Raw genomic sequence first — 67,889 nt, 5'->3', positions numbered from 1 at the left:
TGCACAGCCCCACGAGCTTCCCTGCAGCCCTGCTGGCTGTGTCATCAGGGCTGTTTTAGTGAGCACAGCGTGGATTTGTTCAGTACTGTGTTTGTGAGGCCTGTGGAGCACAAGCCATCATTTCTGTGCAGGGAGGTGCTCTGCTCCCAAAGCAGGCCTGCACATCCATCATTTATGCCCATCCTCATGGCAGCTGCTGCCTGTCTTGCCCTGGGCCTCGTGGCATTGATTGTTGACAGACCAGGCTGGTCAGGGAGCCTGGCTGAAGAAAAACTTCCTTCTGCAGCAAGGGAGATGCCTCTGTTCACCACCCCAGCATCTGCAGCCTGTCCTGAGCCGTGGTGGTAAGAAAGGGGAGTTGGGCAGCTGTGCATTTGTGCTCTGCTTTGCACATGTGGAGGGAGCACGGTCCCATGGGGCAGATCAATCCCCAAGAGCTGGATGAGGCCAAGGAAGGTGTGAGGAGAGTTTGGAGACGTACAGAATCATAGAATATCCTGAGTTTGAAGGATCACTAAAGTCCTGGCCCTGCACAGGACAGCTCTGAGAATCCCGTGGTGTGCTTGGGTTTGGGGATGTTTGTGTAGCTGTAGGCTCAGCTCCATGTGGGAAAGGGCAGGATGGGCTGTGGTGCTCCTTGCAGCAGGGTAAGATGCACGTCTGGAGGGGCAGGAGGAGGAGAGCAGAGGGCATTTCTTGTTTGCCTCTTTTCCCTTTCCCTTCCCGCCTGCTGTGTTCCCAAATGCCAGCCAGGACAGGGGCCCGTGAGACACAGCCTGCAGCAGAAGGGGGCTCCTGTCCTGAGCCAGCTGGGAGAGGTGACATCTGGTACTGGCTGCATCCGTGAGGCTGAAAGCCCCAGTCCCCAGCTGGCGTCGCGGAGGCCAGGAGGTCTCCCTGGGCCCCAGGACAGCAGAGAGAGCAAGGTAAATATTTCTGTAGAAGCTCAGCCTGGTGTTTGCCCACACCACATCTGTGCACCATCCATTACATGTGGGGGCAGGAGCCGTGGGCAGTAGAGCAGAACACGCTGTGGTGGCTCCAGCTTTAAATGGAGATGAAGGAGCACGTGAGGAGGCGGTGTTTGTTCACACCCAGCCCGTGTTCACTCCTCAGTGCCAGTGATGAGCTCCTGCTCTGGGCCAGAGGAGAGCCATGGACAGGTGCTGCAGCCTGGCTGGGGATATCTGGGACAGCAGGTGTGGACTTAACCAGTGTGTTCCTGAAGAATATGTTTCACCTTGGTTTAAATCATTTTGAAAAACCAATTTGGACAAATCATCAAGCCTCTTCATAGGGGGGCACTTCAAAACATCACTATTGGAACTCCCACGGCAGAGTTGAGTGGCCAGCCATTTACTACACAACCTTCAGTGCCCATGGTTTTCAAGTAAAATGGACTTTAGATAAGCAGTCATCTGCCTCAAAAAATATATGTTTGTGTATCTTTTTGTTAAGTCCAAAGACTTTCCAGGCCTGGCTGGAAAGATCTAAAGAATGATGAAGCACATCAACCATCATCCTGAGGTGAAGGACCAGCACATGGCTAGCAGGTACTTTGGAATAGTGGCATAGCTGTTGGTGGTGTATCATCATCATCATCAGCAGCAGCAGATCTTGTTATCATTGCTATTTTCTGGACCTAGGAGCGTTTGATATGAATGGGCCAAAACTGTCTGTGTTGTTTGATAAATGCGTGTGCCTCAAAAAAGAATCTCACATCTAATGTGAAATCTCAGACTCGCAGAATGGTTTAGGCTGGAGTCTTTAGGCTCATCCTGCTCCCCCCCACCACCATGGGCAGGGACACCTCCCACTGTCCCAGGGTGCTCCAAGCTCCAGTGTCCAACCTGGCCTTGGACACTGCCAGGGATCCAGGGGCAGCCACAACTGCTCTGGGCACCTGTGTCAGGGCCTGCCCATCCTCACAGGGAGGATTTCCTCCCAGTATCCCATCTAACCCTGCCCTCTGGCAGTGGGAGCCATTCCCCTTTGTCCTGTAACTCCAGGCCCTTGTGCAAAGTCCCTCTCCAGCTCTCTTGGAGCTTTTTTAGGCACCAGAAGGCTTCAAAAGAAATGTTTTTAGCTCCCATTTAATTATTTTACACTGAAACTTACTTCAGTTTCCTTGATGGGTTTAGAAAGGTTTATATTTTATATTCCTTACCTTCTGCTGACATATCCCTGCCCCTTCTCGTGACGGGGGCTGTTGCTCTGCAGCTGTGAGGACTCCTGCCCTTGCTAACAGATGGACCATTGTTACTACATTGCTGATGTCTCACAGATGTCTTTCCACTGAGCAGAGGAGTGTTCCAGGGCTGTTTGGTGTCATGGTGTCCCATCTCTGCTTTAAATTTCACCATCCTTCCCAGTCCTTAATTCCCCTTTTCCTGGCCAGTTGCGGCTGCTAAACCCTCAAGCGGTTGCTAAACTCTCAAATGCATCTAGGAAGATTTCCAAGCTCTACAGGTGGACCAAGTGTCGCATCTACCTTGCACAGTGCTCCGCACTGGTACTGACTGGGTTCCAGCTTCAGCTGTTGCAGCCATTTCTGGTGGGTTTGGCTCTCCAGAGGAGGAAATGCCTTTTTTGAGCTTGCCCAAGAACAATTTGCACCTCTGAGCTTTTTGCTGCCTCCTCAAAGGATGTTTCATGCCAGAAACCCCCTTGGCCTGAGTTTGAAATGCCTTCAGTATCAAAAATCCCAGCCTGGGCTGATGGTGGCCTGGCCACACAAGGGGAAGGGAGCTCTTGAGGGAGAAGAAAATCCATTTGCACCTTGGCCCTCTGCCCTGTCAATAGCTGGGATTACTCTGCAGAGAGCAGAGCCTGGCAGGGAAGGATCAGACAGACAAGCAATGGGAGTTCTGCTCACAACATGCAGGCTCAAAGGTGGATTGAGCTGGGCAGCCCAGTGTGGAGAGGGGCACCTGGGGGCTGCCTGCAGAGACCCCCTGTGAGGCAGGGGAAGCTCAGCCTTCTCTTTCCCCTCAGCAGGACTGAAGGTCCTGCAGCGAAGGAGGCTTTGAAGAAACATGGAAGGGAGGCCAGGCAAGGCTGTGGCAAGCTGGGAGAGGAACAGGCCTAGCATTCTCCGTGCTGGCTGTGCTCCCGTGGAGGTAATCTCATAGTTATTTTAGTCTCCAGCTGGGATGCAGCTCTGATCGCAGCTTTTGCAATATCCTGCCAAGCCCAGGCTCCAAATCTGCCTTGCTGGCTCTGAGCAAGGCGAGATGGCGTGGTGAGAACCTGCCAGCATCAATCGAAAGGAAAGACCTTTACACTGCTCCCTTTTTGTGCCTTGCTGCCCATTTTGGGGCTCCTGGGAAGGGGCTCTAAAGCTTGGGCTTGGTTGTTTGGTTTGGGGTTTTTTCCCCCTCCATAATAGGCAGATTTAAAGACAAAGCTGGAGCATTTGGATCCATGCTTCCCTCTGCAGAGAAGTTCCTTGCTCCCTAAAACCGTCCCATAAGAACATGGGAGCTCTCTCTCCTGAGAGATGCTTTGTTTGGGTCTGTGTCCTGGAAATACATGAGGAGGCTGCAAAGAAACTTTAATCTGAGCTCCTCCCTCAGCCAGCAGGGCTGGCTGCTCCTCCTGCAGTATTTCTGTAGCATCATTGGGTCTGTAGTAAGTTACAAGGATCATATCTCCTGGACACACTGCTCCTTGAGCAGCGAGGCTGGGTTGAATCACTGCTGCTCCTCATACCCACAAGGATTTGAGGCCTTGCCCAGTTTCAACTGGACAGAGCTTTGCTTTGGTGAGTTATCAGAGCTGAATCAACAGACACTCTTTGGAGTTTGGTTTGCTTCTTTCTTTTCAGGATGGAAAAGGAAAACCCAACTGGTTTGGGGGAAAAGGGAGGATGGAAAGGCCCTGGTTTGAAGCAAGATTTGCTTTCCTAGCCGCATTGTTTTGGGAAGTCACCACATACCTTGAAATAGATTAAGTGTGGCTCCAGGGCCATTGTGGAGAGTGAACACTGTAAAAATGAAGATTTCAGGGAAAGCCTTATGCACTGTGACAATTTAAAGTACCCCCGAAGGGCATTCGCTCAGGCAGAAACACACTTGATTTGGAGCACATTATGAATGAGACAGGGGAACAATTTGTTTGCTGAAGAGGGCAGAGGATCAATTAAAGCAGAGCAGAGGGCACAGAGCAAGTCAATTTGCAAAAGGACAAAACACAGAGGAGGTAGCTACATCCTGTCTGGCTTCTGGCTGTTCTCTCTGCAGGGATGGAGCTGGGGAGCCCGAGTGCCTGTGGCATCCCTGGAGGAGGAGATTTGCCTTCCCTGAGGAAGAGTCTCAGTGTGGCGCGTTCTGGGCACTCTTACAGAGTCATCGGGTATCCCCCTTGGCTATGCTCTTCCTCCCGGTTATCCTGATCATCAGGGCTGGGGACATTTCCCCGTGTGTTGGGAGAGTTGCTGGGACTCAGCTGTGCCACTCCAGGATCAGCTCTCCAGGTGCTAACAGCCCACTTGGCTGCACAGAAATACTGGGAAACCAAACCCTGAGCATTTTTGGTGACAGAAGAAGGAATGATGCCAAGTCCATTTGTGGTTTTGGGGTCGAAGGGGAAGGCTGATGCTTTGGAATTGAATTTACTTTCTTTTTGAAGGGAAGGGACTTTGCTTAGGTAGAAGGTAAAGTGCTCACAACTACAGAGCCTATCTGAAAGTGGCTGGGGAAAAAGAGCAAGATGGAAGTCTTAAAATTCCTCAGGAGTACATGTTTTTGTGCTCCATGAAATGTGCATGAGTTGACATCACAACTGTGAGGACCACATATGTCCTTCTGAACTTCAAATTTCCTAACCTCAAAGCATATCCTTAATGACCAAAAGCATCCTTTTGAATTTTGCAAAACCATGAATCCTGCTGAGTGCTCATTAGCTAATTGGAATATGAGAAGAGAAAAAAATTTCCCTGTCCAGTGGGTGGTGGGCAACCTAGAATGGCCATGGGGCTCTTTGTGGACATGGTTTAGTGGCGGGCTTGGCAGTGCTGGGGGAATGGTTGTGCTCAAGGATCTTAGAAGGCTTTTCCAACCTTAGTGATTCCCTGATTCTGTGATTCTACTGCCATCCTGTGTCATTTGGTGCAGGCCCTGTAACAAGCATAGCCGTTCTGCTGCTCCTTATCTTTAAGGACCTGTCCAGAGGGAACTGAGCATTTCATTCAACACAAAGAGCTCTCAGTTTCCCCCTGTGGCACCAGCCCATAGCAAGAAGCTGCTCCCAGTTCTGGGCAAGAGAGTGGGATTTTTGTAAAAGGACAGCTCTTCCCACTCCCTGGGAGTGCAGGTCCTGATGTAGATCCTTCCACTGATGAAAACATAACCATCATATTATGTTTTGTTCTGTTTGCTTTGGCCACGCTGAGATTTCAGTCCCTAAAATTCCTGCTGTCTCCCGCAGTGGCTGAGTATGCCCAGCCCCAGTAACTGTCCCACAAGCTTCCCCTCCACCCTGGCCCCTGTGTGGTTGGAAGCAGAGACCCACAGGCTTCAGCTGGAATCACAGAGAGCAGCACAGCAGCTTGGAGCAGCCTTCCCAGCGAGAGCCACCCAGCTAATGAGCTGTGACACGGGCAAGTCTCCGTGTCTGCAGTAAACCCTGGGCAAGCCGCTGCCAGAGCCAATTCCAGACTCTGGGGTTTGTAGATAACCTTGTCAGCAGGCTGGTTGTTCTGCTTGTTTGGGTTTTGTCACTGTCTGTCCTGACACACGGTGACATTGACAGCAGTGACGCCGTGCCTCACCACCCTCGCAGCAAAGAATCTCTTCCTAATACCTGATCCAAACCTGCCCTCTGTCACTTGGGAGAGCTGCTTGGATTGCATGGGAATGAGGAGTTTTGGTGTGTTTGAGAAAAAGAAAAGGCATTTCTGGGTGTGGTAGGTGCATTCTGTCTCTGCTTTCTCTCAGATGATCTCTAAGGTCTGTTCCAACCATAACCATTCCATCTTTCTGAGGTCCCTTTAGCAGGGAAAATTCTGATTTACAGCCAACACTTAGCTCTCTGTGTTTGGAAGATGTGTATATTATACACAGGTCTGGCAGGATTAGCCAACATTTTCCTTTTTTAAAAAAAAAAGCAAAGAGGAAACTGGGTTTCAAGTGCAATGAACATTGAGTGTTTGTTTTTTCCAGAAAAAAAAGCTGGCATTTTCATCAAAATAGCCGTTTAAAATGTGCTTTGTATTGCAAAGGAAGCTGGTTTGGGTTTCTTGGAAGAACTAGGTATTTATTTATGATATCTTCTAGGTCCTGTGTTCTAAACATGGTATTTTCACAAGCTGCAGTTGAAGTCTTTTATGGGCTTTTAATCCTTTGTTTCTGCAGAAGTGGTTTTCTTCTCCCAACTCACGCAAGGTCCCAAAGCTCTTCCTGAGATTCCCTTGTGCTATTTCCTAGAGTTCATTTTGTACTAGATGTGTTTGAAAGCCCCAGGAATGTATTGTTCCACCTTAGCAGTTAGAACTACGTGGATTGTCCGTGGTGCACCCAGATAATCTCTCATACTCCAATAAATATGTGCAGGGGTCTAAGAGAGTAGCACAAGCGTTTGATACTGATTGGTTTTTCCCCATAAGCTTTTGCCCTGAGGCAAAGTTCCCTTAGCCCCAAGACCTGCCATTTTCCTGGGAGTGCAGTCAGATCTCCAGGGTAAAATGCCACACACGTGGCTTGGCCTGAAAATCTCACTAAAGGCATCCCCTTCACTGGGGAGGGTTGTTGATTGATTTGATAGCGCTACCCCGCTGTTCAGGAATAGCCAAATTCTCCCTGACGTTGCTCTGGAAGAGCCTCTACAAAGGCTCTTCTGATGCTTCCCAGAGGAACACCAGAGGTGAAGAGCAGAGGGTGAAGGAAAGCTTAGTAGGTATCTAGATGAGCCACCCCCAGCCACACTCCCTTGGCTGAGCTAGAGCTCGGCATTCCCACCACATGGCTCAGTCACTGGAGATCCAGGGCTGAGCTTCAGTAGCTGGGGCTGAGTAGAGGCCCCAGTGGAGGGGCTGGTCAGGGCCACCAAGGTTTATTAGTGCCCTCAGGGCCCTGACAGGGATGAGAAGAGACTCCTTGACAGCAGTTTTGGGACTAGCAGCTCCCCGACTGGAAGCTTTGGGTGAGGAGGGACGATTGAGAGGTGAGATATGAACTGATCTGTTCCACAGGGAACGAGGAGGAACTGGCAGGTTTGAACGTTCAACCTGTCACTTCACCGGAGAAGTTGCTTTTGCTTTTCCAAAAATACACCCTTGAAAATCTTTCCAAATGGGGCAGCCAAGAGTAAAGCCACCCAGAGTCACCAGTTGCTTTGGAAAGCTGGCACTGTAGTGGAAAGTGCTGCATTCACCTGTCAAGTCACACTGGGCAGTAAAAGATGCTCCCTGGAGCTGTTTGTGCGTGGTCCTGTGTGCTCGTGCAGGTTTCCTCAGTTACTCTTGCATTACCCTTATGACTGTTGCTATTAATTACTGAAAAAAGGAAGAGCCTGATTATGTCAGGACAGAGAGGTGAAGGAGAATTCCAAGTTGGACAAAACCCTTCTCCCTTCTCTTGAAGGCAGACTGTAAAGACTAGGTGGCCTTTCCCAAGCTTCCATGTCTTCCTTACAGCTGTAGCTGAGGAGAACCTTTAAAAAGTGAACACAAGAGAAGACAGAACATGGCTCTCTTGGAAAGAAGGGAATGACGTGAACCATTCATGGCATCTACCTCTAATTTGATGTGACAACAGAGCACTCTAAGCACTGTCTCAAAAAACCAGCTATAGGTAAAATGTCTGCTTCCATCTCCCCTAACCCGTCCGCTCGAGCTACAGCTGAGATATGCCTACCAACTCACCAACTGTGTCATGTCTGGCAGAAGGGTCTGTTCTTAAAAGTGTCTAAGACCGCTGAAAATGAACTTCAGTAATGGCTCAAAAAGTGAAAACTCAGCTCTTCTACCTGCTCATTTCAGGCTGGCAAGTCAAGAAAAAGCCATTGTGGCCAACTCTGCTGAGCCTTTGGCCAAAGCAGGGGCAATTGTGCCCCTAGGCTCCTCCCGTCTGACATCCCGGCTGGCGCCGAGCAGGTGCCGCCATTCAGGGTGCTGCTGGTGCTGAGCCCGCTCTGGTGCTGTTTCTGTGGGGTCCAGAGCTGCCGGGATAGCAGCAGTGACTCCGCAGCCCTGCTGGAGGAGACATGGCCACCCTCCCCATGGTGGCAGCAGCTCTGCGGGCCCAGAGCTCTGGGTCAGGGGGGCTTGGTCACAGCACCGTGGCCTGGGCAGCCGCCAGGGCCCGGGCTGGCCGCCAGCCCTGCCTCTGCCCCTGCTCCTTATTGGCAGCACCCAGTGCAGTGCCTGGGCAGCGGCCCCCTGTTCTCCCTGTCCCCAGCCAGCCCAGCCTGGGCACCTCCGGGGTGTCCCCACTCTCCTCCTAGGCTGGTGTCCCAGCCTCGAGGGCTTCTGCCAAAGGCCTGGGAGACGCTTTGGGGAAGTGCCAGAGCAGCCGGGTGCCAGGAACAAGGAGGCTGCCTGGGGGCTGCTTGTGGCACCCGACATCAAATTCCTCAGGGCTTCCCACTGCCCCAGCTCCTCAGGGGCCTCCTGTCCCCTTATAGCCTCCTGCCACCCACTCCCACATACATCCCCCTTGTTGCTTCCCACTGCCTTGTCCTGTCAGGGCTTACACAGCCCCTCATCCCTTCATGGCCCCGTCTCCTCAGGGTCTCCCCCAGCCCAGCCGAGCTGCACGGCAGCAGCTCCGCAGCCCCACAGCAGCTCCAGAGGAGCCCCAGCCAGAGGCACCTCGGAGCCCTCAGCTGCGCAGGCAGCAGCACACGGGCAGGAGGACACGGATGGCGCTTCCTGCCCGGCACAGGGCTTGTGGCCATCTCCAGGCACCGCTCTCGCAGGGATCCCCGCGAGAGTGGCCCCTGCCCAGCCGCTCTGTCGGCAGCACAAAGGCTTCAGCGGAACCGCCAAAGGCCGAGGGGCTTCTGGCCGTTTTCCCTGCGGCACTGCACGCCTGGGCAGCTGGTTGAGCACAAGCACCCTTTTCCCCCTTCAGGGCCTCAGGACCCCTCAGCCTGCTGTGCTGCTGAGCACAAGCACCCTTTTCACCCTTTCCTGATGCCCTGCAGACACTGAGCAGAAAAAGAAAGATCCTGGACCTCTATGCATGACAACAGCGATTTCTTATTTCCATGCTGAGATGAGGTCTTCTCTGCAGCTCAGGTGCCCTGAGCAGATGGAGCTCCTGAGATTAGTTGCTCATAGACTTCCACATGCTGTCCCACAGAGGAGGCTTCCGACCCCCTACCCTTCTGGAAGTGGTCTTGCACCTTCTGAAACCTAGAGAATGTGGAGCTCTCTGTGCAGCTCTTAAGAGTTGCAGGGTTTGAGTTGCCAAGCTCGAAATGGCAGGGCTGACGTCATCAGTCATGTCCTGAAGGGCTGAAACAGAGAGGAACAGAGCCATCTGCCACCAGGTGTCAGAGCCCAGGTCTGCAGGGACCTGAGGAGACCTCTCCTGCAAGGGCCATCCCATCCGGCTCTTGCCATGGCCAGGTGGGAGCAGGGACCCAGGGGATCAGCCCGAAGCTGCTGGCCACGAATGGCACACGTGGCCCTGAAATCTGTGTGCTCTGCCCACGCCGCCCCTCACAGGGAGCAGAGCCGTCTGCAGCCGGGGCAGGGCTTGCAGCTCCGCCCGCCAGTCCCCGCTGACAGCCCTCACCCTTGTAGATAAGCAGGGTCTCTTCCTGCTGCCTCCTCAAGTACCGCCCTGCGACCCCTGTGAACACAGAGCCTGTTGTGGACCCTGCCCCAGATCCTGCTACGGCAGGACAGGGAGGGAGCCCGAGCTCGTGGCTCACCCGTGAACCTGATGGCCGCCTCTCGCAGGGGCTCCTGTGGGCTCTCCAGGTAGGGCAGGGCCCGGCGCAGGTGCTCGGCCGCTCTGCTCCTGTCCTCTGCCAGCTGGAGAGAGCGGCAGGAGGGAAGGAAGGGTCGGCACGAGCTCAGCCCCTCGGCCGGACGCTGCCTGCACCCTGCTCCGGCCCCCCCTGCCCGCTCAGGCAGCCCTGAGGCGTGGCCAGCAGCCGCTGGGGCCGGGCTCCCCAGGGGAGGGGCAGAGGGCCGGCTGCTGCCCGGGGAGCCCGCGGTGCCGCCCCCGCCCCGCAGCCGGGCCGGGCCGGGGCTGCGTGGGCACCTGCTCGGGCCCACGGGAGCCTGGAGTAGAGCCCGCGCGGCCTCTGTGTGCCCCAGCGGGCAGGGGAACAGCTGCCAGCCCCGCACACTGAGCACCGCCCTCGGGGGCTTCTCCAGGCTGAGGCTGGGGATTCTCGGTCGTCCTTACCAAGCGCTCGCCAAACCTCCATGGCTGCTCCTTCTTCACCAGCTGCTTCAGACGCCTCCTCTTCAGGAACTTGACCGCACAAAGCAGCGTTTCCCGAGAAGCCTGGAGAGCAGCAGAGACGCGGAGATGGCCCCAGAGCCCAGGGCACAGGACCCACGTCCCTGTGCTACGGCCTGGAGGAGGCTGCTGTCCAGCAGGCACAGGGTAGGAGGCGGCCGAGCCCCCTCCCAGGGGGACAGCAGCAGCCCGCGAGTCCTTACCTCTGCCACACGCTGATTCTCATCATGGCAGTGGAAGAGCAGTGGGAGAAGGCTCTTGCTCACATATTTCTTCAGGGACTTTTTTCCCTCGTCCACTACTAGCTCAATCACCTCTCGGAAGAGGCGAGTGGAGAGCAGCTGCACATAGCTGTTGTTCTGTTGGAAAGGAAGAGAAAAAAAACCAGCAATGGTTTCTCTGGGCTCACCTGGGCACAGGCCTGAAAATCCTATGGGCACAAAGTGTCGGGGCAGCACCCAATGCCCATGGCTGGGGGCACAGAGCCTTACATTGTCAATGAGTGGCTGTAGCACCTCAGCCAGCTGCAGGGCGGTGGGACTGGATATTAGGGTGGCTCTGTCCTGGAGCTCATTCAGAAACACAGAGAGGATCAATGTAACCACCTCTCCATCTGCATCCTGCAGTAGGCCCATAAGGCTCTGTGTCAGACTCCGGATGCCTTCGGCCTGTGTGGGACACAATGCTGCACTGTGAAACCATGAACTGTAGAGTCATAGCATATCCTGAGTTGGAAGGGACCCACAAGGATCATCCAGTTCAACCCCTGGCCCTGCACAGACAATCCCAAACTGTGCCTGAGAGCACTGTCCAAACACTTCTGGAACTCCGGCAGCCTTGGGGCTGTGCCCATTCCCTGCGGAGCCTGTTCACTGTTCCGCCACCCTCTAGGAGAAGAACCTTTGTCTAATATCCAGCTTCAACCTCTCTTGACACAGCTCCAGCTGTTCCCTTGAGTGCTGTCACTGGTCACCAGAGAGCAGAGATTGGTGCTGCCCTTTCACTTCCCTTGCTGGGAAGCTGCAGACTGCAGTGAGGTCTCCCCTCAGTCTCCTCCAGGCCGAACAGGTCAGGTACGCTCAGCCACACCACCTATGGCTTCCCCTGTAGACACTTCACTATTTTCATATCCTCCTTTGGACAATCTCTAATAGTTTCATGGGTTGCCCAGCTGGTGATGCTGTACCTGTTGCATCCCAGATATCCTTCCTGCTGCTGACTCCTACTCACCATCCCAGGATCCCCACAGGTCTCTTTCCACAGCACAGCTCTCCAGTCTATCATTCCCTGCTCTAGCCACACAGCCAGGTGGCCCATGCCAGATGCAGCATCTGGCACCTGCCCTTGTTCAATTTAATGTGGTTGGTGATTGTCCACCCTGCAAATCTTCTCTACAGGGCCTCTATCCTCAAGGAAGTCAACAACTCCTCCCAATGTAGTATCATCAGCAAAGTTTTTCAGTGTTTCTTCAAGTGCTGTGTCCAAGTCATTTATGAACGGCTCCACCACCAATGCCACTCTGGCGCTGCAACCCTACCCTGCTGCCACAGGGCCCAGAGGCCAAAGGCCTGTCCTGAAGCTCTTGGGCAGCTGAAGTGGGAGGCAGGAGAGCTGGGAGCAGCTGCCCCAGAGCCTGAATCCCAGGCAAGGCCAAGCGACTGTGTTGCCCAGCCCCACACTGCCTGCATGGCTTCAGCCCTGCTGTCCCCTTCTCACCACCGAGGGATCTTTGCTGAGAACCACAAGGCCTCTGAGTGCCAAGCGACGCTTTTCCCTGGATTTGCTCTGCAGGCGCCTTGAAATGATCTCCAGGGCACTGTCACTCCATTCCCTCATGTCAGGGCACTCGAGGACCTGAAAGGCACTGGGCAGTGATGGGGGAGCCGGCCAGCAGGAGCCTGGAGCCGCACAGGGCTGGGCCCAGGCAGCAGCACAGGGCGCGGGCACTGTCCCAGGTGGCTGCAGTGACAAGAGGGCAGAGAGCTGGGAGGCAGCTCAGCAAGGCAGTGCTGGCCTTCAGGCTCACCTCCACAAGGAATGCTAGGGCGGGCAGATCCCATTGTGGCTCCTGCCTGCTGAGCAGCCCCAGCAAGCGGAGTGCAATGCAGGAACACAAGGGGTTCGAGGTACGGTGCATCTCCCTGGAAGGCGGAAAAAGACACCAAGACCCTGAGCCAGCAGGAGGAAACGTCTCCCAGCACTTACTCACACAGTTCTTGTCTTTTCCCACCACCCTGCAAGGAGACCTGGGCCCTTTGGGAGTCAGCTGCTCCTGGGCACCCTCCTCTCCCAGCCTTTTCCAGTCTGCTTGGCTGTCCCTCAGTGACAACGCCCTCTGGCCCATGGCCACGGGGACTGTGTGGGGCACCCCAGGCACAGGGCGCAAATGTCAGAAGCAGCAGGGAGAAGGGGGTCTCACCTGGCCAGCAGAGCAACGGCATAGTGATGGGTGTCAGCACAGAGCAGTGTGTCCCACCCATGCTTGCGTTCCATTGACACCAGTAAATCCAGATACCGCAGATGGCGGAACAGTGCCCTCACAGTCTGCACTGCAAACCTGTGTACAGAGCAAAGCCCAGGTCACACTGGGAGTGCTGGGGCCTGCCCTGGGGACATGGGAGAAATGGGATGGAGCACCTGTTGGGGCTGGTGGGAAGGCTGAGTTCCTCCTGGCATTCCTTCCAGAAGGTGTTGACCTCCTCTGGCATATCTAATGTGCTGACAAAAACTTGGAAGAGCAGAGCCACAAGGAGGCGGGGAGAATATTCCATAAATGGTGCTGGGCACCAGGGCAGGCGGAGAATCTCCCAAACCACCCTGGTTGCCTGCAAAGGACAAACCCCCCCTGAGACAGTGCTCAGTGCCGAGGTGTCCGTGTGGCAGAGCTCGAGCTTGGCAGGGAGAGGCCTGGAGAGATGTAGGGGGAGCACGGGGCCTGGTGGGCCTGAAGCTGCCCCTGGGCCAGGTTTCAGGCCAGCGCCTGAGGCAGGGAGATGCAGTGGGGGAAGAAGGATGGAGAGCTGCTGGAAAAGCGGCCTTGGGGCCAGCAAAGGCCAATTGCAGAAACTCACAGCCAGAGCAAAGACAGCTGTTTTGTCCCCATCAGAGGTGGACACTCTGTGCAGTGGCCAGTCCTCCAGCACACAGAGCAGTGTTGGCAGCACTTTGTCCACCGCCATTCCTGATGAGGCTATGGTCCTCCACATGATTTTAGCAGCCCTGTGAGACCAAAGCTGTGTGTCAGGAGGATCTCAGCCACAGCATCATGGACTGGGCAGCTGTGGGGGCCCAGGTGACAGAGCCCTGGTGCCCTGAGAGGCAAGGAAGGAGCACGGCAGCAGACTGGGTGTCTGACATGCCACGACTGGGAAACAGAGAGCCACGTGGGTCCTGGAACTCTCTGCCTGTCTGTCAGACCCCACTGGACTGGCTGTACAGGGTGATAGGCCCTAAGGGCCAGTGAGCCCTGAGACCACAAAGGTGGTTCCCATACCTGTCACATGATGGGGCACAGTGCAGGAGGGTGACTGCAACATCAGTGGGGTGTGCCTCGGTCAGCCTCAGGATGTCCATGAACAGCTTGTCATCTGGAGGTGCTCTGGACACAAGTCTCTGATGCGTGTTCCTCACAAAATTTGGCACCTGGAGGAGGCACAGGGAGAGCTGGAGAGCTGCCAGAACAGCAACTTCCCCAGCTTCCTCTGAGAAGTGCTTCCCTTTTCACCACACTCTGATGGCTTCAAAGGCTGAGGGGGGCCCAGCAGACCCAGCTTGAGGAGCCCCCAGTTCCTGGGGGGATCCAGCCCTGGCCACAGGCTGCTTACTTCATTTGGGTGGGAAACAACTCTCTCCCCAAAAATATCAAGGTTGGGAGCAGAAGCCTTCATGTTTGCCATGCTCTGAGTGGGTGTGATATCAGTGTTGGCCATGTGGTCAGTGTAATGTCAGGGTTTGCAACCTCCTTCTTCTCCTGGCCATGCTGGAAGGTCTCTCCCTTGTCTCACCGAGATCTGTCCCTAAGGACACATGGGAAAAAAATTGTTAGAGCTTGGGGACAACAAGGAACAAGGTGGCCACACAGAGCCTCCCTGCAGCACCACCCTGTCCCATTGCCTCCTCTGGACACTGTGGCCACCAGCACCTGTATTGTGATGTGTTACAAAGGGCCCTGTGACACGCAGCCACATTCCTTCCCACAGTGCCCACCGTCATAAAGGGCCCTTGCACAGTGCTCAGCCAGCTGCACAGTGCCATGTGCCCTGGGGCCTCTCCCTGCCCAGCCAACTTGCCCTGCTGTGGGGCAGCTCCAAAGGAGCCCTACAGGAATAAAAGACGCGCTTATGTCTCCTGAGCCCACTGGGACACATGACTGGCACAGACAGTTTTCTTACCCTCCATAACATTGGGAGACATTTGGAAGCCCCAAAATCAGAGTGTTCTGCCTTAACAGATTCCAAAGGGTGATGATCCTGTACCAAGCAATGAAAAGGATCCACTGCCACTGAGGTTGCCCACAGGCCAATGCATCCTAGTGTTGTGCCTATGACCTAGGCAGATCTAGTGTTGGTTATTACTGCCTGCTTGTTTGCCCTTGTTGTTGATTGGTATGTCTCTTTCTCCTGGAAGATGAGAGACCTGTGTGGAGGTTGCAGTCTGACCCTTTGGGACAAAAATAAAACCCTGAAGAAGAGTAGACTGAGGGTAGACTTCATTGGGGTCTGCATTCTCTCCTTATGAGGAGCAGTGAAGGGACAGCTCCAATCTCTGCTCTCTGTGGCCAGTGACAGCACCCAAGTTAATGCCTGAAGGTGGTCCAGGGGAGGTTGAGGTTGGATATCAGGAAAAGGTTGTTCCCCCAGAGGGTGGTGGGGCACTGAACAGGCTCCCAAGGGAATGGGCACAGCCCCATGGGTGCCAGAGTTCTGGGAGTGTTTGGACAGTGCTCTCAAACACAGGGTTGGATGGTTGGGGTGTCTGTGCAGGGCCATCCTCAAAACAATGCATCCCCACAATCCACATTCCTTTGGATGGACATGATCTCTCCATCAATAAGCTCATGTTCATGGCCACTGCCTCTCCAGGAGCAGACTCTGGCTTTTCAGTCTTATTAAAATTCACATAAAGTTTTGCTATGAATATTTTTCCCCTCCTTTTAAATCATGAACGGACACTCCCCACAGTGTGCCTCAGTGCTGGCTCCGGGTGAGCACTGATAACACTACAGATGCAGCTCATTAGAGCATGGGCAGCAGGGTGATGATCCCACTGCGTATTCCGCTGGGAAAAACTCCTGTTTTACAGCTTAAGCTGGCTGTCAAACAAGCGGGGCGTGCTCTGGATCCAGTCCTGACTCCAGACTGTACTAACGTGGTTGTCTGTGTGAGGATCCCTGGGAAACTCGTCCTTGGAGATGGCCACAAGCATTCTCCCAGCCAGGGACCGCCGTCTCTGTCCTGCCTATGTGTTGAAAGATCGGCAGAGGGCAGGGCAATCCCACCGAAGGATGGATGAGCACAGTTCCCAGGAGGCGATATCCTACTGCAATGCCGTGGGTGGCACATACGATGAAGAGGAGTCCAGGGTGCCCAGTCGACCTCCTCCCCAGGGAGGGTGCAGCCAGCTGGGCAGGGTCCCTGGCAGAAGATAGACAGGGTGCCAGTGAAAGTGCTCTTGGAGGTGCCAGTGTTCCTTCTCTCTGCATCCTTTGGGAGACACAGCAGAGTGAGGTCCACCCAGAAAGCAGCAGCTGAGATAAGCTACCTGCTGCCCAGGTACAAGGTCCACCTGGAGACAGAGCCATCAATAAAAACACTCTCCCAGAGCTCAACCGGGACTGAGCTCATGTGCCTGGGGCTGTGACTGAAGGATATGTGGGTGCGGACCCCAGGTGAGGCCCGCGAGACCATTTAGTGCCCTCAGGGGTCCAGCACTTGGGGCAGCCCAAGGTCTGAGAGGGGAGCAATGAGTGCCTTGAGGGCACAACTCTGCTTGGGACTGTTCCTCAGGATGGGGGCTGAGGGGAGTTGCAGGGTGGTGCCCATCCCCGTGGTTGGTCATGACCAGCTCCCTGCGACCTTTTCCTGTGTGGACAGGATTTAATGGATTCTTTTGGGGGTGACCTGCTTGTTCAGAAAAGCGTAAAGAACTGGGCACTGTGTTTGTAAAGAGGTTCTGCCAGACCCCAGAGTACCCCCAACACTTGGTACCTTTGCTTCTGTGAAATCCCAGGAGCACCTGGGTCATTGAGCTTTGGAAAGGGTCATTGGCTGCCCAAGGCTGACTCGCTCGTGTTCTCCTGGGCACTTGGCTTTCAGGAGTCCTTGGCACCTGGAATGTGAATGTGCGCAGAGCGGTCTCATCCCCTGGAGATGCTCTTTGCCCTTCCCAGCAGATGGGCAGCAGAGAAAAGCCCCAACTTTCCTGTCCAAGAATTGTAGGCAGAGAAATGAAGCACATGAGCATCCAGCTGTGCTGCTTCAATGTGCCTGAAAGCTAATTTCTGCCAGGGGCTGGGGGCCAGACAGGGGTGGAGGAGCTGCACCTTCTGCAGAGGCCTTGGGGAAGGGGAGTAGAAGGCAGAAGCTTTGTGGACCCACAGCCCTGATCAGCAGCCTCCTTCCTGCAGCAACAGCCATGCTCGTAAATAGCAGGAAGTACGGAGAAGCAATGAAAAAATAAATAAATCACAAGAGGCAACTGCCCAAGAGTCCCCAGCCCTGTGGAGCACATGGAGAACAGAACAGTGCCCACTGCCCAGCAGGCAGTGTGAGGGGAGCACAGGGAGCTGCAAACCCACACCCTTGTCTCCTACCTGCTGCATTTGGGAAGAGCTCTGACACCTAGAGTTCTCTCTGGGACAGAAACAGCTCTCTCCCTTCTACACTCAACCCCAGCATGGGAGGGGAGTGGAGAGGGCCCCTTCCTCCCCACCTCCAGCAGACAGCAAGGGCAGAATTGGAAGAGAACATAAAGCCTCCAGGGGCCAAATTTGCACCTTGTTTCGCTGCTGGGGGCTGGGGGGGGGGGGGGGGTGGGGTGGGGAGTGGGAATTTGGCAGCTCTCTTTCTTTGGAAAGGGTCCAGCTGCCTTAGGAGAGAAATTCCTTGCATAGCTTTGCTGTGAAGAAAGTGCTGACCTGTTCGGGGGCGGGGGCGTTTGCTGAGCAAGTGAAGACGAGCCAAAGGTAGCTTGTAAGTGCTGGAAGAAAATGGCCCAGGTTTGCTCATCCCCGGGTGAGGCAGCAGGTCAGCCTCTCTGGGAGAAGCGGTGCCTGGGGACCATAAGGTTCTTTGTGTGCCATAAGGGAGCCCACGAGGGTGTCCCAATGCTCCCTGGCTTCACACACCTCCAGAGAGATGATCCGACTGCAGCACAGCGGCTGCTGGTGCCACGCCATGTGAGCATCAGAGGTGACCTGGCAGCTACATCCAGACACTGGGGCCCAGGAAAACCCCACCATTCTCAGGGGTGAGACCCAGGGGACACCTGGAGAGCTGGAATCTTGGGGTGGGGATGAGACAATGGGTCAGGGAGGGAGCATTTTGCTATGGTTTGACTCCGAGTACATCTTGGGATGCAAGGGATTCATACAGGACACTGATCACTGCAGTGTCAAAGGGGATTTAAACCAGCAACAGGTGGCTGGGGGAGAGGGCGTGGAGGGACTGGGGTGGGAAATGCACCTCACGTACACTTCTGAAAATTCCAGCAGGAAAACAGTGTAGCTGCAATAAATATGGGAGGCAAATCCAACCTCTTGCAGTGCCAGGAGAGCACTAAAGTGCATAACTAAAAGAGCGTTGATTTAGTTTAAATGTAAGGCAGCATTTTTTTAGGATGAGGGTGGTGGAACACTGGCACAACTTGCCCAGGGAGGTGGTGGATGTTCCATCCCTGGGAACATTTAAGGTTGGGGTGGACAGGACTCTGAGCAACCTGGCCCCTGCCCATGAGGTGCTGTTTAAATGTCCCTTCCAACACAAACCATTCTGGAATTCTATGATTCCATGACTCCATGTTCCTTTGCCTGGACAACATAGCAAGGACAAACCTAAATGTGCTTCTACATCAACACCAGACACCTAAACCAGCTGCTCACAGATTTTAGGGGAGGATGTAATTACAGGACAATTCAACTTGCAGACTGCATTGAAATTTTGGGGAATAAGACATAAGGATAAAACTTTTGAATGCAGTACATGGTGCCATTCCCCCAGAAACAGTCTGACAACCACCAGGAAAAGGTGCTACTCTGGATCTGCTCTGACAATGAGGAAAAGTGTCAAAAAAAAAAAAAAAACTCAAAAAAAAAAAAACAACAAAGCAGGCCAATCCCAGCCAAAAAAAAAAAAAAAAAATTAAGAGTACAAGGAAAAGTGATGCTGAGGAGTAGAAGGTCTCCCAGAAAAACAGGAAATCTGAAAAAACACATCAAGTCAGATATAAATAGGGAAGCAAGACAAGTAGGAGCAAGCCAGAGGCTTGTCCTCCTAAATGTGCTCAAACCAGTGGTCACCAGCTCAGCCAGTCTTCTGCAGGGACTGGGAGGTGGGAAGGGTGCACAGGGACAGGATGGACACAGTGACAGGGCTTTCCCCGGTGGCATTCATACTCCCACACATTTTTTTCCCTCAGGGTGGGAAAGGCTCTTAAATTGGTATTAAAATCCTGGTGGGGTTATCCTGGAGAGACAAGCTAAATGTCCTGGACAGTTTGGAAGCAGCCAACACCAGGATGGGGACACTGATGGTCAGCAGGATCATGGTCAGCTCCTCCTGTCCTAGGGGAGCACAAGGATTTTCAAGCCTGGGAATCCTAACAGAAGCAGTCCTTCCTTGGGGCCACTCCCCTCTCTGGAAGGGACCCTGTGCATCCTGGCAGAGGCAACTGGGGCAGAACCTCGGGGTATCCAGCTGCTGAGGAGCCTGGAGCAGTCCAGTCCTCAGTGGGGAGCTGCTAATTTCCATTTCCCACAAAAGAAACAGCTCCTATTTTGAGTCTTGCTGGAGCAAAGGGCATTGATTTCTTTTTTTTTTCTCTTTTTAAATTTTTTTTTTCTCTTTTTTTTTTTCTCCTATTTTCCCAGATGAGTCAAAATTGACCATTCCTCTGCAGAGGAGATGCCAAGTGCAGCCTGGGAGAGGTGACAGCCTTGAGGCTGCTGGGAAGGAAGCAGCAGGAACATGCCAGGATCTTTCATTTTGGGGCTGTTTCCTCCGTGTTACCTGCACACTGGGAAAGCCCAGGTATGTTCCACTACCCACAGCATCCCTAGGGCACTGCTGCTCCCTCATGGAGCCACCACCCTGCACTGCAACCTGTATCCTGTCCACATCCAGCTCCCTGTGAAGCCAGAGACAGCCACGTCAGCGCTGTGCCTGCCAAGGTGACAGGGATGCTTTCAGGGCTGTCCCCCAAGTGACAGCCTGGGCTCAGGCCGATTACTCTCTCCTGGAGGTCCTTGTCTTGCCTGGCTGGGTTTCAAAGCTCTCCCTTGAGCAAACACCTGTCTGGCAATGTAGGAAGGAGGCGGAACATGTTCTTTTCCTCCAGTTAAAAATGAACTGCTTTTCAAGTGGTCCCTCTGGAAGGGCTGTTGAGGGGAAGCAGGAATCTAGATGAGTTTCCTTGCTTTGTGTCTGCTCGACTCAGCTCACACTCAGCAGAGAAGGCAGTCAGTGATTATTTGAATTGAATTGAATTGAATTGAATTGAATTGAATTGAATTGAACTGCACTTTGTGGGTAAAACAGCCACAAAGAGCTGTTTGTGGCACAGTCCGTGGAAAGGAGGGAGGGGCACAGTCGGTGGAAAGGAGGGAGATCCTGGGAAACCCATCCCAGCCAGGACTTGGAGGCTGTGGATAGCTCCCACTGGCCATAGGAGGGATGTAGAGGGGCTGGAGATGGCAGCCGGGGTGTTCTAGTGTGGGAGGAGAAGGACTCCTCTCTTGAATGAGCAATTCAGGCATCACAGAATGTTTTGGGAGCTCTCCCAACCTTCCTGAATTTGGCAGAGGTGAGGAACAGCTCTTGTTACCAGCGAGCCCCAGCCCTGCAGTGGGGAGTTTTGGGCAGGATGTGCAGTGGGGTGGGGGAAAGGGGTGGTCTCTCCGTCCTCTTCAGTGGTTCTCTCAGAAGCTTTGGGGGGACTAAACCTAGACACCCGCACCTGGGGCGTGGTTGCCCGGAGGTCTGAGGTGGCTGCAGAGCTTTGGCCCCCTCCTCTTGCAGTGCTGTCCCGCGACTGCAGAGCGGGAAGGGAAACAAGTGCCATTTCCCATAGCCAGCCGAGAGGCAGGGACCCGAGGGCGAACCGCTGAGATGAGGCATTCAAGAAGCATCTGCCGCGTCCCCTTTCCCATGGAATGCTTCTCCCGGTCCTTTCCGTGATGTGTGCTGAAGTACTGGTTTTCCTCTGGAGTGGATGAGTCACAGAGAAAGTCGGGAGGGAGCGGGGGCTGCCCGGACATCCCAGGTGCCCTGTCTGCTGGGAAGGCTGTGGAGTGTGGGCAGAGGGCATGAAGCATGCATGTGAACCGAGAAGCTGGGGCTGGCTCTGTCCCTGCAGACACCACACAGCGCTCCCCAGTTCTGGGAAAGGAAGGAGGGTTCCTCCTTTGGCCCCCCTCACTCTTCCCCGGGGAGGAGGTCACTGTGCATGTGGGTGAGCTCCCAGCTGTCCCTCTGCTGAGTGAATGGCTGTGTCTCTGCTGGCTCCTCACCCATTTCATTGACAATGTCCAGCTTGGGAGCATGCCAGGCCAGCTCTGTCACATCAGGATTCCGCCAGATGGGAGCTCTCCACAGCGGCTGCAGGATGTGGCCAGGCCTGGGGTCCCCTGCCCAGCAGCTCCGTGTGCAGGGCTCAGGGCTGTGGACTGTGCTGCCTGGAACCTGTCCTGCTCCTGCTGCGCCAGGAGGTGATGGTGTGGTGGTTCCCCCGGCCCCACTTACCTCCCTGCGGAGCCTCAACAATCTGTGCTGTCCCATCCCATCCTCTTCCCATCCATGGGTGAGGTGCAGGTGGGCTCCAGATCCCGCAGCATTTCTGCTGCCAGCCAGGTCTGCAGCCACCCCTAGAACAGCTCATGCTCTCTGCAGCCCCTCGCTAACATACCCACCAGCTCTGGCTGCCGGGGCCAGGCGTGGTGCTGCCGCACTCCCAGCCCCGGCAACCCGGCCTGGCTGAGCTAATCCCCTACCTACATGGGCAGGTAACTGTGCTCCCGACTCAGCCAAGCCCTTGTGCCTGCCAACTTTCCTCACTGAGGGATTATCTGGATTTCCAGTTGTTTCCACTCCCTGCCTGCGCTGCCTGGGTCCTTCCCGAACACCCACCTTTGTGGCTGTGCATGCTTCACCTCTGGAAAGGAGGGATGGTTTTCACGTCATCCCTTGCCACATCCTCTCCAGAGGTTTCAGCTGAAGGTAGGGCATGATGCTGCCCTTTCCTGAGGACATCCTGGCAGGTCCTGGGCCATCAGCAGACACAGAGTTCTGAGCCAGAGCAACAGATGTGGCAGCAAGACTCAAAACCAGCTGCTCCCAGTGGTCCTGAGCACTCACACCAGGAGGCTGCCCCAGGAGGAAGTGGCTTTAACACGGACAAATAGCACATCAAAGTGGCAGCATCAGCCGCAGGCTCCCCAGGGGGGTTGACCTAGATGGGACTGCCCTGTCTGGCGGTGGTTTTCTGCTCCCTCTGTCTGCTTCAGCTTTTGTTTTTCTGCAGGGACACTCGCCAAATATTGTCCTCTTCCTTCTCGTCCCTTATTGCCCCCCTGACCCAATTCCTACAACCCCCACTGCTCCCCAGCCTCCTCGCTCGGTGTGGTGGCAGCGGGACTAAGCAGGTCAAAGGAGCCTCCGAAGGCAGCCGTGCACAAGCCACGTTTCTGGGCCCTGGTGACAGCTCGCGGTGCCCGCTGGCAGCCCCGCCGCTCCCACGGCTCCCGGGTCACTGCTCCTCAGGCCGCCGGCGCCTGGCGACACTCCGCCCCTCCCAGCGCCGGGCCAGCCGTCCCGGCGAGCCGGGAGGGGGATATGGGCCCTGGGAATGCATGCCCGCCCCGGAGCCACTGCCGGGGACGCGCCTGGGCCACAGCAGAAGAGTTTCCAACCCCTCCTCTTTGCCCGAAGGAGGGAAAAGAAGCCAGTGTCCCGCAAGGTTGCCAGGGTGACATTTTTTGGCGACCGTGCTGAGCTGGCAGGGGCTGTGTGCTGGGAGCTGGGGCAGCCCCTCTGTCCCCGCACCGGGGTGTCTCTGCCCGGGGCCACCCAGCAGCGTGGGACCACCGGCCACGGGATGCAGGTGGGAGCCAAGCACAGGGGTGGGGGGACAGCAGGACACTGTAGGATCCACACAGAGATGAAAAAATGACAAAGCTTTGCTGAAGCTGGGAGCCTGCGGGGTAGGAGAGCCTTTTTGGCTGAGGCTTGGGAAGTCTGCGCTGGAAGCTGCAAGAGCCACCATCGGAGCACCGCTGGTTTCCATTTGGTCGGCTTTCGAAAGAGCTGCCTCCACTGGCAGCGTGGGTGTCCCTCCTCCCGCGGCGTGCAGTATTTGTTTGCTTGGGAAAAGATGAGCCTCATTATCTGTCCTCCATGTCTCTTGGACTTTAAAGCTCAGCAGGAGGAGATTTTGCCATGGGAAACTGCCCTGGTGTCAGGCGGGCTTTGCATGGAGGTCTGCTGCGGGGAACTATGGCCCCGCTGTGGCAGTGGGGACAGCACCAGGGCTGAGACAGGCGAGAGAGGAGGGTGGCAAAACGTGATGCACTCGAACAAACTCAGCCGGGTCAGGTGGAGTTCGGAGGTGCAGTGAGGAGGAAGTGTGGGATGTAATCCAGCTCCACATTCACTTGCAGCAGCGGTAACATCGCTGTGCTCCGTGTGTGGGAAGGTCCGGGCAGGAGGTCAGTGTAGCCCCGAGTGTTAGCACCTCCCGACCCCGGCAGCGAAGATAACATTGGAAGGGCCAGAATTCCCCCGTGGAGCTAAAGCAGCCTTCCTAGACCTCCCAACAGACGCTCCCACCAGACTCTCCCACCCTACCGGAGCACTTATCCACCCACTCTGATCCAGCCCACGTAAAGCCAGGTCACTTCAAACAGGTCTCTGCCATCAGGCAGGATTCTTCTCCATTTTCAAGGAGATTTTTTTTTTCCAAGCACCATCCTTGTCCCAGGACTCTCCTTCCCCTCCAGGCCCTGCAGCCCATCCACCCCTCCAAAATCCCTTCACGGAAGTGCAACCCAGTGACTCAGGGCTGCCAACATGTTGCCTTTTGTGCAGCCCAGGTACTCCAACCTCTACCTGGAGGGAAGGAATCCAGCTGCGGGAGAAGAAAGGACCGGTAAATCCCTCAGCATTCAGCTGGGAAAGCATAAATTCAAGCATCCTGACCACATGAAAACATTCTGCAGCCAAACAAGAGGTAGCTTTGGCGTATATTCATGGCCCCCAGACCGGAGTTGTTCTGAGGAGCTGCCTGCCTTTGATGCCGTTGAAAGATTTACAGCCAAAATTCGGAAAGTGCTAGCGTGCCCCGGTGCGAGCGCAGAGCCGAGCAGCTTGATGTCATGGTTTATCATGCTGGATCCAAACCCTGCCTTAGACTAAACGCGCCTCTGCCATCATTAGTGAATCACTTCTACATCCCCTTAAACCTTCCAGGGCTTGGATTTCAGAAGCTTTTTGCTGCCGCGGCGCACTAAAATGCTAGGGAAGACAAAGAAAGGTGTGGCCGCAGGTTTTGTGGGGATTATCCCGCTGGGATAATCCTGGGGCTGAAGGAAGATGAAAGCTGGGGTATGGGGAGGAGTGAAAGTGGCAGCAGCCCCAGCTTTAACTCCTTTCCCGCCACGGGCAGGGTGAGGTATGGGGCGTTGCTGCCCTGGCTCTGGCATTGCAGCCCGCAGCCAGAGCTGCCCCGGGTGGGTGTCCAGGAACCCACCGGCTCCACATCCTGCCGGTCTAGACTGGGCTCACGGCACCATGAAGGAGGCAGGATCGTGGAGTTCCCGAGCCCCATGCACTCAATGAGGGCGAACGAAGGGCCAGGAAAGGAGAACTACGGTGCCATGCTGAAAGCGCCCAGCCCTGCTCCGTGTCCCGGGGCTCGGATAAGTGCTGGGAGAGGGAATGAGCTCAGCTCGCTGATTCACTCCCTCCTTCAAGACCAGACCTGGCCTGCGAGCCGAAGCCCAGGGCTTGGTGGAGTAGGAGGTGTCCAGGCAGGTCCTGCGGGCAGTGGGTGCCCTTTGGGGCCGAGGGTGCTTTCCGGCGCCCCAGGCAGAGGTGGGGTGCTCCTCGGGGAGGGATGTTCCTCGGGAGGGATGCTCCTCGGCGAGAAGAACTGTGCCTCTCCCACTCACCCATCCCCGGGGAGTATCCCCGACCCCTGCAGGAGACCGCCGGCTGTGAGAGTCCCGGCCCTGGGGGCTGGGGGCGGGCTGAGCCCCGTCCCCGTCTCACCCGCCCGGAGCGGGCCGGCCCTTCCGCCCCTCCCCTCCCCGCCTCCCGGGCTGTGCTGTTCCCGCCGCTCCGAGCTGAGCCGAGCCGCGCTGCGTTGCCGGCGCCGAGCGGGCACCATGCGCACGGGGTGAGCGCCAGGGCTGCGGGGGGCACCGGGCCCATGGAACCGTCGGGGATTGGGGGGCACAGGTAGTGCGGGAAGCACGGAGCCGCCGTGGAGAGGCGGCGCCGGGAATCTGGAGCCGCCGGGGAGGGAGACACCGGGACCTTGGGGGGCGGGGGGACCTCGGTGTAACCGTGGCAGGACCCCAGGGGCACCGGTACCGCGGGGACACCGGGGTAGGCCGGCATCAGGACCGGGAAGCCGCCGGGCTGGGGGCACGGGTAGCGCGGGAAGCCGGTGCCCCGACACACTAGGGGCTGGGGGGTACAGGAACCCTGAAGCCGCCGGTGCTGGGGGTCCCGGCTGTGACCGCGGGAGGACCTCGGGGTGGGGCTGGGGGCTGGGGGCCACCTCGCATTCGGCACGAAGGTGAGTGACCTCTCTTTCCCCTTCCCTTCCCGCAGGTGCCCCCCGCCGTCGCTGCTGCTCGGGCTCTTTGTCCTGCTGGTCCCCCCTGCTTCCCCGGAGCCGGGTAAAGTGCACGGGATGCTGCGGGGTGCTGGGGAGGGGAGTGCCTGCCGCCGTACTCAGGGTCCCATACCTCTTCCCTTTCCTGAAGCCCCCCATCGACTGGGAGGCTCTCCCCAGCAGGAATGGGGGCTGGAGTCTCTCCTTGAGCCAAATGCTGCGCCCAGTCATGATTCCCGAAGCTGGGGCTGATTCCTTCAATGGCTACATCCCTTGTGGCTCCCGAGCCTGGGGTGTCCCGTGTGCTCCATCCCATCAGCGGCCAGGGATGCTGGGGAAATCCTTGACTACAGTTCCCTGGGAGGAGAGTGTTTCTCAGGTCCGTGCTGGCTGTGGGACAGGCAGGATGGCATTGCCCCAGAGTGGCCGTGCTCTATGTGTTAGCTTTTCTCATCAAGTCCTCCCTGTGGCTGCATGTCCTTGGAAGTGTTGTGAGTGGTTGGGAGCCTCGAGCCTATGCCCTGGGGATGCAACACCTCCCACACCCTTCTGGGCTTTTCCCTGCCTTCGGGGCTCCCTGTAACATCCCACTTCTCAAGCTGTTGGTGCACCGGGAGAGGGGAATTCAGTGCTGACTCAGCTCTCCAGCCCTTTTTTCCCCACGAGGCACACGAGCCGGTTCTCCCACTGCCTCTGTTTCTGGTGAACTTTACCTCCCCGACAGGGAAGCTTCCTGCCGGCTGCCAGGCAGGATGAAAGCCCTCCTCCCCTTGCAGCCCGTCTCTGGATGCATGCCCAGTGCCTGGAGGCAGGAACAGCCACGGCTGACACAGGGAGCCCCCACCTGGATCCCAGGAACCCCAACTGCCAAAGGAGCTGAGCTGCAAGTGACAATCCAAAAAAAAGGATACAGTGGATTTTCTCTGGGGTAGTGGTCTGATCTTCGGCTTGTGCCAGCATGGTGTGAAGCATCACTCGTGTCCCTCTCTGCTGTCCCAAGCTGGGCGTGACGTTTCTGTTAGTGGCACCCTCAGATACAGGTGAACTGGAAGTCAGCCATGAAATTGGTGGATTATTTACTGGGTTAAGGCTTTGTGTCATCCAGGAACAGCTCTGGCATTGCTCTGTGGGCAGCAGGGTCAGGTGTGGAGGGAAGGAGGCTAGCTGGGGCACTGGGGATGCCCAGTACGCCCAGAGCACGTCTGGGAACACTGGGAGAAGCTCTCCAAGTGCCCCGGGCTGCATTTATGATGCTGCTTTCAGTGGTGTGGGTGCCTCACCAGGGTCTGCAGGAACAAAGTTCTCCTTGGAGATCTGCAGAGATGGGAACATCTATCCCATGTGAAATCCTGAATTGGCTATTTTAGGTTCCTGGAGACTGTCCAGTGCAGCTAAGCTGAGCTGGAGGGCTGGGCACTGCTTTAATAGTGGGTACTCAGAGTTATCCATGCCCTTCCCGTCCTCTCCATCAGCATCTTTGGGCACTCAGGGACAGCCAGGATGCTCTGCTGAGCTGCAGGTGCATCCTCCAGCTTTGGGCAGCCATGCTGGGGGCCCCCAGGAGGTTCCCCAGGGCGTGCAGAGGGATGACTGCTGGGGGAACGCAGCCAGCGCCGGTCACCACTGGCAGGGGAGGTGCCCGTCTCACCCAGCTGACTTGGCCATCTCCCAAAGGCAGGCTGCAGATCGGGTTTTAAAGGAATTCAGTGGGTTGGTGTGGCTCTTTTTCCTTCTTTTCTTTTTTTCTTCCCCCCCTTCCCTTGGTTCAATGTCCAAGGACTGCAGGGCCTGTTCTGCCAGCCTGCCTTTGTGATGGCTTATGGTGAATGTTTGCTCCAAAGGCTGTCGTGGCATGGAGATAACCTTTCTGTTTATCTGCCTGCCTTGCAAATTTGGGGGCTTAGCTGCCCCTAGCAGGGATGGCCTCTTATCACTGGATCTCTGGGATTCCTCAGAAAGGCCACATAGCCATGAGGAATAGTATGGGGATGCTGCCACACATCTGGTCTAGCGAGTGTGGGGGGAATGACAAATAGGGCTATGAGTGACCTCAAGCATTGTTTGGGTCAGATGCTGGCAAAATCTCCATTCCTGGGGTGCAGTCCTGTGCCAGGTCCCTGGATAGGGGCGATCTGCTGGCCAGACCACCCCAATCTGGTGGTAGAAGCAACCATGCATTGGAACAGACTGCTCAGGGAAGTGATGGAATCACCATCCCTGGAAGTGTTTGAAAATGTGTAGATGTGGCTCTTTGCGACATGGTTTAACGGTGGAACTGGCTGTGCTGGTTTAGCAGTTGGATCTGATGATCTTGGAGGTCTTTTCCAATTGTAGTGCTTCCATGATTCTGTTATCTTCTCTCACACTGAATTTCTCTGCCTTAGTTTGGGGCTGGGAAGAGCCCCAAAAGCAGCCCCAGCTCTCTGCTGTGCTGCTGCTGAGGGTGCAGGCAGCACCTGGGAATTCAAGCTGCCTCCTCCCATTGTTATGGACAACAGGTGCTGGAGCTGCAGGTTGAGAGGCTCATTCCTGATAATTTCCATCCCCAGGGGGCTGTGAGTACTTCTGGCTGGGATTCCTCACAAGGAATCACTGTGCAAAGCTATTTACAGTGCCTGTGACACAACTGCTCTGTCATCAGCACCTGGGGGGGCAGGGCGGTTGACAGGGGCATCAGAGCTTTCCTAGCATTATTTTAGGAATGCTCAAAAGACATGGGGGAATTGGTTGTGGGCAGCACCCAGCATTGTGGGTTTGGCTCGGGCAGGATTGGCACCTCTTGGCTCTGACAGCGTCACTGAGGTTCCTAGCAGGGGCTGGAGGAACTGGGGAGGATGCTGTACTCCAGAAGCTCCTCAGGCTCTTCACCTCCTTATCAGCTAGCAGGACTGCTGTCTGCAAAACCTTATCTGTGCCCTGGGAGCTGCTGGGGAGGGGGAGCTGCTGAGGCTGCCAGCAGCTGGAAGGAGACAAGGCTGCGGGCATCTCCCTGCGGCACCTCTGAGTTCCTGGTCCATCCCCCTGGCAGGTGGATCCCATCCCTCCTGCCTGTCCCAAGGAGGTGGCAGCAGGGATGAAGTGGCTGTGCTTGGGTGGTGCTTTGGGGCTGGAAATTAGGTTTAAAAAGAGACTGAGTATTCTTGCAGGGTGGCTGTGCTCCCTGGCAGGAGTTTGCTTCCATTGAAGCACACAACCTTTTCAAGCCCTAACCCTAATTCTTCCATTACTTCCCCAGCTCTGTCCCTGAGCTTGGTCCATCCACAGCAACCATTCTCCCATAGCTTTTGCCTTGGTTTTAGGTTTCCATGTGGGGTCTGCTGGCCCAGCAGCATGAGTGCCTGGGAGCTCCCTCCCCACTGCTGCTTGTCCCTGGAGGGATGGAGAACTGCTCTTCCCTGTGGCCACTAGAAAACCCTGCCCATACACTTCCATATTCTGAAGAAGCAGGTTTTTTTTTTGTTTTTTTTTTTTTCTCTGAAGAGCAGCCTCTCAGTAACACTGCTCCCTATTTATTTTGGCTTGCAGCTGGACTAACCTCTCCTTCCAGTGTTTATGGTGACAAAACTTGGGTGCTGTTAAGCAGCAAATCCAAGCCCTTGGAGAAAACATTTTGCAATCCTGCTTCAAGCGTCACCGCCTGGCTTAAAAACTCCCTGAGCTGAAAAAAATGTGCTGCTGGGAAACTGGCTTTGCTCTTGGGGGGGATGTCACCACTTCTTTATGAGGAGGCAGGAGCATGCGGAGCCAGGGGCGAGGACTCATCCGAGGCTGAATCCTCTGATAAAAAAGAGGGAGAGAGACTTTTTGCATGAGCCTGGAGTGACAGGACAAGGGTAAATGTCTTCACACTGATAGAGGGGAAGGTTGGATGGGATATTGGGAAGGAATTCTTCCCAGTGAGGCCCTGGCATAGGGTGCCCAGAGAAGCTGCAGCTGCCCCTGGATCCCTGGAAGTGTTCTAGGCTGGGCTGGATGTGCTTGGAGCACCCTGAGAGAGTGAAATATGTCCCTGTCCAGGGCAGGGTGAGGTTTGGTGTCCCTTCCAAACCACCCCATATTCTGTGGCAGGGACACCAGGTCTCTTCTGCACCACTCTGACCTGTCATAATTGTTAGGGATGATACTCTAAACCCTGGAATACCAATCCCAGCAAGTGCACTGTCTTTTTTCCTGAACTCTTGATAGTTTACCAAGAAAAGAATTAATTCTGGCATTTCAGTAGAGAGTTCAAAGTGCTGAAGGAGACATCTGGGATTAAGTATTGATGTATATCAGCAGCCCAGAGGTATGGGATTAATAAAATACTCTAATGATTCTTCTGTTGTATCTGATGACATTTGGGAAAGCATTAGAGAGGAATCCTTTCCAAGAGCATGCTGCAATCTCTCTGTGTGCAAGCCTGGAGGCAGTGTCTTGGATGTTATGAAGAAATTCTTACCTCTGAGGGTGTCAGGGCACTGGTACAGGTTGATGAGAGAAGCTGTGGCTGCCCCCGGATCCCTGGAAGTGTCCAAGGCTGGGTTGGACAGGGCTTGGAGCAGCCTGGGATGGTGGAAGGTGTCTCTGGCAATGGCAGGGGGTGGGACTTTTGGGTTTCTACCCACTCAAACCACTCTGTGAAGTTCCATGATGGATGAGCTCCACCTCATCCCGTGTCCCAGTTTCCTCTCTGCCAGCTCTGGGGGTGCTCTCCCTGGCTCTCCTGTCCTCCAGCCACATTCCTCATCCTTTGGGTAGCCATGTGTGTGGAGCAGTGGTGCTGCTGCCCTTGGGAGGATGTGCCCTGTCCTGCTGATGGGTGGAAGGTGGTGCAGGGGAAACCTGCTAAGATTTTAGCTGGTGCTATGTCTTCTTAAATCCTGGGGATTGGGAACAAGTCCCTGGCTTTGTGGGTGGAGGAAGGCACGTGGTAGCAGCAGCATGTGGCTTTTAGTGTCAGGCTTGGTTAGACTGGGGAGCTCATTGCCAAAGATATCATTGAAGCATAAGGAGCTAGATGGGGTTAATAAATAGTTTGGAAGTTTGTGCAGCTACCAGGGGCTCTGGCATTGCCTTAATATGGATTTGGAACTACTGGGAGAGAGAGAGGGAGAGGTTGAGGGCAAAACACCTCCTCACTCTCAAGGTGTGAGCATGGTTAATCAGCCCTTTGGGGGTGAAGGGGTGGTTCCCACCATGCAAAGGTGGATGGCTTTGACCTCCTAAGGAGTGTTGGAATGAAGCAGGACACTGACACCCCCTGGGCTGTGGGCAGGGGCTGCTCCAGGGTCGAGACTCCAGAGTCTTGCTGTGCTCCTGGCTCTGACCGGCAGCGCTGTTTGGCAGCAGCAGCCCCAGCACTGGGGCTTTCTCAGCAAGCAACATCTGGTCCGGAACATCCCGTGTCTTAAAAAGGTTGCTTTTGCGGAATTTTTATTGCTTTTTTTTGGCATGGCCTCCCAGCCCTTTTCTAAGATGGAAATTGGTCATTAGTGGATTTTATTGTAGTTTTATTTTATTCCCAAGCTCAGTCTGCTCGTTTCCTCCTCCCCTGGGGACTGTAAGATCTGGCTGTTCCTCTGACCCTGTCCCCAGGTTGTGGGAGTCTGCTCAAATGGCCCAGGGTGGGAATAGGAGCTGTGGCACCCGGAACCCAGCATTACCATCCCCATGCTCTTCCCACTGTCACCACTGGCATAAATCTGTGAGAGCCCAATGGTCCTTGAAACTACCTCTGAATTTTTAATTCCTAAATTAGCCACTTGCCTTCTCTCTGGAAGACATGGTAATCAAAGCAATTTATTTGTTAGTCTGTAACTTAATTGAGTTGGAGATTGTTGACTTTCGGATAAACAGCAATTTTTTGATAATCCCTAGATAAGCTGGTGATGCTCCTTTGTGGCGTGATGGGAAGGCATCTGCACAGTTTATTCCTTCCCCTGGAGTCCCAAAATGCTTTCCAGAGGGACCAGGAGCCTTATCCTGGGGACCCAGGACATGTGGATGACAGGGAACCCCTGGACACATCATGTGACCTTATCAATGATGCCAGCATCTCCCCACCTGGGTTCCAAAACTGGAGAAGTGCCCTGTCGTGCTGGGAGCTGGGGCTCAGGAGGGTGTACTGATGGGTGGGAGTCGGTGGAGTAGAAACCTGCAATGATTCCAGGTGGCACTAAATCCCCTTGGATATCAGGGTGCGAGAGAAAGTCCCAGCCCTGGCACTGTGGGCAGAGAGAGGTGTGTGACAGCAGCACGCCTGTGATTTTTGGCTTTTACTGTAGATTCTTTGAATGGTTTGGCTTGGAAGGGACCTCAAAGCCCATTTTATTCCACCCCCTGCCATGGACAGGAACACCTTCCACTATCCCAGGTAGCTCAGACTTCAGGATTTGATTAACCAGTTGTTACTTCTGCAGCTGCTGTAGGCACATCTTTTTGGTGGGGAGATGGTGATGTCAGGCCATGAAGGTGGAGGGTGTGGCTGTCCTGGCATCCCCCATGCCTGTGTGTGGTACCCAGTGGGCTTGGCTGGGCTCTTGATCAGAGTCTAATCCCACCAGGATTCTCCTGGTGCTGGGCTGGATGGAGATATCAGACAGTTCCCTCCCAGCTAGGATGCATTGGGGTCGTGGGCCTGGCTCCCTCTGGGTGCCAGGGGGGTGGGAATCCTCATGGCATCCTTCAAGGCCGGGCTACCAGCCTGGCTCCAGCCAGCCCGTGGCAGATGCTGACACTGATGGCTCCTTTCCCACCTTCTTCTTGGGCTCAGCTGAAAGAGTTAAGGAAGCCACCGGAGGCAACTGCTGGAGGTAATAATCTACCTTCGGCTCTTTTTTCTTTTCCCCTGCTAATTGCGGAGTTGACATCGTCCCCTCTCATGAAAGGCTCTTTTGTCAGCCGAGTTGCTGGGCAAAGCCCGGGCTTGGCAGCAGGTTTCGAGCCCCGGGCCGACTCCTGCACATCCCTCTCCGGCGGCAGGTAGTGAAATGACTCTTTCAGCGACAGCGATGTCCCTCCCCCTTTGGCTCCCATCTGAAACAAAACCAAACACCTAAACAGCGGCAAAAATCCCTCGTTTTAGCACATGGGGCCTGAATTTCGGCCGGTTTCGGAGGGAAAGGTCAGCCCGTCTAGACTCTAATCCAACAAGTGTTGTATTTCTTCGCCTGCGGGTGTCCTAGCAACGGGATTAACCCGCGGTGCGGGCGGACATTGGCGGGATCCCGCTCCGTTCCGGGCCGGTGGTCTGGATGTGTTGCTCTGCATGGCCGGGCAGCCTCAGAGGTGGGCTGGGCTCCGGCCCTGCTCCCTGCGCCTGCCCCGGGCTCTGCTAGCGGCCCCTGGTGCCAAACATCAGCCCAGCGGCAGGGGAATTGAGAATACTGGTGGTAGAACAGGCTTGTGGATGTTTGATCCACCCCTGGCCGCTGGTGAAGCACTTCTGTCCCAAGAAGGACACCAGGCCTGGTTTGGGGACCACACTGGAGTGGGATGCTCCACCCCAGCACTGTGGGACAGCCTTTGTCACTGTAGATCTGACTCTCACAATGGAAATGGGTCTCCCAGTGCATCCCCTGATCCCAATGCTCTGATCTCCCTCCCAGAACATTCCTTATCTTCCAGTGCTCTGGTCTCCCACTACATCCCCTGTATCCCAGGACCTGGGTCTCCCAGGAAATCCCTCCCTCTGTTTCAGCTGTGCAGCAGTGGCTGTTAACCCTGACGTCCCTCTGGCCTCAGGGTCAGCCTTGGTGGCAGCAACACCAGTAAAAATGTGTCTGTTTGGGTCAGGAGCAAAAGCAGTTCCCATTTCCTTCATTCAGCTGTTTAATAATTTTATCTCTCTGCTGCTGCTCAATAACCTGATGGCCCCAGTTTGCCTCCAGGTGTTACTGGTGGAGCCTCCCTGCCCGTGTTCAGCCAGTGCTGGAGCTCAGCACCCAAACATCTGATGGGTGGCTCCCAGTGGATGCTGTGCATCCGGAGCCCCCACATCCATTTCACAGCTGCCTGATAACATTGTTCCATTTCAGTCTTTTCTCAGCCTTTCCTCTGCTTTCCCAGAGGCCCCTTTCCGGGCTTTCTTCTGCCTTCTTTCCTCGTGGAGTGGCTAGCCAGGGTTTCTCCCAAGAGCCGTGCAAGCTTTGCTATTCCCCCCATCCCGCTGAGCTCTGATGTCCCCAAGTGCAGGGTGCAAAGGAGCCAAAAGGGGTTTGGAGTGCACAGTCTGGGTTTAGTCCTTGCTGTTATGATGAGAGGAGCCAGGAGCTGGCTCCCAGTACAGCCCCAGGAACTCCTGCAGGCTTCAGCATCCTCCCAGGCAAGGTGCTGGTCCCAGGGCAAGGCTGTGTCGGGGCTGCTGGAGCCTCAGCGCTCCGGCTCTGCACCCTGCAAACGGCCCCATGCTTTAATGAGGAGCTGGCTAAAGTTGGCAAGGCTCTGGGCCTGGGAGAAGGGGGGTTCATTCCCCCAAATCCCAGCTGGGTGCTCTGGAGACAGGCTGCAGCTTGCCTGGAGTCATGGAGCATAGCTCCTGCCTACGTGCGATTTTTTTTTTTTTTTTTTTTCCCTGCAGCTGGAGCGGGTTAAGTGGGGTTTTAGGAGCATTTTCTTTTCTCCTGGGTGCTTAAAACAACAATAAATAAAGTCCCAGTCCTGTGAGTGACACTGCTGCTGCTGCTGTGAGGAAGGGAAGATTTATGGGGATTTTTTTTTTTTTAACTTTACAGGTCACTGCTAGTATTTGTGGAATTGGCTTTGCTGCAGGAAAAACTGGTTTCCCATATTACCGTTAGGAAGAAACTTCTGTGATCATGTAATTAAAATGCAGGGGGGGAAAAAAAGCAATATTTAAGTAGATGCCAGAGGAGCTGGTACTCATAGCTGGGTCCTTTGGAGGCTGTGTGTGTCCTCCGCCTTGTTCTGACTTTGGCTATGCTGCTTGCAGCCTGTGGCAGGAAAAAAAAGGGGGGTTTTTTGCACTTTTTCGTGGCTTTGTGGCTCCTGTACCAGCCTGCAAAAGCAGAAAAAAAAAACATTTTGACCATGGGAATGTTTTAATCCATCTTGCAGCAGTTTCCAGAGCTTTTTATCACCTTATCTGAGCTGGGGCTGGCACCAAGATAAACTCCTGTTAGGCAGGGAATGTTGGGACTATGACTCCTCCATCCCATAAATGAAAAATTATGGATTTGACTCATCCCCATCCTCTTGCAGTAGGACAGCTGCAGCCTGCAGGTCTCATCCTGGGGGTCCCAGTTCCCCAGAACTTTTAAGCAGGGAAGGGAAACTCTGCTTCCATAGCATTATTTTTGGGGGTTTGTTTTTATGTGGGTTTTGTTGGGTTTTTTGTTTGTTTGATGGGGGTTTTTTTGTTTTGTTTTGGTGGGTTTTTTTGTTTGGTTTTTTTTGTTGTTGTTGTTTTTGTTGTTTGTGGTTTTGGGTTTTTTTTTTTTTTGTTTATTTGTTTGGTTTTTTATTTTTTGTTTCCAGACAAGATTCACTGCTTAGGCTTGGATGCTTGGGATGTGAACATTTTTACATCTGAGATGGTGATATGAGAAAATGACCCCCTGACTTTAGGGGCACCTTGAACCCAAAGTGTGGCCATCAGGAACAAAACCATCCCAAATCCCAGAATGGCAGGTGGGGGTTGGAATGGACCTTAAAGTTTATCCAGCGCCACACCCTGCCATGGGCAGGGAAACCTTCCACTGTCCCAGGCTGCTCCAAGCCCCAGTGTCCAACCTGGCCTTGGGCACTGCCAGGGATCCAGGGGCAGCCGCAGCTGCTCTGGGCACCCTGTGCCAGGGCCTCACTGCCCTCACAGGGAACAATTCCTAATTCCCAATATCCTATCCATCCCTGCCCTCTGGCAGTGGGAGCCATTCCCAGTGTTCTGTCCCTCCATCCCTTGTCCCCCAGTCCCACTCCAGCTCTCCTGAAGTGCCTTTAGGCTCTGAGCTCTCCTTCTCTGACAATGCTCAAACACCACCTGGGCATGGTCCTGTGTACCCAGCAGGTGAGCCTGCTTCAGCAGGGCTTAGATTTGCTGATCTCCAGAGGTGCCTTCCCAGCCCCAGCCCTCCGGGACCCTGTGAATGATGTTTCCCCCCCCCCCGCAGGGCTGCCCTGCCTTCCCAGCCCGCCCCCCCTTTTGAACTCTCTGGTATGTGAATTTTTGCTGGTGTCAGAGGGTCGGAGGCTGCAAAATCCCTCCCGGAGGCTGCAAAATCCCTCCCGGTTAAAGGGTGGGAATACCAGTGTGTGCAGCTTGGGATAATTACCAGTTGTCAGCAAAACAATAGTGACATTGTAGGGCAGGAGTAAAGGGAAAGGGCCCCTGTCTTGAGAGTAATGTTACTTTTCTATTTAGGTTGCCATAGTCTTTGCTGAGAAATGGCCCTATTCTCTCTAATCCTCCCCTTTAGTCATGCCTGCTGAGCTTTTTTGTGTGGTTTGGGGTTTTTTTTTAACCCCTTATCATCCTAGGAAGGAGCTTATGGGTACCCGTCTCAGTGGTGCTGTGCTGCAGGGATGCCCTTGGCTCATGGCATTGTGCCCGTGGGCCGGGCAGCTTTGCCTTGGGATGCTGAAGTCTGGGAACGTGCCTGGCTGTGGCATCATCCCTGCACTCAGGAGGGGGCAAACCTGTTCTGGAATCTCTGTCTTCATGCAAGCAGGGACACAAATTACACCCCTCCTTGTTCTTGGCACCTGTCCTGTTACAGGTAGTGAACTTCAGTGCATTAAAGCTGTTTATTGCGTTGAATTTTGCTTTAAACCCAAGTGACTTATAGAAAAAAGGAATAATTGGAAGGAATAATCAAATACTGGCTCTGGTTGTTGGTTGGAAAGGGATGATGTGAGTTCTGGCCTCATCCAGCTCCTGCTGGCTTTCCCCGCACTTGCGTGGAGCAGCAAAGGATCACCCACCTGTTTGTCCCCTTTACTATCCATTTCCAAGGCTTTTTGAACTTCTTCAAAAGATCTAAGTTTTCCTGCTTAAATACTTGTGGAGACATGGCAGGGAAAGTGGGATTTCAGCCTTGGCTGATATTGGGTTGTCATGGTTCAACTTGATTTCAAGGTGTTCAATTGATTGATTTCTCACTATGGCATTGGGACGTGCACAGCTGAGTGGCTTCAAGGCCTGGGTGATGCTTTCCCTTTTCCAGTTACCCCCCATCCAAGCTGTTCATGACCCCAGCATCCTCCATTCTCACAGGGCCTGCCCGGCACCTCTCCGTGTCATGTCCCCAGTTTGGGGGCCCAAAAGGTCCAGCACGGAGCACAGTGCGCTGCAGACAGCAGAGAGCCTGGGATGGAATGCAATGGGATGTGACAATAAAGCACGATGGCCAAGGTTGGCTGCCTGGTGCAGGGGAAACTTTGGAAGGAACCAAAACTTTGGAAATGCTGCCAAAGTCAGCGGCACAGGCGAACTATTGTCTGAGGAGTGCAGAGAGGTGGAAGGACCACAGAGTGGACACGGACTCGTATTATTACGAGCACAGCTGGGGGCTTCCAAGCCAAACAAAGTCCCCTGCGCTGCAGGAGGGCAGTGCTGACAAGAGCCAGGCTGGTTGGATGAGCTGGAGATTGCAGCTGAAATCCCAAAAGAAACCCCCCCTCCCCGATCCCCCTTTTCCTTTCCATTCCCTGAGAAAAAAGCCCTGCAGCAAGAGTGTGAGCTTGGATTCTGTTTGCTGCACACTGTGTTGAGGATGACGTTAATGACTTGCCAGGTGGTTTTCCTCCCTGAAAATCCATGGTGAGGCTCTATAAAGCATCCACGAGCTGTGGCAGTTGCCTCCTGCAGCAGCATGGACCAGCTGGCACCCAGCATCCCTGGCTGGGGCGGGTGCAGGATGGATGCTGTTCTGCGGGATGGAGGCTGTGAGGCTCTGTTTTAGCTTCAGGTACATCACTTGGTAGCTCTTCTGCATTTTGTTTGGTGAATTGAGGTTTTTAATCTGTGTTGGTATTTGCTTCTGAAGTCCTGGAAAACAGCTGGGGATGGGCGACTCCTGGTTTTTGTTGTGTAGACTTCAAAGCTGGTGCTGGGTTACCCACTGACAGTGCTTTGTTTCTCTGTCACGCTTGAGGGTTAAAATCCTGGCTTGGTTAAGGGACAACATTGGCTTGGAAAGGTTTGTTTGAACTCTGGGGACATGTACCCACCTGGGTGCCTTGTCCTCCTCTGATTCTCTGGTTGGGATGCCATCAAGTTGGATCACAAACCCTCCATCCCATCCCTCATCTCCCCTCATCCTGCTACTGCAGAATCTGTCTACAATGCTAACCGGGGTGCTAGGTGCATTGATCTCCCTGTATCCTCAGGGAAAGAAGTGCCTGGGAATGGGAATGCACTTCGTCCCTGTCCCTCAGGGAGACTGCAACCAACACCCTCCACCAGCTGCCTGTCCCAAGGGTGGTCACGCTGCCGAAGCTGAGGCAGGAATGCCAGGAACTCAATGGAAATTTGGGGCTCCTCAGCTGAGCCAGAACCTTGGTGGGGGGTGAGGAGCAGAGTCTTCTCCTGTCCAGGGAGCAATTAGTCTGCAAGATGATTCATTAACATGGTGGAAGATGATCCAGGGGGTTGCATTCCTTCCTTTGCCTTCCTCTGCCTTATCTCCGGGCTGTTGGTTGGCCCGGGAGCAGGTGAGTGATTGGAAGCAGAGACATGGCCCCAGTGGAGATAGGATGAGGGGGGACTGGGAGCTACAGCTCACCCCAAACTCACCTTGAGTTTTATACACCTCCTTTGGGTTTGGCTGTGCCCAAATATTGATGGTCCCTCTCCACCATCCATTCTCCCCAGGAAACCTCACGGAGTGTCCAAAGTCACTTCAGCCCCAATCCTCTGCTGCCTTGTCGCGCTTGTCCGTATTGATGGGGCAGAGTAGGACACCAGCACCTCTTGGCTGTACCTTTTCCAGCCCTACTTAGTTCAGGAGCAGGAGGAGGATGCGGATAATGACAGGGGTCTGGGCATGACCACCCTTCTTCCCCTCCTGGGACTATTTGATGGCTCCCGCAGGCAGTCTTGACATTTTCACGGTTTATCTTATCGAGGAATTTGCCGGGAGGATGTTTCTGGCTCTCTATGAGTAAATGTTTAGGAATGCTGCGGTCCCCGGGGTTCCGTGGTGTTGCACAGCCAGAGGCAGGGGAGAGCACTGTCCCCGAGGCACAGCAGAGCCTGGCAGAGCTGCACCTGTGTCATTTTTGGGCCTGGGCTGGCTCCTGTGCACCCTTGTCTCCTGCCTCCTCATGTCCCTGGCTGAACGCCCACCCATGGGCTGGGTGCCTCTTTCCGAGGGCTGGCGGCAGGGGAGGTCAGCGGCTCGGGATGTGGCAACATCCTCGGCGTGCGTCTCCAGGAGGGCCTTTCAACTGCTGTGTGGGGCTTTCAGATGGAGAATGGATTAGAATCCCAAATGTCAATAGGATTTATAGATACCTGCTGACAGTCCCTGAATTTTTCTGCTAAGTGCGAGAGTGCTCCCACCTCTGGCTTTCTGCCTGTGCTCCTATCAGGGTTCCCTCCCTTCCCCTTCCCCATCACCATCCCCATCACTTTCCCCTTCCCCTTTCCCGGGTTCCAGAAGGGCTGTGCCCAGCCCTGCTCCCTCCCAGTCTCTCCTGGAGCCCTGTGATCTCAGGGCTGTGTCCAGCCGTCCTGAGGAAGCGTCTGCGCTCTGCTCAGCCTGAGGCTCCCTCTGCTGTCCATCCATCCGTCTCTCTGCCTGTCCGTCCATCTGCTCGGCTCTTGCTGGGGAATCCTTGGCCTGTGCAGGACGAATTGCTGGGCTGGGCTGCAGCAGGCTCCCCATCCTCTCCCAAAATCCTGCCAGGAGAGCAATCCTCCCCGGAGAGAAACATCGGTGTGCTTTGACCACATAAAAGGCTGCAGGTCTGGATGACAGGCTCCTTTTTCCTATTTTTATCTATTTTCCCCTTCTCCCCTCCCGCTTTTTTCATCCTTTTTTGCTCTGTTTTTCTGTTTTTTCTTCCATCTCTTTTTTCCTTTCTCTTCCCCTCCCCTTCCCCCCTTTTGCCTTGTCCTCCTCTCTTTTCCTCCTTCTCATCCCCTTCTTCTCTTTTTTCTGTTCTTTTCTCTGTTCTTTCCCCTCCTCTTTCCCCCGCTTCTTTTTTTCCTCTCTGTGTCCTTTCTTCCCTCTTTTCTCTTTCCTTCTCTCTCCTTTCCTACTATCATTTTTCACTTCTTCCACTTCCCCCACACACTTCCCTCCACTTCCCACCCTTTCCTTGACTTTCCCAATCTTTTTTTCTCTTTTCTTCTTTCCCTCTTTCTCCCCTCTCATTTTCCCCTTCTCTTCTCCCCACTCTTTCTCCCCACCCTTTTACCCCAATCTCTTTTCTTCCCATCTCCACTCTTTTCCCCCACCTCTGATTTTTTCTCTCTTTTCCCTTTTTCCCCCTTTTCCCCCTTCCCCCTCTCTATTCTTCTGGCCCAGGACTGAGCCCTCAGTGCCTTCTTAGGTCAGCACAATTCCTCTTTTCCTGAGGAACTATGTTGCAGCACCAGACGCCAGACAGTTTTGGGAAGATGCAGTCAGCCTCTTTGGGAGGGAACTGGGACCAGGGTGAGGGTCCAATTTTGCTTTTCAAGAAGTCCAAGGTTATGGCAAGCCGGCAGCAGCATCTCATGGAGTGTGCAAAATGTTTTTTATGAGCTTTTAGCCTGGAGTAGGCAAAAGCAAGGGGTTTTCCTTGCTCTGCCAGCAAGCCAGCTGCCATGGCTTCTCCCTGGGGGAATACTTCTCCAACATATTTCACCAGCTGCTGCCTTCCCAGTCCCTGCCTGGCTGCTTGGTCAGTGGCACAGCTGATTGCACTGGACCAAGATGCTCTAGTGCCACCCGTGCCACCAGCCCACCCTCAGGGCATCTAATTTGGAAATCCCTTTTTTGGGGATGCCCCAGCCCTGGCTCCTTCCTGGGGAGCTTCCAGTGAGGAGGTATGCAGTGAAATGAAGATCATTGACTTAATGAGGGTGTCCCACAGGACTGCTGCTCCACTCCACTCTCATGAGCTGCCTAATTCCAGCAGAAGGGAGAAGCGGTAGGAATTTCTCTGGCTGGGCATCCTGTCTGCACATGCTTGGGCTACCCCAGCAGGGTGCTGCTGCCCAAATCCTCCTGGCAGAGACCCGGCAGCTCATGGGGGCATGTGATTCTCCCCACGCTGCAAGCCGCACAGCTCTGTTCCGGGGAGAGGCTCTGGGAACACCAAGGTTTTCCATCCCATCACTGGGAATGAAAGTAGCAGTCGCTCCATCCCTCTTGGATATTCCAAGGAGTTCTGCACCGCACCCTGGCCCCAGGACAGTTAAGCCGGTCAGGACATGCCAGAAAAGGTTGGCAGGCACCTGGCTCCTTCCCCAGGCTAATGGAAGTACTGGAGCTCCGGGAAGGGGCCATATGGAAGCTCTGCCATCTGGACAAATGTGTGTCCCGTGTGGATTGGTGGGGGCTGTTCCACAGCAGGCGCTCCTAACAGCATTGGTCACGGGGAGAGCTGCTGGCAGCAGCAGCCAGCTCCCATTTTTAGGGGAAAACTTGCCTGTTTTACTTCAAAAGTACTGTGGGAAATGTTGCATAAAGCAAAATGAACATCTGAGCATTTGTCTCGGTGATTTTCCTGAATATTTTTAAACTGGAGCATCAGCTCTGGCATGTGGAGATCTCCACTCTGTAGAACCATGGTATGGCACACTCTGACCTTCCTGGTCACACAGAGCCAAAATTGTCACCTCCGCATCAAAACCCTGTCTCAGGGACACTTCTTGCGCCATGGAGGTGACTTGCCTGGTGTCACCATGGTAGTGTAGGCCCTGGGAATGCTTCATCTCTGCTTGGCCATCCCTAGGAATGAGGGGCACCATCACCCAAGCTGGAGAAGTGGATTTGAGGGTAACTTTATTAAGCAGAAGCAAAGAACAACCAAAATTTTTGGGGCGTGGGAGAGTGCTAGCACTGCCCAGAGAAGATTTTCATCCCAGGCTCCAGGAAAACTTGTGATTGGGAAACTTGTGATTGCTCAGACTTGGCTACAAGGCGTTGCTGGCGCATGATGCCTGGGGAGGCAGGAAAGCTGCAGTGCTCCCCTGGCCATCCTGCGACAGCACCTGGGGAGTCCCGGCCCTGTAACCAAGCTGGGAAAGTGGCTTTAAACACTTGGCTTTGGGGACTTGTTTTGTTTCCAGCCGGTGGAAACGTTGGAAATGTTTTCTGGGATTTGTTTCTCTCCTCATTCAGTTTTGCTCTGAGATTATAACCTTTTTCCGAGGCCTGAAGTGGGGTGTCCCACCAAAGCTGGGCACCCCATGAGGACCATGTCCATGCACGACCCCACCTTGTACAGCTCTGTATGCTGGTGATTTAACCAAAGCCATCGAGCAGGGAGAGATGATTTAGGATCTTCCAGGCAGGAAGGAGTTAAACATCTGGCAGCAGCTGCTGGCACAGGCAATAGGGTGTGTCTGAAGGCTGTCTTGGCTCCTGGAGGTTTTGGGGTCTCAGGTGAGTCCCCAGGCAGGCGGTGGGGTCCCCAAGGGGCTGTGCCAGCAGCAGGAGGCTGGCGCTGGGGAGAGGAAGGCTTGGCAGGGCCGGCCACTCCTCCTCCCCCTGCTCTGCTCCGGTTTGAAGAGTCAGTTGCCAGAGCTTGGGAGGAGAGAGCGATGTGAGCACTCCCAGAGTCTGGCTGGGACAGAGCTCCTGCCTCTTCCCTCCTTTCCTTCCTCCAGCCTCTCCGCTCTGCTCTCGGGAGCAACGGAGCTCATTTTCCCTTTCCGATGGCCCCACCTCTCTTGGGGTTTCTGCTCCTAGCTTGCTGCTTCTCCTGCTCCGAAACACAGCTCCTGGACTGGGTTTGGGACAGCACAAAGACCACAGGAAGCCCAGCAGTACCCAGTGAGGGAATCCCAGAGTCGGAGCCGCCAACCTCAGCGGCGGCTCCGGCTCCCAGCCCGTCCCCAGGGATGTGGGGCGGTGAGGTGGCAGGAAATGTCACCACCCCATGGCAGCAGGAGCCAGATCCTGCTACAGCAGCACCTGTGAGTGAGGGAACTGCAGGCAAAACCATTGAGCAGTGGGACAGGAATGCCACAGGGCCGGTTGAGAGCACGGCATGGCCAAGCATCGCTCCTCTCCACAGCATGTCACCTGCCCCAGGACAGCAGGCGGCCAGCAGCCCCACCGACGACCCCCAGCTCCTGGGGACAGGGGCCCACAAGGACCCCCAGCTCCTGGAGGCAGGGACCACTGAGCACCTGCTACTCCTGAGAATGAGGACCACTGAAGACCCCCAGTTCCTTGGGTCAGTGACCCCTGAGGATCCACAACTCTTGGAGACAGGGACTGCTGAGGACCTGAAGCTGCTGGGGTCAGAGTCCACTGAGAACCCACAGCTCCTGGGGATGATGAGTACCACAGACCTGCAGCTCCTGGTGGCAGGACACACAAAGGACCCACAGCTCTTGGGGACAGGGACCACTGAGGACCCACAGCCCTTGGGGACAGGAACCACCAAGGACCCACAGCTCCCAGGCATGAGGACCACTGAGAGTCTGCAGCTTCTGGTGATGAGGAACACTGAGCTCCTGAGGACAGTGACCACCGAGAACCCAGAGCTTCTGGGGAACACTGAGAACCCACTGCTCCTGAGGACAGTGACCCCTGAAGACCCAGAGTTCCTGGGGAACACTGAGAACCCACTGCTCCTGAGGATGGTGGTCACCGAGAACCCAGAGTTCCTGGGGACGGGAACTCCTACAGCACTGGAGACACAGGTGTCCTTGCAGAGACCAGCGGGTCTCCAGCCAGGTACTGCCCCTTTTCCTTTCTCACCCGGTGACAGTACCCGTGAGCAGGTGGTGCTTTTCCAGGACCCCTTGGCACAACCTCCCCATTACTTCCATGCAGCATCACAGAACCCATGGCATGGCACGGGCCACCCAGGGCTGGCTCTGGCCAGCAGGAGTGGGAGCCAGAGCCCCCCTTGGCCTGACCAGAGGGTGTATAAGGGTGTGGATTCTCCTGCTGCTGCTAACTCTGTCCCTTTGGAGTTCGGTTTACTAAGTGCTACCATGCAGCTCTACAGGAGTGACGGCGTGGGGCTCACATCCTTCTTTCCAGGACTGATGCCAGTGACCGGCCATTGCCAGCCCATCCAGACCCACCTGCCCTTCTGCAGTGTGCTGGGCACCAGCCATGTCCGAGTGCCAAATTACCTTCAGCATGGCAGCGAGGAGGAAATTCGGGCAGCTTTGCATGAGTGGGAGGGGCTGCTTGAGTCGAGGTGCCATCGCTACCTGGAGTGGTTCCTCTGCTTACTGCTGCTCCCCAGCTGTAGCCCCTTGGTTCCTGTAACCCCCCCGCCGTGCCAGGGCTTCTGTGAGGCCGTCAGAGACCTGTGTTGGACTCCCTTGGCTGGCAGGCACCTGCCTCTGCCTTGCGATGCTCTCCCTGAGGAGGATGAAGGGGTTTCTTGTGTCTTTATTAATGCTTCTGCAGGTAATGTGGCTGGGCAATATCCCTGTGTTGTGTGTCCCCTGCCCAGACTGCCCCAGGTGCTGGGGGATGCTTCTGCCTCGTGCCCATGGGATGCTGCCGAATCCAAAGTCACTTTCTATCCAGCCTTTGCTTTTCCAAGCAGAACCAGTGAGTTTTGGCTCCCTTCACAAGACCGAGCATCACTCCCAGTGAGTCACAGTGGCCAGCACAGGGGATGTTCCCCAAGCGCATCGTGCTGGCATTGAGGGCCAGTTTCCAGGTGCCACAAGGCTTTGGGGTGTCCTGACTGGGATCAGAGCACTTGGAGAGCTGGCAGCTCCCTGCAGGAGCAGGGCAAGGATGCAGACCCTGTGGCCATCCAGCCACAGCACCATGGTGGCATGGAGGTTTCAAGGTGACCGTCAGCCATGGCCACACATTCCCTCTCCCAGAGCAGCCCTTTGGGGTTAATGATTCACTCGATGGCAGCTAATGTTGAATTCCCCGCTGCTTGGAAAACAGGGAGAGGTTACTTCACCCCCAGCTTCATCATTCGGTGGCTGTGACCTTCTAGGGACCCAGACAGGGCAGGGGGTGAGAGAAGGGAGTGGGGAGGGGGGTGACTGGTGCTTGGAGAAATGCAGTCGGGATGAAAGCTGGAGCTCCCCCCCTCCCCCCGCCTGCCAAAGCCTCTGAATGAGGCTGTGTTTCTGTGACCCCTGCGCCCTCGGGGCATGGCTGGGAGATGCCAAGGAGGAACACCGAGACTGGAGGCTGGCAAACCAGGGTCGAGGACAGGGTCCTTTTGGTGTCAAAGAGGCTCTGTTTGTGGGGGGATGCACGGGGATCATGGGGATGCTTGCAGAGGAGGGGCATTCCTATCTGGGACTGCACTGTGCTTGCTTGGATGGGCAATGACAGGAATGAGTGGGGAATGTGGGGGCTGTGGTGCACCCCACTTGATGTGCTGATGTGTTCTGGGGGTCCCCTGAATCTCACGCTGGCAGTCTAGGCTCAGGTCAGGCAGGAAGGTCATGGCAGAGTGGCAAGGTGGCTTGGAGCATCCTGGGGATGTTTCCAGTGGCAGATTCACTGTGTCCAGAGACATCCCCACAGCCATCCTGTGCCAGCACCAAACTCACTGCAGTCCCCACCAACTCTCCATGTTCCCTGGTGCATCCCCAGTTTGCCACAGGGATGATGGGCTGCGATGTTTGGGTTCTGGATGCCCTTTGGAAAAAGCAGGCATGGCCTGAAAGCTCTGGGAATGAGAAGGGGCACTTGGCTTTTGTAGGGGAGCCAATATTTGAAGGGGTCTCCCCTTACCCCTCTGCTCCCCAGTCCCCATCCAGCCTCTGTCACACAGGAAAAAAGTTTGTTTGCTTTGGGAAGTGCTAGCACCCAGCTCCCAGCCCGGACTCGGGGGCGAGTGGCATGTTTGAGGAGAAGGGAGACTCCCAGAGCCGGCTGCAGCTCCAAGGGGAGAATGGTTGCAAATTGCCCTGCTAACAAAAGCCTCTTTCAGCCTGTCCTGTCGTCCTGAGCCCTGGGGGGGACACAATGACTTGTCTGGCTGCAGGAATTGCAGCACTGGCTCTCACACCCGTGTGGACCCCTGGAAGGAAGCTCTGGTTTCCTTTTTCCTTAAAGCTGCCATGAATTTGGCTTCCTCCAACCCCAGATAAATGCAGTCCCTGCGTCCTGGCATTTGCAGTTGGAATGAGCTTGTGAGGTGCTGAGCATGGGATGGGCTCAAGGGTGGATGATAGGCTGAGAGTCTGGGGGAGCCCCACTCACTCACCCCATCGGGTTTGGTGTAGGGCTGTGCACATCTGGGAGTGAAAGGGTGCTGGACTCCCGGATCCAGAGGTTCTCCTCTCAGCAGACTGGGGTTGCTCCATGGGGAAGCCTGATCCCAGTATAGGGCACATGAAGGGGCTAGAACTGGTGGAAAAACTGGGAAGGAGATTTTCTCCCAGTCAGGTGTTCAGTTTTGGGATGCCAGGGTTGGGAGGGACTGGGGGCTTGGGGAGCAGGGTGGACTCAGAGCAGTTTCAGAGCCAGAGTTTCAGAGGATCAGTGTGTCTGGCTCTGACAGAGCAAAACTTTGCCCCACGTTTAGTTGGTGGCAGTTCTTATGTTCCCACTGCTAGGTCCCTGTCATGGGGCTGTTGCTGGCATTGGGCCTTGGCAGTAGGGGAGCCTGGGAATGTTCCATGTCTCAGGCTTTGGAAGAGGCACCCAGGTTTTCATCGCCATCCCAAGAGACATGTTTTCCTTTTGGGTTGGGCAAGGCTGGGCTGATTAATTTTCTTTTTTTCTTTTTTCTTTTTCTTTTTCTTTTTCTTTTTCTTTTTCTTTTTCTTTTTCTTTTTCTTTTTCTTTTTCTTTTTCTTTTTCTTTTTCTTTTTCTTTTTCTTTTTCTTTTTCTTTTTCTTTTTCTTTTTCTTTTTCTTTTTCTTTTTCTTTTTCTTTTTCTTTTTCTTTTTCTTTTTCTTTTTCTCTGGAGGAAAATGCCTGGCTCCAGAGTTGGGTGGAGGTTCCTGGCTGATCCACCTGGGTTCAGCCCAGGTTACCTCAGGATACACCTCTGATTTCCCCCACTCCCCATTGCTCACATGAAAATCAGGGATGGAACTGGGGACACTGAATTGTGTCAGCTCCTGCTCCTGGCTCGGGATGGGGCCAAAACTCAGCACTGAGCATCCATTCCCAGTGCAGATCCTTCAGCAGTTTTGGAGCCGGGGTGGTTGGGTTTCCTCCCTCCCAGGAAAGGAGAGGTTAAAAAGCCTCTCCTTTGGAGCTGGCACTGGCCCCAAGCAGTTGACATAGGAGAGGAGGAATCCAGCGCCCGGTGTGTGGGCGATGAGGACGTGCTCTCTGCCAGAACAACCGGGAGCTGGCGGACGCAGGCTCACGCTCACCAGATGTTCAGCTGCGCTGGGTAGGAGAGACTCTCTCCAGCAGAACTTCCCCAATTCCCTAATTCTCAACAGGAGTTGGGAAAGGAGGTGACCTCCAAATTGAGAGCATCTGGGAAGCTGAGCTGGCTTGAGCTGCGTTCCCAGGCTGTTGCAAGGGGATGGCTCTGATTTATTCCCAGCTGGGGTGACCATTGGATCTTGTCCTGGGATGACACAAAGGGTCACTGTGATCCTGGAATGAGTATGGATGCAACACACTTACCCGCGGCTCCATGGTGGTTCAGCATCCTGAGGCTCCAGCAGCATCTCCCTACCATGGGCAAGACCCCTTTGGTTTTATCCCATCTCAGGGAATCTGAACAACCTGGTCTAGTGGATTGTGTCCTTGCTCATGGCAAGGGGATTGGAATGAGATGGTCTTTAAGGTCCCTTCCCACCCAAGTCATACTATGATTCTGTGATGTCCCAGCTGTGGTTGGAGGGCCAGCAGCTGGGAATGGGGAGCATTTTGGGAGATGTATCTGAATGATGTAGTGGGAGCAGCTGAAGGTCACTGTCTTGGCCAACACACAAATCTTGGGGCCGGTGAGTTTAGGGAGCCACTGAAAGACAGTGTATTTGGGAGGCACGGGCAGGGGTGTCCTTGCTGAGTGACCATCCTTGTCTGGACCTGAGACCATCCCCTGTCCTTCCTCTTTGCAGAGACCCTGAGTGCTGAGATCAGCCTGCTGGAGCTGATTGGGGACCCGCCGACGGAGGAGATCCACAGAATTTATGGCCCCGACAACAACCCTGGCTATGTCTTTGGTCCCAACGCCAACACGGGCCAGGTGGCCCGGTACCACCTGCCAAGCCCTTTCTACCGGGACTTCTCGCTGCTGTTCCACATCCAGCCCACCACGCCCCGGGCTGGTGTGCTCTTCGCCGTCACGGACTCCTCGCAGAGCATCATCTACGTGGGCGTCAAGCTCTCGGAGCTGCGCGCGGGCCAGCAGCAGATCATCTTCTACTACACGGAGCCAGGCTCGCCCAGCTCCTACGTGGCCGCCACTTTCACCGTGCCCACCCTGCTCAACCAGTGGACGCGCTTCGCCATCAGCGTGGAGGAGGAGGAAGTTGTCCTCTACCTGGACTGTGAGGAGCACGAGCGTGTCCACTTTGAGCGCTCCCCGGATGAGATGGAGTTGGAAGAGGGCTCTGGGCTCTTTGTTGCTCAAGCTGGAGGGGCTGACCCAGATAAATACCAGGTAAGAGCTTGGGTCACCCCAAGGAGTAGCTCTCAAAAGCCTGAAGAGATGTGACACTGCCCATGCCCAGAAGACAGCCAGCTCCATGTGTGTCCCTGGGGAAGGGGACATGTGAGATGGAGGTGGCTTGAGATGCCACCGATTTATTGTCTTGGGGCTCACCAAGGCAAAGCTCTCAAGCTGGGCTGGCAGGAAGACATGAGGTAGCCATGCAGCTCCCACCATTGCCTTTTCCTAGCAAACACATGGAGCCTCTTCAGATCTTCCCATTCCTAAAAATACTCAGCTCCTTTGGAGGAGAAGCTGGTTTGTCTGGGAAAATGTCTCTTACATGGAAAAAATGCTTGGGCTGGAGCATATCTTTGCTGGCTGATGTTGGGCAGTATCTCCAGGAAGACTTTGGAGAGTGAGGAAGGATGTGATAGCTCAGCCCATGCTTTGAACAGGACTCGTGTTCCAGATAAGGGTTATGGAAAGTTTGGGGAAAATGCCCAGCTGACATGGAAATTCCTGGCAGGACTTGAGGAGAGTAATGTTCAGGTTTATCCTGGGCTGAGCAGGATTTCCCCAGCAACAGAGGCTCTGCTGAGGGGAGCAATGTTTTTCCTGTGAAGTTCTGCAAAGCACGTTTCTGAGCTTAAACATCATCCTGACTGTACTGCCACATTCCCCCTGGAATGGCTTTGGACAGGGAAAGCTCCCCCAGGAAGGGGTTAATCATTGATGGGCTGCAAACTGGTTTGCACTGGGATTCCGGTTGCTCCCTTGAAGAGCAATTCTTTGCTCTTGAAGAGCAATTTCTTTGCTCTTGAACGTGCTGGGAGGGCCAGGTCATGGCTGTGGAGGAGCTCCTCTCCCCAGCTTGAGGGGTTTGGCACCATATGGAAGGCACAGCAACAGCCTGGGGCAGAACAGACCCTTTTAGCAGGTGATGCTCTCAGGCTTGCCAACCCCTGATCCCACTGCCTGCCCCTGGTTTTCCCCTAGGGAATAGCTGGCTGAGGAGGGAAGGAGGCCTTGGCTGGGTGAGAGGGGAGTGGCATCTGACTACCTCGTGGTGTTTTCATCACTGTCCAGACCTGCCTCGCGTTATCTGGAACTAATGGGGCATCAAGTGGATTAAGGCCTGGCCCAGGGTCAAGCCTCAGGATGAACTTGCTGGGAGGCAGCTGGAGGGGGTCCTGGTGCCTCTGCTCCTTCCTGAGTCGCCTTTGTGGCCGTGGCAGGAAAGCTGGAGGGGCAAAGCCTGCCGGTGATGCAAAGCCCCTGGGACAGCAGCCCTCACGGGGGCAAATGGGACCTCAGCTAGGGCCTGGCAGGAGGGTTAGTTTGCAGCTGGATGTGGCACTTGGGGACATGGTTTAGTGGGGGACCTGGCAGCACTGGGTTAGTGGTTGGACTCGATGGTTCTAGAGGGCTTTTCCAGCCTTAACAATTCCATGATTGTATGGATTTACTATAAGATCTTTGGTGCTGCTGCTCTCTTTATCAGAGCAAAGAGGTGCAAAGGTCCCCTATCACCATCCCTCGTGGGACTGCCTTGCTTCAGGGCTTGGAAGTGGCTTTTATGCCATGCCTTTAGAAAGCCCCAAATTTCAACCTTGGAGCCACTGCCCAGCACCACCAGCATGGCTGGACAAGCCATGTGCCAGAGCTGGCATCACATGGGCTGAGCAGAGGTAGCAGCCAGGACCCTGCCAGACACCCAGCAGAGCTTTCACAGGGATCTTTTGGCTGTGCTCCTTGTTTTTCCTCTGCTGAGGTCTCCCTGGCCATAGCTGACTGTTCTGCCCCACGCAAGGACAGCTGGCAGGTTCTGCAGCCCACATGTTGTGTTTCCTGGGATAATCTGCACTTCCTTACTATTTATTTGTGTTTTGCAAGCACCGTGTGCATCCAGGCCACTTGTTTATACAAGAAACCACCACATATCCCTTCCTAAGGATGCTGCCTCCAGCCAAACCTCTGTAGCATCCTGGACTCAGCAGGAGAGGTGGTGTGGGTACCACCCTGAACCCCACAGCACCCACTGCAAGTGGGGTCACTCCGCACATCCCAGAGCCCAGCCTGGGTCCTTGCTGCAGAGTGGGACACAGGGATGCTGTCGGGATGGGAGTCTGCCAGGTTGGGATGCTCCCCATCCATCTGATCTCAGTGGTGAGGAGCAGGGGACCATGCTGGGAAGTGAACTCTGAGAGAGGAGATACCTCCCCCTTGGTGTCTCTTCTTTGGGCAAGACAACTAAAATAATATTTGGGCTGGCCTGAAAGCACAGGGCACCATGTCTGGGCAAGGAAATGTGATGGACTTAGGAAAATAGGAATCGGGGCAGTCACAGTTCAGCCAGGCTGACTGTTACATAATAATGTTAATGTATTATAAGTAGATTAAGTTATATAATTAATATATTATAAATACATAGTTTATATATAATTTAAAAAATTATATCAGTTCCTCTCACAAGCAAATGCCCCCAGCTGGGTGATGACCTTTTCCAGCTGCTCGCAGTGCGGACAGCAGATCTCATCCATCCTGTTTCTCCCACTCAAGGACAAGGTGGCCGAGTGGCACAGCAGGTCACATCACAGCTGGGTGGCTTGTCCGTGTCCCCCACCCATCCACGGTCTCCTTTCAGGGGGTGATCGCAGATTTGAAGCTCCGAGGGGACCCTCGGGCGGCCGAGCGCCAGTGCGAGGAAGAGGAGGATGACACAGAGGTGAGCACTGGCAGCACGGCTGGGGAGGGCTCGGGGTGCCCTCACCATGCTCCCAGCTCAGCTCTCACCCCTTCTTCATGGGCAAATGCAGGTCTCTGGGGATTTTGGCAGTGGGATGGAAGGTGGACAGCAGCCCTCAGGCAAGGTCGAGGTGAGTTGCTGCCTGCAGGTGTATCACTCAGGGCAGGACCCCAAAATTCTCATGATGCAGAGAGCTGAGTGCCTTGCATGGCTGAGGTCATGAGATGCTTGATGATGTCCCAGCACCTGTCCCTTATGGGACGGCACTGGGAGGTGAACGGTGTCATGGTGTCCCCTTATTGTTGGTGCAGGGTGTCCCAGGGCTGCTGGATGCTGTCCCCGTGACCTCCCCCCCTGTGGCGGGGGGCAGTGGCCCGAGGAGTAGCGGGGGGTCCCCGCAGCAAGCCGAGAGGACCAGAGCAGAGGAGACGCTGCAGGTCTCCATGGGAGGTAATTCCAGCAGCTTTCCCCTTCCCCAGGATGCACAAATGGGGACATAGTGGTGGTGTGGCCGTCTCCAGCCCCAACTGGGTCCTTTTCCTTTTCCACAGGCACCGGTCGGAAAGGCGAAAAGGGGGAGAAGGGGGAACGTGGTTTGAAAGGGGATTCAGGGACCAGTGGCATTGTAGGACCAGGCAGTGTCAAGGGTCAAAAGGTGGGTGAGAGCTGGTCCCTAGGGGCTCGAGGGTGCCAGTGACATGTCTGTGTTTGACACACACTTCTCTCTGTTTCTGATCTTCAGGGGGAGAAAGGAGACCTGGGTGTCAAGGTGAGCATCACTGGGAGAGCTGGCACAGAGCCATGCCCTACCCAGGCTGCCAGCTCAGAGACCTGCCACCCATTCCCATCTCCCTCTCCTCCCTAGGGCAGTGCTGGATTTGGCTACCCTGGCTCTAAAGGCCAAAAAGGAGAACCAGGTGACCCTGGACCCCCCAGGACCCTCTCTCGGCATGCCGATGGCTCGGTGGTGGAGCAGGTCACTGGCCCTCCAGGGGCACCGGGGAAGGATGGAGCCCCTGGCAGGGATGGCGAGCCTGTGAGTCAATTGCCCCCCACAGGGTGTGCCTGTCCCCCTACTCTACCCACCTGCACACTGACCTGTCCTCTCTCTGCCATCCCTAGGGAGATCCTGGCGAGGACGGCAAACCTGTAAGTGGGGTGGAGGGGGTGGCAGGCTGATGAGGAATGGCCATCCCCCTGCCTTGCCACCTGCTGACCCCCCACTGCTCCCTTTTGCAGGGTGAAATGGGGCCCCCGGGGTTCCCTGGGATGCCGGGGGAGCCGGGCCTGAAGGGGGAGAAGGTGAGTTCCAGTGCTGCCCCCCCTTCCTCTCATCCCCAGCTCAGCTGCACCCCCAAACTGCACTCTCTCCTCTGTGCTAGGGTGACCCAGGCGTGGGGCCGAGGGGACCCCCTGGACCACCTGGCCCTCCAGGACCACCAGGACCCTCCTCCAAGAATGACAAGCTGGTGGGTGCCCTCTGGGATACAGGGATTTGAGGGATGGGGGTCCATCAAGCCACAGAGGTGCGGAGTGCTGCTACCAGCCCCTGGGTGAGCCCCAGTGCCACCAGGTGCCCTGACATCCCCCTTGTGCTTCTCCCCCAGACCTTCATCGACATGGAGGGCTCTGGCTTCGGTGGTGACCTGGAGAGCCTGCGGGTGAGTGGGGCTGAGTGCCTGTCTTGCCAGCTGGGAGTGGGGGGACACCCTCAGCCATGGCCCCCCATGTCTCTTCCAGGGTCCACGAGGGCCACCTGGTCCCCCAGGGCCACCTGGCGTGCCCGGTTTGCCAGGGGAGCCAGGACGGTTTGGGATGAACTGCACGGACCCGCCAGGACCACCTGGGCTGCCGGGCAGGGACGGGACCCCCGGGCCTCCAGGGCCAGTGGTAGGTCTGTGGGGTGGTCAAGGAGACCCAGCCCGGGGCCACTCTGTGGCTGTGGGGGGCTTGGTGCCCACCAGCCCTACAGGGTTTTCCTGTGCTGGAACCAACTCCTGGGATCTTACAGGGTCCTCATGGTCTTCCAGGAAGAGATGGGGAGGATGGGCAGCCGGGGCCCAAAGGAGAGCAGGTGAGTGGCAGGTTGGCTCTGTCCCTTGTGCCCCAGGAGCATGTCACAGCTGTCCCACAGGCAGCTGGCATCCCTGGCACATCTCTGGGAGGCCCCAGTTCCTGGACTGGGGAGCACCATCCTGCTCCTGCCTGGAGCTGGGCAGCTTCTTCACACCCTCTTCTCCCTCCTCGTTCCCAGGGCGATATTGGTGACCTTGGCCTCCCTGGCCTACCAGGACCCAAGGTACTGTGCCTGGCGTGGGTTTTTTTGGATTCTTTGTTGCAGACTGGAGGCAGGGATGTTGCCTGGGGGAGCCATCTTGCACAGGAATGGGGAGGGGGGTGCTGCTATTTGTGTTCCTCCCAGATCAGGGCCATATCTCAAAGGTGCACAGAGCTGCTGACCCCACAAAGGATGCTCACCAGGCTCCTGCCACCCTGCCTTGGCTTTGCTCCAGGCGCTGCCACATCAGGAAGCGGGCAGGAAAACCAAGGAGGGGTGTTTCAAGACACAGAGGAGATTTTGCTTGGGGGGTGCCCACACCCCACTGGAAAACACCCCATCTTCTGTGCATCACTCTCTACTGACTGCTTGCTCCAGCTTCTTTCCACCCTGCATCCCCAAAGGTGGAAGTAAAGGCCTGCTGGGATGGGAGCCCCTTAGAGTTTGGATGCTGCCCCTTGTGATGACCATCCACTACAGCCTAAGCTGGGGGCAAAAACCTCAAAAAATAAGGTTTCTTAACCTTAATTCTAACTTTCTGCACTCCTACCAGAGGGCAGATTGGCTGGCAGCGGGTGTAAGGTCCAAGCCTGTTGCTTCCAAACCCATAGCAATCCCAGGAATGCCTGTGAGCATTCCTTTATGGCACTGAGCTCCGCTGCAGCAGAGCCAGCCCCACGTGCAAAGACACTCCTATTTTATGATTTTAGACGAGCCTCTGGTGGCCACTGTGGACATTACATGGGGAGCTGGTGGGATGAAGGATGCCCCAGCTGGGCAATGCCCCCTCCCACAAAGCCCCTAGACAGGGGAACATCAGGGAGATCCTCCATGTCCTGTCCCAGAGGGGATTTGTGAGGAGATGCTCTGCCTCCTGCTTGCAGGCTCCAGGCAGTGACCACTGCCATCTTCCATCTGTCCCCTTTCTGTCTCCTTTGCAGGGCAACAAAGGAGAAATGGGACCAGTAGGACCCCCAGGAGAAATGGGCTTAGCCGGCCTTCCCGGGCCCGTCGGACCCCCAGGGCAGCCAGGACCCCCCGGCCCCCCGGGACCACCAGGGCTGGGCTACGAGGCTGGATTTGTGAGTGTTCACTGCAGGGATGGGATGGGATGAGCTGGAGCCAGAGACAGGCACAGCTCAGCCCCTTCTCCCTGCATTTAGGGTGACATGGAGGGCTCGGGGCTGTCATTCACCCCTGGACCACCTGGGCCTGAAGGACCACAGGTAGGGCCGCTCCGGCCCTTTCCCTCCTTTCCATCCTGGGCTCCCTGGGGAATTCCCGGCCATCGTGTCCCCTGCCATCACCCAGTGCTCATGGTCCCTTTGTTGCTTGCAGGGTGTGCCGGGACTGCCGGGGGTGAAGGTGAGGAACCCTTCCAACATGCTTCTGGCTCCATCCATGTAGGATGCCCGCAGGCAGCCTGTAGGGATGCCTCTGACACCTCTTTCCTTGCAGGGAGAAGTCGGCAGCCCTGGACAGCCTGGCTTGCCAGGACCAAAGGTAGGAGCACTGGGAGATTGGGATGGCTTTGTGCCAGCACCTGGGTGTGCAGGGCAGTGGCAGGACCCCTGTGCTCTGCGACCTGGGGCTGCATCCTGCCCTTTCCCACTCCCATTGCAGGGAGATGCTGGCATGCCTGGCATGGATGGCCGCCCTGGGCTGGAGGGCTTCCCTGGACCACAGGTAGGAGCCTCAGCCCCCCAGCTCCAGAAGATGACCCCCCCACTCCAGGCAGGGCACCCTTGATTGTAGCAGCTCCATTCCCAGCAGCCAAAATTCCCCCTCCCTGCTGTGGGACCCAGCTCACACCCCCTAGGATCCTGTCTCCCCCACCTTGTTGCTGCACTGGCCACCATCTCCACTCAAAATCATTGCAGCTTGGTTCATTGTCTGGAGCTGGAAGCAGAGGTGGGGTTGCCTGAAGGATTTTTTGAGCCAGAAGTGGGAGGGGGTCTGCACTGGTGAACCAGAGTCCCTCTCCATTTGGTGCTCACTCCCTCCTGCTCCTCTTTCCAGGGACCCAAAGGTGACAAAGGCAGCACCGGTGAGAAGGTAGGTGCCACCAGGCTGGGGACGAGGACCAGCCACTGGTGGCCCTGGGCTGATGGCTTGTGTTTTCCAGGGAGAGCGAGGCCAAGATGGAGTGGGGCTGCCTGGCCCCCCTGGCCCACCTGGTCCCCCAGGACAGGTCATCAGTGTCTCCAGTGAAGATGTAAGTGGTGGCACCTGGCTTCAGCACAGGGCAGGGGAAGGGGTATACCAGCAGCCATTGCGAGGGAGACCTTGCCAGCAGCTCTGACCCTCCGCACCAAGATCAGGGGGAAAAACCTCATTTTGTCTCTTTTTGCAGAAGTCCTTGGTGGCTTTTCCAGGTCCAGAGGTAGGTGCCCTCCTGCCACCTGTGCCCACCCCTCAGCAGTGCCAGGAGGGCACCCTGTTTTTTGAAAGATGGGGTTTGCTCTTAGGAGCATCTTTGCTTCTCTCTGCAGGGCAGACCAGGCCATGCTGGCTTCCCGGTGAGTTAGTGACACATCTGGGGACCACAGGGTGGCCCTGGTGACAGCTGTAGCTGCTAGTCCTGCTGTGCTTTGCTGCAGAGTGGTGGTGATGGAGGGGGAGTTTGGGGCCTGCCTTTGGTGGGTTGGGAATGACATGGACTCTGTGTCCTTTCTGCAGGGTCCGGTGGGACCGAAAGGAGACCAGGGGTCAGCTGGGCCCCAGGGTGCCCCAGGGTTGAAGGTAATTGCTCCAGGCCACCTGCACCCCATTGAGTGGTCACATTCCTGGTCCCCCATTCCACCTGGCCATCAGGTGATACCAGCTTGTCATGGGAGGGAGCCTGGTCCCTGTGTGTCCCCTCCCACCTACTCTTCTCTTGCAGGGGGAGAAGGGGGAGCCCGGCGTCATCATCAGCCCTGATGGGACCGTGGTCACTGCCAAGGTGAAAGGAGAAAAGGTGGGTTCCTGGCAGGAATGGGGGGCACATCCCCATGGGACAGGTGCCAGGTGGTCCCAGTGGTGATGCCCTGTCCCTCTCCATTATTTGCAGGGGGAGCCAGGGCTGCAGGGCCCAATGGGACCATCGGTAAGTCACCATCACCATCTTCCTCCTTGTGTCCCACGGGGAGGGATGGAGATGATCCTAGGCAGAGGGGATGCCTCCATGCTGAGCATCCCTCACCCTCATCTTCTCTTCCTTCCAGGGTCCCCCAGGACGAGCAGGGATGAAGGGAGAGATTGGCTTCCCGGGCAGACCCGTAAGACCTGCTCCCGGTTTGTTTGTGTCCATCACCTCCACCGCGTCCCCCTCCCTGTTTGCCCATCCTGCACCCACTGAGCCCCACACCCTGCCATGTCCCTGAGGGATGGGGTGGTGCTGGGGTGTCGGAGGTGACTTGGAACACCAGATGTGACACCAGGGGCTGGAAGGGGGACGGGGATGAGGCTCATTGCGCTGCTCATCCGCAGGGACGTCCTGGCATGAACGGGCTGAAGGGCGAGAAGGGTGACCCCACAGACGTGCTGGGATTGCAAGTGAGCATTGCTGTGACCCCTCAGCTGCTGGCCCTGCAGGGCGGGGCACACACCCTGAGGGTCTCCCCAGGACCCCAATCCCTTAGGCAAAGGGCACGTCTCCTTCTCTCAGGGGCTGGTTGTCCCCCTCCATGGTGGGGACTGTCCACTTTGCAGGACTTTGACAAATCTCAACCCCCACAGGGTCCTCCAGGCCCCCCAGGCCCTCCAGGACCCCCTGGGCCACCTGGCAGCATAGTCTACAATAATGGCAATGTGAGTATCACCATGGTCACTGTGATGGACATGCTGGTGACTGGGCCCCCAGTGTCCCCTGCCTGCCTGGAGGAAACTGAGAATGCTCTGGTGACATCCTGACTGGGGCTGGCATGTGTGACTGTCACCAGCATTGCGGGGGGGGGGGGGGGGTTCCCGAGGATGTTGCTGTCTCTGCAGCCACTCCCTTTGCATCTCCACAGACCTTCAGTGATTCCAGCCACCCAGTGTTCCCTGGTAAGTGGGTGTCCCTCTTCCCGCCCCCTCTGGGCATTTTGGGGAACCTCGGCAAAGCAGGGCTGGGGGGAAACCCCCTTCCATCCCTTATAGCTGCAGCTCTGAGATGGCACCTCTGCTGCTCCCCACAGGTTTCCACCAGTTCTCAGGACAAAAGGGAGAAAAAGGTGACACTGGACCCCCAGGACCCCCAGGTAGATAACTGGTCCCTGCTGGCAGAGGCAGGCAGAGGGTGGCTCATGCCCATCCTGGCTCCTCTCCCCTCCTCTCCCTCTCTCCACAGGCCAGTTCCCTCATGATGTGAGTCACTTCAGTACCAGCCTGCGGGTAAGCCCTTTGCACACTGCAGCTGGAACCCAGCATCACTTGGGGTACCCAGTGCATCCCAGCTGCTCATCCTAAGACTGTGCCGTTCCACAGGGTGACAAAGGGGATGCAGGTCCCAAGGGTGAGAAGGGCGAGCCAGGCAGCACCCCACTCTATGGTCCTGGAGTCTCTGGACTTCCAGGGCCTCCAGGGCCCCAGGGATACCCCGGTCTGCCGGTGAGTACCTCATAGGGTGGAAAGTGAAGGAGGGCACAGTGGGGGGTGGCATCTCTGGGGACTTTGCTCCAACAGACGTTCTCTCACACTGCCTAGGGTCCCAAGGGGGACAGTATTGTTGGGCCACCGGGGCCTCCAGGACCTCAGGGTCCCCCTGGTATTGGATATGAGGGGCGGCAGGGCCCCCCTGGCCCTCCTGGTCCGCCCGGGCCACCCTCCTTCCCAGGTCCCCACAGACAAGGTGAGTACCTGCTCTACTGCATTCCGCCCTGCACCCCCATATCCCTCCCTGCCACCGCCAGCATTCCTGCTTGTATCCCATGCATCCCTCCTTTAAGCTCTGCATTCCTCCCCATGCTGCACCTCTCTCCATCTCACCCTCCTTCCCCCACAGCTGTCAGCATCCCTGGACCCCCAGGACCACCAGGACCCCCTGGACCACCAGGCACTAGCGGGATGTCCTTGGGGGTGAGTCAGGGCTCTGGGCAGGGGTTGCCCATGGTGCAAGCAGCCAATCCCTGAGCTCTGTCCCGGGCTGTGCCCACAGCTCCAGGCCATGCCTACGTACCAGGCGATGCTGAGCGCCGTGCACGAGCTGCCCGAGGGCAACCTTGTCTTCCTGACGGACCGGCAGGAACTCTACGTCCGCGTCCGTGAGGGCTTCCGCAGGGTGCTGGTGAGTGGGGGGGGGCCAGAGGGGCACCCCTGCCGGGGCTGCACTGCCTGGCTTGAGAGGAGTGTGGGCAGCACTGCCCCGGGGGCTTGGTGGTGACTCTTGGTGATGCTTGGGATCCCCCCACCTGTGCGTGAGGAAGAGGAGAGGGGGGCAGCTGGGATCTGATGTGCCATGCCCTTGCAGCTGGAGGAGCACAACCTGATCCCCAGTTCGGCTCTGGTGAGTCCTCTATTTCCCATACACATCCTCATTCCTGTCCTCCTTCCCAATCCCATCCCTATCCTCCATCCTCATCTATCCGCATCCCATCTACAACCAGCTCTATCCATCATCAATCAACTTCATCCTCTTCTCCATTCATCCCCAACCATATCAATCCCCATTCCCAATTATCTCCATGCCCATCTTCATCCAACCACAACCATCTCCATCCATCCCCAACATTCTCCATCTCCATCCCCATCCCCACCTGGGGCACCATGACCCCCTTCATACTGTGTCCCTCTTCCCAGGACAACGAGGTGTATGATAAGCCGCCCAACGTCCACTACGCCGGCCCCCAGCCCCGCGGGCCCCTGCACCCGCTCCGCAACCACGTCCCCTCGGCCACCGCCCGTCCCTGGCGTGGGGACGAGGTGGTGGCCAACCAGCACCGCCTGCCCGAGCAGCCCCTGCTCCACCACCAGCACGAGCTCATCAACGGGTACTACATCCATCGCCGGCCAGATCCCGCCCCTGTGGCCGCCCACGTGCACCAGGACTTCCAGCCTGCTGTGAGTGCCACATGCCAGCTGAGGGGAGCTGATGGTGGTGGCCAAAGCCGTGTCCCTCAAGCCCTGTCGTCCCCTCTTGGCAGCTTCACTTGGTGGCCCTGAACACCCCACTGAGTGGTGGTATGCGTGGCATCCGGGGTGCTGATTTCCAGTGCTTCCAGCAAGCCCGGCAGGTTGGGCTGGCTGGCACTTTCCGCGCCTTCCTGTCCTCGCGCCTGCAGGATCTCTACAGCATCGTGCGCAGGGCCGACCGCGCCACCATCCCCATCGTCAACCTGCGGGTATGCATGTCCCATCCCATTCTCAACACTCTCTGAGCTCTGATGGATCACAGAATAGGATCACAGAGTCATTATGGCTGGAAAAGATCTCTTTAAGATCAGCAAGTGTAGCTATTAACCCAGCACCACCAAGGCCTGGGATGCAGAGCATAGCAAAGCCACCATCCATCATGAAGCATCCCCTTCCCAAAGGCTGCTGGGGCTTGGAGCTTCTGGGCTGCTCTGTGCAGGCAGGGCTGAACCCCCTCCTCCTCCATTTTCCTACCCTTCCCACCAGGATGAAGTGCTCTTCAATAACTGGGAAGCCCTTTTCACGGGCAGCAGGGCCCCACTGAGAACCGGTGCCCGCATCCTCTCCTTTGACGGCCGGGATGTTCTACGGGATGTGGGATGGTGAGTACAGAACTGAGTGATAGGGAACTGGGGTTTAGATCATGGTGGGGCAGCAGCAGCCCCCCACCTTTCACTCTTCCAGGCCGCAGAAGAGTGTCTGGCATGGCTCAGATGCCAAGGGTCGGCGCCTGCCCGAGAGCTACTGTGAGACATGGCGGACAGAGGAGCGTGCAGTCACTGGCCAGGCTTCCTCCTTGGCCTCTGGAAAACTGCTGGAGCAGGCGGCCAGCAGCTGCCAGCAAGCCTTCATTGTCCTCTGCATTGAGAACAGCTTCATGACCACCACCAAAAAGTGATACCCGCCCTGGCACCCCCGAGTACCCCCATGTCCCTGGGGAGGGTTGGGCAAGCCTGCACCCCAGCACCTCTGGGTCCTTCAGCCCCCTCCATGCGCCCACTCTTGCCCTGCAGGGTTTCCTTCTCCTTCAGACCTGACGCCAAAGAGTATTGCCATGGCCCCTGCCCTGGGTTGGCAGGGGCTCAGGTCCCACCTGGGGCAGGGCAGCCATGGGCTGGTGGCATTCCTCCTCCTCTTCTAACTCCCAATATTTAACCACTTCAGCTTGTTCCCCTCCCTGCCTGGATGCTGCTTTTGGGATGGCTGGGTGGGAGGATGCTCGGCAGGGAGATTTCAGTGCTGCCATGTGGGCTGTTCCCCGCAAAAACCTGTGGGGCCTCTCTCACCAGCCCCCTGGGCCCGTGCTGTCCTCACCAGGAGCTTGGGGTTGGACCCAAATCCCTGCTGCTGAGGCCACAGGGTCTTCTCCAGCCAAGACAGCGCATCCCACCCAAGGGATTGTCCTGTGGTGATGCTGGGGCTGTCCTAAATGGTCTCCATCCTCCCCAGGTAAGGCCCATCCCATCATTATTTTCACCTTCACCTCCCAGCCAGCAGAGCTCTGGTGGGGATCTGGTCTTCCCCATCCCATCCACGCACCCTGGGGACCCCCAGCTGTGCCCCCACAGCCCAGGTACAGCCCCAGCCAGCCCAGCACAGGTACTGGGGTGACAGAGTGGCCCCAAGGCGTGGCCAGCTATGCCCCTGGCACGTGTTTCTCTGTTTGTGTGCGTGTTGAGCATGTGTGGTACCAAGGGCAGGCACTGCCATCCCCCTATCCCTGTGCCATCTTTGCTGGGCTCAAATGGCAAAGGCACAGCAAAGCTGGTTGGAATTGGTGGGGGCAAATCCAAGGTGCTAAAAAAAAACCCCCCCCCCCCAAAAAAAAAAGAAAAGAAAAAAGAGAAATTTGTAACTAGCTTTTTTGTTATTCTATGGAAATTATTACCATAAAAGCTGTGCGAGTCACACGGTCTCTATTTCTTACAGTCTACTGTATTTTGTGTAATTATTGCAATTTAAAGTGTGTGGATCTTTATATTATTTTTTTGTCATCAGTTGTGTGCTATAAACCATTTTCTAAAGGCACTGAATAAAGAAACATTCTCTTGTAGCCTGGCTCTGTGCCATGATGGGGATGCAGTGGGATGGGGTCCCCATCCATACACCTGTGTGACACACAGCTGTGGCACATGGGAATCTTGCCCCCACTCTGTGTGTGGGGACAGGGAAGGGGCACAGCCCTGTCCTCACAGAGCAGAAAACATGTCCCAGCAGTTACATCCTCGACAGAACAGCACCCAGGACCGGCAGTGGGACAGGATACCAAGCACACGGTGGCGATGACAATGCTCACTTGGGGAGCCGAGAGCTGGCCACAGTGTCATGATACCAGCGCTCAGGCTCATACGGTGCCCGCCTCCGGGCTTTTCTCTTGTGCTGGAATTTCCACTGGGAGCTGGCATGGCTCCTTGGCCAGGGCCAGCTCCACTGGCTGCCTGCGGTGGCTATGCTGGACACCCACTCCGATGGCCGCCAGGAGGTAGACTACGGCCAGCAGGGTGAAGTAGCCAAAATACACATAAAACTGCAAAAGAGGAGAGAGGGAAGAACAGCACTTGGAGCCCTCCCTTCATCCTGCACCATTCAAGGACCACCTCCATCCTAGGTGCGACCCCACCCATACCTGGGGATGCACAGATAAGTCCAAGCCCCTCTTGTCAGCCACGATGATGGTGATGATGGTCTTCAGCACTGTGGCAAAGAAGGTGTTGACTCCGAAGACCAGAGCACAGAGCTCTTTGGAGAGGGAGGTAGCAATCTGGAAACTGGGAAAAATGGGAGCACTGGTGAACTCCTGCCATCAACCTGGCCACTGGGGTGGGAGTGGGTCCCCAGGAGCACCACGCACATGGCAATGGGAACCAGGAACTGGTGGGAGCCACGGAAGAGGATATAGGCAGCATAGCACAGCCAGATGTTGGTGGTGGAGTTCATAAGCAGGAGCAATCCTGCCTGGAATGCCGTAACCACTCCAATCACCAGCTCTGACCACAGCTTCCAGCGGATCTTCATGTAGCCAGCACCAAAGGAGGCAACAGCTCCTGAGGAGGGATGAAGGATGCTGTGAACACCTCAAAGATCCCCTGCCCTACCTAGGCTGGGACGCAGCCCAGTAACCATTACATCATCCCCAATGCCAAACCACCAAAAATACCGTAAGGACCACAATTCCCAAGGGGTGCAGCAGGACAGCAGTGACCCCCTGCCTCTTTGGTGACCCCAGCCATTCCCATAGGAGGCAGTAGGAAGTGAGTGTCCCCCCACACCCACAGTGTCCCCATCCCAGGCGAGTTACCCAGCAGCGTGGAGGCAGCATCCACACCTCCATTGTACACCCGGCGGTTGTCCGTGGTGGGAGAGATCTCATTCCAGAGGATGTGAGCATAGTACAGCATCAGGTAGTACCCAGCCGAGTTAAAGATCCACCACAGGGACCAGAGGCGGAGCTGAGGCTGCCTGGCCAGCGCTCCCAGCTCCTGCAGCATCCGGCACAGCACCATGTCCCGCCAACCCCGTGTCCCCCTCCCGCTGTCCCCCCCAGCCATCCTGTCCAGCTCAGTGGGCACAGCAGCGTCACCAGCCCCCCCAGGCCGATTGAAGAAGAGGCTGCGCCGGGGCCGCTCGAGGAAGAGGGTGAGGATGAGGCCGAAGCTGACGAAGCCCAAGGAGACGTAGTTAAGGGTGAGGAAGGGTACACCACCCAAGGTGACGCAGAGCTGGCCCAACAAGGAGCTGGTGAAAACCCCCAGGAGCACAGCAGAGCGGGAATAACTGGCCATCCGCTGGTAGCGGGATGGGGCGACCAGGGAGAAGATGTAGGAAGAGTAGGCAATGCGGGCAGCCATGGTGATGCTGTAGAAGAACTCCATCAGCTGCATGGCCAGGACTGAAGTGCCCAGCACCAGCAGCAGCCAGATGGAGATGTGACTCAGGCTCTGCAGCACCAGCACGGGCTTGTAGCGCAGGTAGTCTGTCAGCAGGAAAATGGGCACCAGCACGGCCATGTAGGAGTAGGACAGCACCGGTGTGATCACATTGGTCACCTGCCATGAGGGCAAAGAGGGGCTGAGCACTGGGCACATCCCTGGAGATGCCCCCCCACCTGCAGATGGTATGAGCACTGGCTGCTGACCCTCATGGCAGCACCTCCTCGGGGAGGACTGTGACCAGCAGCATGCTCAGCTGGGGGTCTGGCTGAGCCTTGGCTCCTTCCCGTGCCGGGAATGCAGTGCTCCCACAGGTGCAGCAGCCAGCTGGGATTGAGGCCCACATCCCTTGGTTGGGAGGAGATGACATTGTGGCCCCTCCTTGTCTAACCCCATCGTTGCCAGCAGTCTGGCAGTGTACAGTGCCATCATGGAAAAGTCTCCCCAGTGGGATGGGACATGACTTCTCCCAGCCCAGCACCCTCCAACAGGCTGCTGAGGTGGACAGGGGTCACACACTGCCCCCAAAATCAGTTGCCAGCCTGGGCACGAGGTTTTATGCCAGGGCAAGATGAGCCTGGGACTCAGGGGACAGGGTGACCTCACAGCTAAGTGAAACAAGGCCCCACAACACACCACCTTCCCTGCCCAGAAGGCACCACCCTGAGTCACCACATGCTGCCATGCCCAGGACACGATACCCCTGTGCACCCCAGAAGCACTGAGGGATGCTCTGGACAGCCCCAGAATGGTGACCATGGCCATAAAGGGGGACATCAGGGTGGGGGACCGGATGCCCACCGCTCACCTCTGCCTTTGTGAAGTTCTTGTCGGTCCCCAGCAGATAGGGGGTGATGAAGCTCTCCCCGGGCCGGATCTGTGTCATGAAGCCATAGAAGCAGAGGTAGCAGACTTGTAGCTTCCAGCGCTGGTCCAGCACCATCTCCGGCGCCGGCTTTTTGGTGCCATCATTCTTGGGCATGGCTGTGCAGCAGGACAGCAGCATTATCCTGGGAGCCATTAGCTACACAGGCTCTGGTGGACCACGCAGCCTCTCTCTGTCCACAGGCACTCTTGGACGCATGGAAAACCAGGGTGCTGTAGTTTCTGTGGAAAAAGCAGCATTTGGCACAGGCTCAAAATTCCTCCAGTATCGCAAGGCAAATAAATACCACTACCTTCTCCCCAGGAGATGTTCTGGGAAGAAGAAAAGCAGCCATGCATCTAGCTGTGCAGAAGCAGGGGGGGGTCATTTCAGGCATCACGTGCATCCGGAGCCTGGATGCACGGACATCTGGATCCACAGCGGGGCATCCTCAGCTCCCATCACCTCCTTTTCCTCCCCTTTAAGACTCAGTGGGGTTTTGCTGCTTCTTGGACAACACTTCCCTCTGAGCTGCAGAGGCAGAGGGATGCAGATGCCCTGCACCCGGAATGCTCTGGAGGGGATGACACAAGAATGTGCTGGCTGTGGAAGTGAGTTAATGTGCACACCGGGCATGGGGCCACCTGTGTTACTCAGTAGTGGGGTGGCTGGCAGGACTTCAGCTGAGCTGCAGGCAAGTGGCTGCTCCTTGGCTCTTCCCAGGGCGACACAATGCCCAGCCTGGGGAAATGCAAAATGCCACGAGATTCATGGTCCAGAGGGGGATTAAAAGCTCACATTCTGAGGTTTGGCTGCAGAAAAGCTGTCAGTGCCAGGAGATCCAATTAGCAGTCATGGGATGAGGGCAGGGACAGGAGAAGGCCTGGACTGATGTCCTCCCAGCACTCCCCATTCCCACAAGAAGTCACCAAGGTGACTTTTCGTGCCACATGATTCCTCGTATTCCAATACATGCCACAGGAGCAAGGTTTAGAAACCTGATTACCCTGATAACCACAGAACAACTAATCACAGTCATTAAAAAGTAAGTTCATGGTCCCAGTCTGTGTCCCACTGAATCCTGCATGGTGAAATTGGGGGATAATCCTCCCCCTGCTGCCAGATAACAAAGGGTAAACAGGGACATGAGCCAGCACTGGTGATGGCAGAGGAAGCTGGTGGTAACCTAAACCTACAGGACGCCAAGTGTCCATTTGCCCCAGTGAGGATCCACTGCTCCAGCAGCATTCCATGGGATTTCAGCACTGGTGCCTGAGTGTCGCCAAAACACTCGTGTGCCAGAGCTCACAGCTGGGCAAACAGCCCCCAGTCCCTAAACAGATCCCTGGGGATCAAAGAGGTGCTCGCTTACTCGCTGCCCAGTGCGCCTGTCCGGCACTGGCTGGAGCACCGGCCCCTGCAGTGGCAGGAAGGGTAAGGGGCAATGAGCAAGGGCTAACCCCCAGCAAACACCCACCCCAGCACCGTGCTTGGGCCACTGCCAGCTGTGAGTGCCTGGACTCTGCTCCATCACTTTCTTGTCCCCAGGCTGGGCTGTAGATGTCACCTGCAGCAGCTGCTTGCCGCCACGTGCACCATAACCCCTGTGGGATGTTTGCCACCCTCTGCTCCCCATTCCTGCCCTGTCCATCCAGGAGGGATATATACATGCATCCCTACCCCACAGAAAACCATCCACACTAAACCCAGGACGCAGGTCCACGAAGCTACTCCATTGCCAGGAGCACTGGCTCCTAACTCCCAGCATGTGTGTCCCCATATACTAAGGGACTCCAGATAAGAACCCACCTGGCTGCACCCAATCCCCCTTCTCCAGAACATCCACGGAGGTACTCTGCTCAAGGTGAGTGGGCACGAGTCCCTGGTGCAAGCCAGGGAGTGAAGGGAAGAGGAAGAAGGACAAGAGAGAGGGAGGGAGAGGGCAGAGCCGGTCCGTTATCACCGTGTGAACCTGTTTATCACCGAGTTATCTGGGTGTGACCTTGACATGGATCACTGTCACGCCACACACCGCTGTCAACTTGGGGTCAGAGGTGACACGGGCGGCAGAGCTCAGGCTCACCTCCCCGCAAAGCCACCGTGGTCCAGACGGGACAGCCCTGGGGGTCGGCGTGATGCCCTCCGCCCAGCCGCGCGCCGGTGACATACAAGACACCCCGTGTTTTGTGCGGAGCTGTCACGCCGAATGGGGCGCGCGAATTCTTGGGGTACCTCCCCTAAAACAAGGGCTGGGAAGCTCCTGAAAATGCACCCTTGCCCACCGTACGGGCACCTCTCTGCCTCCCACCGCCCAGCACCAAGGGATGGGCGCTGCGGGGTGGTGCGGGGTGCACTTGGCAGAGGAGAGTGTTGGAGGTAGGCGGCACCTGCTCCCCCTGAAACAACGGCGGCGGAAACAACAGAGCGCGGGAAAACAACACAGCACCCGGCACACATCCCCAGCACCCGGGGTAAATAGCACTGCCGGCATCCCAGGGGGATGACCCCACCGGGCACGTCACCCTCCCGGCGACACCCGCACCCCGCACCCCGTACCTGCTGGGCGGCGGGCATGGGCACTGCGGGCCGGGGCAGGCGGGATCCGGGGCTCCCCGCGGCCACCCGAGCCCGATCGGCGGTGAGCCCGGAACAGCGACAGCAGCAGAAGCTGCAGCAGAAGGAGCAGGAGGAGGAGGAGGAGGAGGAGGAGGGGGAGGAGGAGAATGTAGGAGTACCTCGGGAAATGTAGTCGCTCTCTATGTGCCGGGCGGCGTGGGGACTCCGAACCCCACAGTGCAGCGGGAGGGAGGAAGGGGAGGAGGAGGAACAGGAAAAGCCCGTCCAAGCCGGAACAGAGCTGCGCCGGCACCTGTGTCCCGTAGAGGGACAAATTCCCCTCCAAAAGCGTCGGCAGGACGCGAACGACCCCCTTTTCCACTGCCCTCAGCCGGGGTCCGCTCCTTGCCCATCTGCTGTGACCTCTGGGCTGCGGGCCCTGGGGGACGCTGCCCCCGCCTTGGCTCCCTCCGCTTATTTATGATACCCATGGCTGCTTTCATTTATTTCTGTACCCCGTTTGTTTCCTGGGGGTGGATTTGTTCCAGTCTACGCTGTGCCGTATCCCAGAGGGTCCCGAACAGTTCCCCGCTGTGCTCCAAGCAGAGCTCGCGAAACTTCTCATCCCCTGGCCAAGCCTGGCAGCAACCCCCGAGAGTTGCTTTTGGGCTGAGTCCGGCCTTGAGGACCTGAAAGGGCTGAAGCAAGGCCGTGCACTTCTTCCGGAGGGAAGAGCATCCCTAGAGGAGGTGGAGGCCCCCGAGAATCGGGCCTCGGAGCTAGTGCCCCATCTCCCGGGAGATGATGCATCTTCCGAGTGCATCTTCCGAGTGCATCTTCTCTCCCCTCCTTTCCTCCCCCTTTCCCAGCGCTCACCCTACCAGAAGCAAATGCAAGCTGACAGGCCTCGGCTATTCTGCTGAAATATTTATGTCTTCCCGCCTGGAAGTGCGGCAGCAGGATCCCAGGATCCCCGTGTGTGTGTGTATGTATGTGTGACGTCCGGGGACTGTCACACATACATACACACACACACGTCCCACCCAAGCCAGCCAAAAGGTCCAGGCAGCCCTGGATATTCCAACCCAGAGGCTTCCAGCCCTACTGACCCCCCCAGGTGGTTCTGGGGAGGGTGGCCAGACCACAGCAGACGTGTCCGCCAGCTCCCTGTCTTCACTCTGTCCCTCCCGCGGGCAGGTGGGACCTGTCTGTCCATCGCTGATGGCCAGGATGGTGGCAGGGTCAGGTCCCTCCCTTAAACGCAGCTGGGTCCGGGTGCAGGAGCTCC

The 67,889-nt window shown here is 56.2% G+C and overlaps 2 protein-coding genes across 5 annotated transcripts; one reads left to right on the top strand and one right to left on the bottom strand.

Annotated features, from left to right (window-relative positions):
- Positions 1-24,921: 24,921 nt before the first annotated feature.
- Positions 24,922-61,304, top strand: COL18A1 (collagen type XVIII alpha 1 chain). 2 transcript variants are annotated; one of them, XM_059868350.1, is made up of 43 exons: positions 24,922-25,022; positions 25,463-25,530; positions 47,599-48,143; positions 50,779-50,859; positions 50,951-51,010; positions 51,192-51,330; positions 51,432-51,535; positions 51,623-51,649; positions 51,746-51,916; positions 52,003-52,029; positions 52,120-52,182; positions 52,263-52,349; positions 52,488-52,541; positions 52,621-52,770; positions 52,892-52,954; positions 53,135-53,179; positions 54,100-54,240; positions 54,322-54,384; positions 54,497-54,523; positions 54,617-54,661; positions 54,782-54,844; positions 55,178-55,213; positions 55,284-55,373; positions 55,512-55,541; positions 55,651-55,677; positions 55,838-55,900; positions 56,043-56,117; positions 56,211-56,246; positions 56,365-56,418; positions 56,630-56,695; positions 56,879-56,950; positions 57,154-57,187; positions 57,319-57,381; positions 57,471-57,514; positions 57,608-57,730; positions 57,827-57,971; positions 58,125-58,198; positions 58,278-58,406; positions 58,590-58,625; positions 58,919-59,179; positions 59,263-59,460; positions 59,738-59,853; positions 59,936-61,304. In XM_059868350.1, the coding sequence occupies exons 1-43, from the start codon at positions 25,012-25,014 to the stop codon at positions 60,147-60,149; spliced, it is 4,020 nt and encodes a 1,339-aa protein (XP_059724333.1). In that variant the 5' UTR covers positions 24,922-25,011; the 3' UTR covers positions 60,150-61,304. The 2 variants fall into 2 exon arrangements, with proteins under 2 accessions (XP_059724333.1, XP_059724332.1); XM_059868349.1 differs by having other exon boundaries at positions 24,971-25,084.
- Positions 61,100-67,501, bottom strand: SLC19A1 (solute carrier family 19 member 1). Of its 3 annotated transcripts, none has more exons than XM_059868352.1 (6): positions 66,781-67,501; positions 63,989-64,287; positions 62,550-63,297; positions 62,103-62,295; positions 61,878-62,019; positions 61,100-61,778 (listed from the first exon to the last, which is right to left on the bottom strand). In XM_059868352.1, exons 2-6 carry the CDS (start codon positions 64,199-64,201, stop codon positions 61,596-61,598), a joined length of 1,479 nt encoding a protein of 492 aa, XP_059724335.1. In that variant the 5' UTR covers positions 64,202-64,287; positions 66,781-67,501; the 3' UTR covers positions 61,100-61,595. The 3 variants fall into 3 exon arrangements, with proteins under 3 accessions (XP_059724335.1, XP_059724334.1, XP_059724336.1); XM_059868351.1 differs by lacking the exon at positions 66,781-67,501 and adding an exon at positions 66,602-66,760; XM_059868353.1 differs by lacking the exon at positions 66,781-67,501 and adding an exon at positions 66,602-66,760 and having other exon boundaries at positions 62,577-63,297.
- Between the last annotated feature and the right edge of the window lie 388 nt (positions 67,502-67,889).

The sequence above is a fragment of the Haemorhous mexicanus genome, chromosome 26 (assembly GCF_027477595.1).
Source record: "Haemorhous mexicanus isolate bHaeMex1 chromosome 26, bHaeMex1.pri, whole genome shotgun sequence".
NCBI classification, from domain to species: domain Eukaryota; kingdom Metazoa; phylum Chordata; class Aves; order Passeriformes; family Fringillidae; genus Haemorhous; species Haemorhous mexicanus.
Note: the sequence above shows the minus strand (reverse complement) of the source record. Positions and strands in the feature narration are given on the sequence as shown.

Excerpts from the sequence above, each read along its gene's own strand:
- SLC19A1 (XM_059868352.1), bottom strand. The coding sequence starts at position 64,201 with ATGGCTCCCAGGATAATGCTGCTGTCCTGCTGCACAGCCATGCCCAAG. Across the intron at positions 62,296-62,549 it reads TGCTGCCTCCACGCTGCTGG|GAGCTGTTGCCTCCTTTGGT; the intron begins GTAACTCGCCTG and ends ATCCCTCCTCAG. Across the intron at positions 62,020-62,102 it reads TTCCTGGTTCCCATTGCCAT|TTTCCAGATTGCTACCTCCC; the intron begins GTGCGTGGTGCT and ends CATTTTTCCCAG.
- COL18A1 (XM_059868349.1), top strand. The coding sequence starts at position 25,056 with ATGGAACCGTCGGGGATTGGGGGGCACAG. Across the intron at positions 52,542-52,620 it reads GTGACCTGGAGAGCCTGCGG|GGTCCACGAGGGCCACCTGG; the intron begins GTGAGTGGGGCT and ends TGTCTCTTCCAG. Across the intron at positions 58,626-58,918 it reads TGATCCCCAGTTCGGCTCTG|GACAACGAGGTGTATGATAA; the intron begins GTGAGTCCTCTA and ends CCCTCTTCCCAG.